The sequence below is a fragment of the Eurytemora carolleeae genome, unplaced genomic scaffold, assembly GCF_000591075.1.
Source record: "Eurytemora carolleeae unplaced genomic scaffold, Eaff_2.0 scaffold7, whole genome shotgun sequence".
Classification (NCBI taxonomy): Eukaryota; Metazoa; Arthropoda; class Copepoda; order Calanoida; family Temoridae; genus Eurytemora; species Eurytemora carolleeae.
Window position 1 is genome coordinate 446,113 of NW_019396407.1, and position 69,655 is coordinate 515,767.

Genomic DNA, 69,655 nt, shown 5'->3' on the forward strand with positions numbered 1-69,655 from the left:
GCCCTGATCAAATTATATTCCTGGCCGGCCCTGATCAAATTATATTCCTGGCCGGCCCTGATCAAATTATATTCCTGGCCGGCCCTGATCAAATTATATTCCTGGCCGGCCCTGATCAAATTATATTCCTGGCCGGCCCTGATCAAATTATATTCCTGGCCGGCCCTGATCAAATTGCTCCTCTTAACCCCTGACTGGGTTCGATTGCCTTGCAATAAACCGAATCTACAATAATCTACAATCAATTTAATTGATTAGGTATCAATGTTTAAAATTTTTCAGTTAAATGTCACCCTATTTTTCTGTTTATATTTGCGCACTTGCAAAAATAATAAATTTCTACATTTTTCCCGTGTACAATTTTAAAATTCCCATTAAAAACGAAATTAAATTCTTTTTAACTAACTTTAGACTGTTAAAAATGTAGAAAAATTGTATTTCAAAGTTTAAGATTTCATTGGATTAAATCTGTCCAGAGCTGAACACTTTAGAATAATGGATATCGAGATTGAGGCTTGATTCTCTCTTTTTCTTAATCTCGAGACTAACCTTTATACTTGTATCCTGAAAAGTGTATAAAATTCAACCAATCAGCGTCGCATACATCGCTCCCACCACACGTTGGTCAAATGCATGTTCTTTAAATAAAGCTTTCAAGTTTGCTACTTTTTGTCATATATGCTAATATGCTAAAACCTTCTCAGTTACAAAAAATAAATTGGTTAATCTATACAATTGAAGCAAATTGTCAAACTTGTTTATAGAACGCCATTTCAACTTTTATCTTTAGTTAACCTTATTTTTCCTTCTAACTTTACTTTAAAGTTTGCACCTTTGGGACTCTTAGCTAAGTAAATAAGTACATGTTATATCTTTCTTTAGGGTTAACAGAATTAATTAATTAATTTCTTATTTTTACGCTTACTTTTATTATGAAGTAATAAAAAATATGAAAAAAAAAGAATAATATTTATTTTCTATTTTTGGATTAACAACATACATGATTATATTTTTAACTACAGGGTGTCCCACGAAACATGACAGTTGATAAATAGTTATGAATGTCGTCTTCTACACGCTGTATTAGATATTAAAGGTTTTTGTAGTTTATTTCGTAAAAAAAATCTTTTGGTTAAATATATTTTACTTTGAAATCAATTTTTCTAAAACATGACTCCCATATTATAATTTATTTTTGGCTTTGGTATCAAACAACTTAACAAATTATGGAAGAAGACATTCTAAACTATTCACCAATTGTCTTGTTTCGTAAATACAGGGTGTCCCACATAACATGTCAGTAGAAAAACGATTTTAAAGTCGTCTTTAATATTTGAATTTATTTGAGACATTCAGTAGTCAACCTTCTTTCACATGTATGAATTTTGAAAATAATCCCAAAATAATCCTAGTCCTGGGATTTCCAAATGTGGTCTGCTTTTTTTGTGCTTTCAATATTTCAATTTCAATTTTAATTTTATTAATTAAACCAAAATTGTCGAAATCTGAATATTATATCTCCGGTAATATTTAGAGCACAAAAAAGGCAGACTACATTTTGTACATATGTTGTAATTATTACCTCAAGAATTTTACTTCTAAAATTTGCTTTACGAATAAATGTTGTAAATTATTTCAAAAATCAAAGACAACCTTCAAGTCGCCATGTTTTCTGGGACACCCTGTAACTGAATACATATCATAGATTAATAAAAATACAGATAGAACACTAGATGTCTTATTTTCAAGATTTAGGGATTTTTCGTTCATATTAACCATTAGGCAGATGCCCAACGTTGCCTGCGCGGAACTCCTTTGGGCTTCTGTCTCAGGGTTTCTGTAAACGACAAACCTTTAAATCCTCAAAAGACGACATCTAGTGTTCTATCTGTATTGTTATTAATCCATGATATCTTTCAGCGATTCCTGATTTCTTCAGTCTGTCTGCACTTCAAACACAATTTCCTACGAGCAAATCAAAAATATATCATGTGTCGTCAAATTAAAATAAATTTTACGTTAGAAGACTAAAACTTATCAAGAAAAAACACACAAACCGTGTTTAAAGGGACTGTAAAGGAATCATTAAAGGGGATATAGGCTGAAACCTGAGAATCTCAGGAGTTGATCGAGACTTATAAGACATCTATCTGATGTTCATGTCTCGAGAAATTGACATGAAACTGTGTCAAATTTATACCAAAACGTATACATGTAAGATATACGTCCGTTTAACGTGACCAAAACTCCCTCCAATATCAATGCAGTATACTGGTCACGTGATACAGACGGAGACATGTGACAATAATATTGTACTGCCATCAATGATATCTATTAAAAATTATTAAATTCAAATAATAATAGGAGCAAACCTGAGTTTCTCAGGCTCCTCTGGGATATTGTTAATTTCCTATTGGTTGCATATTGGTTGGAAATGATCTGTTTAATTCTACGAATCATATACAAAATCTTACATATATTCGTTTTGGTATAATTTTGACACAGTTTTATCTCAATTTCTCGAGACAGGAACATCAGATAGAACTCTGTTTGTTTGTCTTTCTGTTTGTTTGTATCCAATTAACATCAAAACGGCTGAACCGATCAGGCCCAAACTTTTGTGGGACCTCACATGACCTCCTTCCATGCAATGAAGGCAAAACTTTTATCTGATCAATAGAATAAATTGTCTTTTTTATGTTAAAAGTCAGTTTCATATAAAAATTTCATCGTTATTATAAACAACCTAACTTTTCTGGTCCCAGTTTTTACTGTATCGCCCGGACATTGGGTAAATAAAGCAGACACTCATTAGGACTAGCCGTTGCAACAAAGTTGACGCGGTCAGACTTGAGGTTGAAATTACTTTAACTAAAGGGTCTGAGGTGCGTGCAGTTAATAAAAAAAAGTTTAAACCTGCATATAGATGACACTTCCGGCTGGTGATATCTTAAACAAAAATTCAAATGTTTCTTAAAATTTCTGAATTCTTAACAAATAAAATCAGTTCGGGTGGTTTTATTAAAAAAAAACTTTAGGGACTGTATACAAAATTACATAAAACTATAATTTTAAAGTGTAGTACAGAAGACAGATTTCTGTTTTAGCAACAAACCATGATTTTCCAATCCCTAAAACTTTCCAACCAAGTTTTGAAGTCTTTTTACATTTCAAATTGTGAATTCTGTCAGATCAAATCAGTTAAGTTTAAAATACCAAAGATTTACACCATCTTGTTGCACAAATTTAGGGATTGGAAAATTTGAGTTTGTTTCAAAAACGTTTCTATTAACAACAATGACAATTTCAGGCTCAATGGTGGACACCCCATTCATATAAATATAGTGGTTACTTTAATTTTTTTTAATGAATTCCTAATATGATAAAAGTTTATTCTTATCTTTAAGAAACATATTTTAATATAATTTTCCGAGAGAGATGACAAAATTTAACTTTAAATCAAATATTGTAGGTATTTCCTGTTATTTGCAGTATCTAATATATAGAAGTAGAAATATATATGTTTGTCTGTTTGTTTGTTTGTCATATGTATGAACCCCTAGACCAATTTGCCTTAAATATTTAGTAAAATAAAGACATACACATGGAGGATAAGATGGTTATTAGAAGTATAATTGAAGATGGTAAAAATTGTGATCATTCTAGAATTTTACTCGTTCTTCAAGAATAATTCTCTAAAATGAAAAAGTATGAAATCTGTTGATTTTGTTAATAGATTCTGGGAAACGTTTCCCGAATATTTTACATCAGTTGTTTCCCAGGCTCAACAAATATTGCAGTCAGGAAACATATAAAGATAAAAGTATTTATTTTTTGTGCCTTAAAAGGCCATCAAAGTTTTAAACAAAAAAGTCGGATAAGTTTGAGATCCACATTTTCAATGTTTTTATTTTTATGATTTACAATTTTAAATGTTGAAAAAAAAATTCAATTTTGGAACAGAATTTGAAATTCGATTATCCAGAAAAAATGTCACTTTTTCAAATTTTTGGTTATTTGTTAATAAAACAAAAATATTTTTCAGTTCTATTTTGTTAAAAGAAAAATAGAATCAAGAACTAAGGAATAACATTTTACTGGGAATAGAGGCGGAGCGAAACGCCCAAAAATCAAATGCAAGCACTCCCTAGCCTATCTACTCTTCTTAATTTCTTTAAAGGGAGTTACCGGCTATAGACAATGATGTTTATTAAATAGTTTTTAAAAATAAATTTTCCAACCCTCCAGAATTGACAATCCATGGGAGAATTTTAAAGATTGAATTAGCGCTCTCACTGAACAATTTGAAATCGTAAAAACAACTCATAGTTCTCAAATGAATCCTGATACATTTCTTTACAATGCTGTACTCTCAGCTCAACGAGCATGTGAAGCCGGTTACTCCCATTAATAATTCCTAGTACCTGACCCATTATCCAGTTATGAGGACAATTATCCTCCAGAGTGCTTGAATAATTGAATATTATGTAGGCGTGTCTGGATTTTCTGAACAATAATCTTACCCACTATTGATTAGATCACTCCTGTCCATTAGCGCCTGATCCAATCAGGGTTCAGTTATGTGTTTGTTGTCTATTCTGAACCAATAGAAATAGTATGGCGGTATCGTCTATCTTTCTATCTATTTCATTATCCAATTAGAGATATGAATCCTTCAATCGGCGCTATCAGTAAATGGAAATATTTACTTCTACTGAAACTATAGTGAGCTAGATAAGGGTTAAGTTAAGAGGTATGTAAATGGAAAATAAGGCATTTCTCTTTTGAATTTGCATTGTCAGTCTCTGTAATATTACTTTTGCCGAATTGCAATATTATTAACAATTCGGCCTCAATCTTTTTTCAAGGCAAAGGATGTTTAGACATATTAACGTAATGTTGTATCATCAATAGTTTCAGTAGAAGTAAATATTTCCATTTACTGATAGAGACGAGTAAAGGATTCATAACTCTAATTGGTTAATGAGATAGACAGAAAGATAGATGTCACCACCATACAATTTGTATTGGTTCAAAATAGACAACAAACACATGACTGAACCCTGATTAGATCAGGCGCTATTGGAATCGGCAAACAAGTGTGCATGTATTGGCTTTTCTTTAGGGTCATGTAAAAATATATATCTTAAAGGGATTTTAGGGATATAGAAAAATATATAACTTAAAGAGACTTTAAACGTAAATTCAAGTGAATCTCCATGAAAAGAAGGCAATGATCCATTTGCAACGATACGCTTTAAGCCTTGTTTGTTCGCCGAGAAATGTGTTTGTAAACTAATCGAAAGCCGATTGTATGCCGCTTAAAATTCCTGTATGCACTGCCTTAAGTTCAGACTGCACTATGCGCACACTGTGCGCAACTGAATACGATGCAAGCGGGTTTCAATAAGCTTACACAAACACAATCTCTGTGCTCGGCAAGCACACAAAAGGTTTTAAGGATACCGTTGTAAATCCTATTTGCTCTCTTTGCACAGAAAGTCAATTGAAATTACGCTTACAGTCCCTTTTAATCCAACAAATTAACAAATTCAGAATACTCTAGAACCTTCTAAGAGAATTAAAAATTCTGACTCCGCGCCGGTTTAATATGTTTAACATGAAATAACCTGACAATACTTGGGAAAGCTGTGTCTCCACAACCAGCCAAAGTAAGAACCTGAACATGTTTTTTTAGGAAATCATTTATTTTTAAAAATACTTTTTTTCCCTTAACCTGTTCCAAAGATCCTGTTTCCGTATTCAGTTTCCAGATACCTGTTCCATGCTGCCTCAGTGAAAAACTAAAAAAAAATTGAAACTAATTTTTAAAGAAGAAAGATGTTGCATAAAATTTGGTTTTTTGATATTGTAACAAAGTAGAGATGTTGATAACATGTGATGTTACCAAAACAAAGTAAAGCTCGATTACATCAATTAGGTTCTTTTTCGTTATAAGAATAAAATGCAGGGTCACCCACACAAGAAGAGACTACAGAGGTGAAGCTGTACGGAAATATTTCAGACAAGCCATTTTAAAATGAAGGATCGTACTAGTCATAGCTGACTTTATGTTTGTTATTAAAAAAATTGTTATTCAACAAACTAAAGTGTTAAATTGAAGTCAAAAACGTTTAATCTTTTTAATACGTTTAATAAGCTGCTCCATTACAACCGTAATAAAATTTTTATTAATAATTAATCTTCGATCCTTAAGGGATTTAAAAATGTGAAAATATTAAAAGGTTTGTTTAGTTTGCTTGAAAATGCATAAATTTCATTTTAAACACTTAAATAACAGAAATGAATGCATTTTTAAACGAGAACTAAAATTCATGTTTCCATAATTATGTTCATGTGCCAATATATTCATGTGCAAATATATTCATTTGCAAAATTTTGCAGCAGTTGAACAAAGTAATTGAACCTTTGCCACAAACTAAAATTTTAGAATCCCTATATCTTTGCAACCTCGTGGTGAAAATCTTTGATTTTTCAAACTTAGAAAGATTATTTGATCTAACAAAATTCATTGTTTAACATATCTAGGGGTTACGACAATGTGTTGTAAAGATATAGGGATTAGAAAGTCAGAGTGGCAAAGATTCAATTCCTTTCACAGAGAAATCAGATACTATCAAACCAAGCACAGATTAAAAAATTATCATGTGTAAAAAATAAAATAAAAAAATTCCCTTGTGGAAGAGAGTTTCGACTGCTTCAAAAAAAAAACTTGATGGAACTCAGAGGAAATATATTTCGATATTTTACATATCCTTCTCAATTCTTGAGGTCTAGTGTTTTTGTCTTTTATGGCGAGTCATCAAAATCACATTTAACATGAATTCAATGATTAAAAGCATTAATTATAAATGAAGCTCTTAATGAAATGGTTAAATAAATATATCTACATTTATAAAGTAATAATCTCTGTTTGTCCGATCATAACTCGTAATCACTTGCTTGGACCGATTTTGATTGAGAAACTTAGTAGAATTACGGAAATGTTCTTAGCCTGGTTTAAAAATTGAGTAGTTTGACTTTAATAGAGAATGTTTATTTTGTTGGCAAAGCTGGGTTCCCAATGCAAGTTAAGTATAAAAAAGTAATCTCTGTTTGTTTGCTTATATGTCCGATCATAACTTAACCGATTTGCCTCAAATTTTGATTGGATAACTCGCTGTAGAACAGCGGAAATGTTCTTAGCTTGATTTTAATTCTAAATTGAGTGGTTTGACTTTAAAGAGAAAGTTTGGGTGGATGGCAAAGCTGGGTTCCCAGCTAGGTATATATAAAGTAGTAATCTCTGTTTGTTGCTTTGTATGTCCGATCATAACTCAGGAACCCCTTGACCATTTTGTCTAAATTTTGTATTTGTAAATTCAGTAGAAACACGGGAATGTTCTTGGTTTAAAAGGTCCAAGTTGAGTTGAATAGGTTGACTCTAGAGCTAGTATTATATATTGCAGCTGTCTGGACAAATCATTATTTATTATTATTTAATAAGGAATTGGAATTTTGCCACAAACTATAATTTTTTAGTCCATATATCATCTTTGCAACCTGATATCGTAGATCATTAATATTTTAAACTATAAATTCTGGTAGATCAAATTGTCTAAGATTAAAATATCAAAGATTTACATTATGAGGTTTAAAAGATGAAGGAATTGAAAACCGAAGTTTCTTTTAGACTCATAAATTAATTATTAGACAAGATCATGTGACCGGGGTTATTTTTAGATATGTCAAAAAACATTCACCAGCAAAAGTCTTACCTTACATATCAAAAAAATGATTTAATGATTCAACCCATCCCATGCCGGTAATGTGTTTAACAGTGGATTGTCCCTGAAACCAAAAAAAGGGTCGATAATAAAAATAAGTATTTTTTTAAACTCTGACCTCGACCAAGATATATTATTTTAACCCTGAACTCGACCAAAATACATTTTTTAAACTCTCACCTCGACCAAAACACATTTTTTTAGCTCTGACCTCGACCAAAATATATTATTTTAAACTCTGACCTCGCCCAAAATATATTTTTTAAACTCTGACCTCGACCAAAACACATTTTTTTAACTGTGACCTCGACCAAAATATGTTTTTTTTAACTCTAACCTTGACCAAAATATATTTTTTAAAACTCTTACATCGACCAAAATACATTTTTTTAACTCTGACCTCGCCCAAAATATATTTTTTTAACTCTCACCTCGACAAAAATATATTATTTTAAACTCTGACCTCGCCCAAAATATATTTTTTAAACTCTGACCTCGACCAAAACACATTTTTTTTAACTCTGACCTCGACCAAAATATGTTTTTTAAACTCTAACCTCGACTGCAAAATATATATTTTAAACTCTGACCTTGACCAAAATATAATTTGTAAACTCTGACCTCGACCAAAATATGTTTGTTAAGCTCTGACCTCGACCAAAATACATTATGATTAGTAAACAAATAACTATTGAGTCTATTAAAATATTTAAACAACAAATTGTTAGTTAGTTTATTTACTGTCTTAATCTTTTATTTTGGTTGTTTCTAGTTCAATTATCAAGTTGTAATGTTATATATCGAACGTTCCAGAGACTGAACTATGTGAGAATAAAAGTTTGTGAATAAATGATGATACAAACAACTTTCATATATAGTGAGGCTTTTGAATTCTGCCAAAATTCAACACTAAGCTTGACCAAAATATAATTTTTAAACTTTGACCTCAACCAAATTTTTAAAACTCTGACCTCGACCAAAATAAGATTTTTAAACTCTGACCTCGACCAAATATAATTTTTAAACTCTGACCTCGACCAAATATATTTTTTAAACTTTGACCTCGACCAAAATATAATTTTTAAACTCTGACCTCGACCAAATATATTTTTTAAACTTTGACCTCGACCAAAATATAATTTTTAAACTCTGACCTCGACCAAAATAAAAATTTTAAACTCTGACCTCGACCAAAATATAATTTTTAAACTCTGACCTCGACCAAAATATAATTTTTAAACTCTGACCTCGACCAAAATTGACCATCAGGGTCTGTTCTTGCAACAAGGAAAAGATCACCACCATGACGAAACATCTAAAATATCTTGTTATTTTTCTTTTTAACATTTTTCGTTGAAAGAAAGAAAACATTGTTAATCGTTACTACTTTACCAACCAACGGCTTTTATTTAAACTTTTACACTTCTAAACAAAAAACCAAACGACAAAATTGACATTCCTATTTTTATTCTTTTTCTCTTCTCTAAAAAAGTGAAAAAATTTTGTGTGAATGGAACGAAAATTTCATTAGTCGAGACATATATAAATAAATGTAAAATTCTGTAAAAGTTCTGTCGTAATACAAAGAAAAAAATTATTTTAATCTGTCTTTAATGAATAAAAAAATATTAAAATCTTTAAATATTTTATTAAATTAAAGCTTTTTTATAATTTTTACCTTTGGTGATTCAAAAATATTGGGATTAGATAGTTGTTCAAGAAATATCCAGTTGCTCAGGTTTGATCTTGAAGCTGTGAATAATCTTGATCCCCAACCTTTAAAAGGACTGATAACGTAATCTATCTTTGAAATGTCATGTCTGATGCAGTACCTGTGTCTAATCTTCAATGCCGGAGAAGGCCTTATTTTTCTAACAAACAAATAAGTATTTAAGTGTAGACTATACAGTAAGCATTTTGTGCCATGCGAATGTCTCGAGAAAATATGATTGTCAATATCATAGATTAATTAAAAATATAGATAGAACACTACATGTCGTCTTTTCAAAATGTAGGTGATTTTCAATCACAATAACCCTAAGGCAGAAGCCCAAAAGGAGTTCCGCGCAGGCAGCGTTAAATCACAAGATAGAGAGAGTATATACGTAACTCCTTTGGGCCTATGCCTTAGAATTATTGTGAACACAGACGACATCTAGTGTTCAATCTGTATTGTTAATTAATCTATGATCAATACATTCAAGTCAACGCTAGTTTCTAAATTATCAAAGGAAATTTAATTTCTATAATTTCCGTGAACAACATCTTTTTAAATTTCAGCAGCTTGCGTAGAACGAAGAGTATTTCTGAGGATATCTCTGTCATTTTACACGTGTAAAGGAAATCCGTTGTTTAATGTACATGCCACGATACACATAGAGTTTATTTTAGATATGTTTTCCTTTTTGTTCACAAGACTGTTTTATAATGAGATATATCATTTCAAAAGTATCTTATTACTAAATATCATGAAAAAAATTCTTCTTGAAATAATTCTTTCTTCTTTTAAGAAACAATATATTTTGATTACAGAAAATGACCCGTCACAAACTCTAATTTTATGCTTATTTAAAGTTGAAAGTATTAAAAAGGGTGTGCAACATAAGGTTACAACGATAGTGGGTTTAGAAAACTATCGTTTGTTGCAAGTGTTCAGTTTCTTTGCTTTATAAAAAAAAAGGTAAGAGGGAGAAAAAAGTCAATAAAAATGTATGTGTGTGTGTAAATAAATAACTTTTTTGAAAAGAAAAAAGTTGTTGAAAAAGTTTGGGTTAAATTAACGAAAAACAACAAAAACATGTTTGAATTATTTTAGTTTCCGAATTTTATAAGGGAGTGTTCGCAAAAAATGAAAGGGGACCGATCCCGAATTAAATTCGTTATCGATTGCTAGTAATTTTACATCTATCATCAGTTTCGTCTACAACGAGAAAAGGGTTAATAACTACCCATACCAAAGAGCGTGGAAGCCAAGAAAATGCATGAAGATGTATTATTTTACCTGCAGAGATTAAAACTACTCATTCAGATATTATAAGTTATAAATGTCAAATTCAATTTGGAGCATTCCTTTGTAGTATAAATATTTCTTTCATTGAAGATGTATTTTTGATGACGATTATTTGCTCTCTATATTTCAGGGTTTTTACTTTAACTATTACCCGAATCGTCTCCATCTTCATTTCTTCCAACCCCCCAGAGATTACCCTCCAGATCAAACTGAAACCCAATCTCAGTTAATCCACCTTAAAGCATAGATAAATCTAGAAGGTACGATATGTATAGTTTCTAAACTTCTAAATTAGAAGGTGTGTTGGGAGGGGGTGAAATCGATGGGATTGTTATTTAAGAAGAGAACATAAAATAGTATAGCTAATTTCCCCTTTCCGCTCTGCCCCCTGAATAAGAGGCCACTTCAGATTCCTGAAAACTAATGTTTAAAGCATTTAAAGAGTTTGAACCGCCCAGAAAGACTAAAAATACACTAAAGTTTGTCGAAAAATCCTCTAAAGTTTGACGAAAAATCCTCTAAAACTTGACGAAAAATCCCCAAATTTCCAAAATCACTTTCTTTATCCTCAAAAATCCTTCAAAACTTTGTTGCTGTTCTAATAATTTAGTGCTGTGTGATACGTTCTCAAAGCCAATATTTCTCGAAATATAAGTTTTAAAACCAATTGCGAATATCACCTGTTGAAGAAAACAAACAGTTTCCCGAGATCCTCTGCATCTCCTTTAAATAATGTTGTTTTTTTGTTTTGTTTTTTAAAGTGGAAAAGCGTAGTTTTGTCATTATAAATAAAAACAGAACACAACAAGAAATGAGCATGCATATTAACTATATATAATATAATTATCCCCTCAAAATTTGTTTCTGAAAACAACATTTTCATCATCTATTAAAAAAAACAAAATAACATTCTTTTTTTAACTTAAAGTAAAATAAAATTGATATTTTTCCTAACCAGGAGTGCTATAGTCTCCACTGTAACTTTGACTGTACAAAGTTCCATTATGTTCAACAACCTCCCAGATAACCTCCCCCTCATGACCAAAAACCTAAAAAATAATATCTATCACTATAATAAAGCTCTTTGCTTAAATATATCATTATATATATGTTAGCTATATCTGGCCAAACGGTGAACCAAATTAGTTATTTTTTAAGAAACCCCATGATTACAAAGATAACATAAGCTATAAGATCTTTTTTTTCAAAGTGCTTTTAAACTTTCACGGGCAACGCCAGGCACTTCAGCTAGTATTTCTATGAGGACAAAAAGATATCACTGATTTCGTAATTTTATCTATTTTGGCTTGTATGTTTTGATGTTTGTTTGTTTTCTGCCCAATAAAAACGGCTGAACCGATCAGGCTTATTTGTGTTTTTTCGTAATTTACAGGACCCAGAAAATAAACATGTCTAAAGGCAGGGGGGTGTCCCCCATCCTGTAAAACTGGTTGTACGTAGTAATCTCTGTTTATTTGTTGTATGTATGATTATTACTTAAAAACCCCTTGACCGATCTGCCACAAATTTTGATTAGGGAACTCGGTAGAACCACAGAAATGGTCTTATCCTTGTTTTAAAATTTAGATTGAGTGGGTCGACTTTTATAAAAAAAATCTTCAAACAAAGTTTTTGCCGAAAATGAAATTGATTTTACTTGACATTTTAAATTCGTACCACAGGTTCAGTCCATAAACCATTCTCTAATCTCAACATTTGATACAAGGCCTTCGGTTCAAAATCTAAAGGATTGCTGCCTCCCTAAAAATAAAATATATGAAAAGTATTATTTAACTGAAATAGTTTAAAGGAAGTTTTCAAGGAATACTCTTATAAAAAACGAACGCTCTTTCATAGTTTAAACCTTTATTTTTAGACGATGTCGTTGTTTTTGAAAATATTTTCAGTAAATTTATTTTATTGTCTGTGCTGCATATATTCTAATGAGTAAAGTTAATAGCAAAACCCATGATAAAGAATTTCTTTTTTAGAGATTCAAATCTATATTACTGGATATAGGCCTCGGGGTAGGTTGTGGCTTTAAATCGAGCATTTACCTTTATAAATGAAATTGAATTGACAGTTCTTTCTTTCTTTAAAAAAAGGGATATAATTCAGCTTTTGTGGTTTAAACATTAACTTTTGCTGCAGTTGGTTTAACTTCAAGATCAAATTTGATTATTTTTTCATGAAAATTTATTTTAATCATAATTCTTCGAAATTTACGAAAACCTATTTTGAATTCGACTTTGTTTATTCAAATATTAATCGTTCTTCAAATAAAATACTATAGATTATTTAAAATTTTCTTTTTCTTAAATTTTGTAGTTTGTTCTCTAAAGTTTGCTCATTAAAAAAACTGTCTAGGCTCCAGCTGGTTTAACATTTTAGATCAGTTTTACAGATATTAGCTTATTGATTGATTACCGAAAAACATTTTCGTTTTAATTTGATTAAACATATTTTTGTTTTAAATGGACGTGTAAAATTTTTTACAATTTCCCTCATTAGCATCAATCTGCGAGGCAAAAAAAAATCACAATAGAAAATGGTCAATTTTACGAGAGAAAAAGAAGGATATATAATTTTCCGTAATAGCACAAATGTTTAAAGGGTATGGTTGTGTATCGAATATACTATTCTATAAACTAAAAGTCTATTCTAAGATTCCAATTTACCTGGAAAAAGTAAAATAAAAGATTGCCCTCGGCCTCAACAAAAAATGGTTCTCTGAAATTAGTTTTATACAGACAGAGAGAAACATTTATTCAATCTACATTGTTATATATTCAACATTTTCATTTATAAGTAGAACAAAATTAAATAAATGCAAAAAATTAAATGAAAAAAGAAAATGAGAAATGTAGGCAAATGTTTTAGCATCTTAAAACTTAATTGATCGATGTGTTTAATTGAAAGTTTAAACTTCCGGCCAGAGGTGTATTCAAGAATTCTCCGGTCCCAGTTTGTACCGTATCGCCCGGACATTGGGTAAATAAAGCACTCAATAGGACTATCCGGTGCAACAAGGTTGACGCGGTCAGACTTTAGGTTGAATTTACTTTTACTGAAGGGTCAGAGGTGCGTTATTGTAATATTGTCACGAATAATATATTTTGTTTTCTTTAATAATTGAATCAATTCACCTGAGATCAGAGCCAAGGAAAATAGTTTGTTCATATTCCCAGGTAGATCCATTATTACCTGTACAACAAATCTGCAGTACTGCAGTTGAGTGTTGACAGTCAACCCACACCGGAATGTATTTTCAAAATATGTGGAACTAACCAAGGAACTATCTCCCAAAGAAATTGAGTTTTTGCCAAAATTTCTGATTCTGATACTATGAATTCTGTTTGATCAAATAGTCGTAAATTGAAATATGAAAGGTTTAAACCATCGGATTGCAAAGATATATTGATAAGAATATTTGAATTTGAGGCTAAAACTCAATTTCTTAAAATATTTCTAAAGCATTCTTCCGTCGTGTTTTTTGACCATGTGTAAATGGTAATGGTGTATAACTCAAGATGAGAACATCTTTGCAACCTAATGTCGTAAAAAAAGACAACAAAAAATATCAAACTTGTGAATAATTAGGTTGAAACAATATAAGAAATAAAAAATTTGTTTTTGACGCAAGTGATCACTGATCAGTTCTTTGGTTGAATAAATATTTTATTTATTTTTTAATTTTAATTTCAACGATTATTATGCATTTATAAGATATTGCTGAATAAATATAATTGTGTAGACCTGAGGAAACAATATGAAGTCTGGTTTCAACAGAAGCAAAATGTACAGGAGCAGTTCGCCATCCAACATATAACCGTCCTTAGATAGAAATATATCCAACATATAACCGTTTTTAGATAAAAATATTACCAACATATAACCGTTCTTAGATAGAAATATATCCAACATATAACCGTTCTTAGATAGAAAATATAGAGGGAAACATCAAAAAGGAACTAAGTTTTTGACACACTTGCTCTTTAGATGCTTTAATCCCTTGTATCTTTAAAACCCGAGGACATTGAGCTTTGATTTGTAAAAATATGATTTTGGTAGACCACTTAGAAACTTAGAAATATGAAAAGGCTCACACCATCAGGTTGCAAAGATAGGGATGGGATTAAAAACTTGAGTTTGTGGCAAAGACTCAATTCCTTTGAGCTGTTATTGTGATATCAATTTACCTGCCTAGATAAAACTAAAACAAAGTTAATGTTTATTTTGAAGGGAGTGTTCGCGAAAGGGGTTTATATCGATTCTATAATTTTGAATTAATCCTATGTCAACCTTTTCGCGTCCACCCCGTTTTGATTCTCTATTCTCTATTGGAACACTGTTGAAAAATATCGTTATTTTTATACCTCTGAACAATTTAGCTGCAACGTTATTGTTACTCTCCATATTTACTGCCTCAACAGCCAATGTCTTATTCCTTAAAAAAAGTTTAAAAGTCAATTAAATGAGTATAAAATTCAATTTAAAGAAAAAATTTTAAAAATTATTTTTTGTGGTCTGGGGAAGGTTTGTACAGAGGTACCCAAAGCTCTCTTTTCGTTTTTTTATGCATATTTTATTTTTAGATTGCTCTAGCTCCAAAAGTAATAATCGCTGATCCAAAATTACAGTTAAAAATGAAACCTAAGATTAACTTATGATTTAAAAGGAAATTTGGAAAATCTTTAAATTTTTCCATTCTTTATGAAGGAATGAAAATGAGACGTGAAAAGTCAAAAAATTGGAAAATCAAGATAAAATCAAAAAGTATGAGGCCTAGAAGGAAACATTTTACATCATTAAATAACTGAAATATAGAGCTTTCGAATGACACCTAGATCGTAAAAATTTAACGAAAATTGTTTCCTCAGTTACTAATACCACTACTGCACAGTTTTTTTGAGACACCCTGTATATAAACTAGACTATAATAGTCTTACTTGGAGAAAAATTACTTTGTTTAAAATAAGTTTTTTTTGCTTGAAAACTCATATTATTTGTAAAATATTATTGGTTGATAAAAACAAATTAAATCTTACTTGGATATGAGCAGCACTGGGTCCTCATGCAAGCTAGAGACACCAATATTTAAATCAATAAATGTGTAAAAAATACATAAAGTATTCTTGTTCTTCAAAGATGTGTAGGCAGAGCAGTAGGTATTAGATTTTTAAAATTTGGTATAAAACCAGAATGATGTGATCATGTGATTGAACAAAATGCCCCCCTATCTTTTTTGAAGTCAAGTGAAAAATATTCCATACTTTTAAATTGAGAAATGGTTAAAAAAAAGATTCGAAGTGAACTGGTTTTCCTGATTTGATATTGAAGACCAGAATCTTGAATTTCTTTGTCCCAATCATAAAAATCCTCTCCTATGACAGATCCTAAATGCAAAAGATATTATCACATAATTTTTGGTTCTAATTTATAGGAAACCGAAAGAAAAGAATTTATCTTAAAGATAATAAATGTGAAAACTTACTAACAGGACTGGACCGTTCGAAAAAATTTTGCAATCTGCATTCTTTCTGTAGTTTCCGAAATGAAAACTTACAAATTCGATAACCTAGAATTTGTCTAAATAGAGGGTTAGTTTGGTATGGCTGTAAGAGGTCATGTAATCAGTACAGAATGAGGGCTCGGGGAGTTGATTTGTTTTGAATCTTCATGACAGAGACAAATCTCAAGAACTGAAGAGGGTCAACCCAGACCGAAATATATTTTCAAAAAATGTGGAACTATCACCAATTTTTTTTTTACTCTGAACCACATTTTTTATAATAATTGGTAAAAAACAATATGAACAGAAAATAAGTCTGTACCTGCAACAAAGAATAAAAACTGCAAAATGAAATTCATTTTGTTTGCCAAAAATCACTAATTTCAAATATAAAATCCTTCAGAGAACATTAATTTTTTACAATTAAACTTTGATGTTTGATCAAAACTAAAGTAAACTTTTGATAACATTAATTGTTCTTATCTTAAACGCGTGCTGGGAGCTTTCAATTAAGATAGAGCTTAAGTATTAATGATGATTAATCGCTAACGATAGTTTATTGCTAACGTTGTGTATCAAGAAATTTAAGCTCCCCCACAAGTTTTTAGGAATTTAATCTCTACAGTCCAAATTTACTGCCTGTATAAACCTGCATGTAAGACGACATTGAATAAAATTGCATATAGGACCACATTCCTTTATAAATGGTCTTTATAAATGTAGAAAAACTCATACTTATCAATGTCAATTTTTCCCCCAAAAATAATAGATTTTTTTAAAAACAATTGTATAAAAAACTGTCGCTTTTCGTTTTTATTAAAACGATGGTTTCAAAAACAATCGTTTTTTATTTTCTAAAAGTTCAAAACAAGTAAAAAATGATTTTTATGAAAACGATCATAAAGCAAAACGAAAAACTATAGTTATTAACAACCCTAGTTGTGTGATCTTTAATGATGTCTTATTTTATAGTTCAAAGGTTGATAGGGTTGAATGAAGGTGCAAGATGTATAGAAGGTGCATAGTAAAACAGATTGGCATCGTTTCCGTTAACGAACAAAATATTTCTAAATCGTTCACAAATGATTTAAAAATTGTCTTTCTCCTTACAACAATTAGTTAACCCAGAGAAAGGTTTGAAGGATGTTGTTGTGAATCAGGAATACGAATCTGTACATAGACAGATATAGATTATATAGTTAATAGCCCGGTTTCTTTATCGAGCTAATAAAAACTTAGATAGATAGATAGAGAGAAAAGATGAAGAAAAAAAGAGAATAACAAAATTAATCTATAAAAGGAAATATCTGATAAAAAGGTTTATTTTTGTTTTAAAAAATCTTTTTTATTTTAGTATTCAAAATAAAAATAAATATTCTTAAGAAAATTTTGATTTTTTATTTTAAAAAGTATTATTAAGTAAACATTTTTTTTTTAATTTATTGGTTAAAAAATTAAAAAATATCTTTTTTGAAAAATATTATTTATAGGTATTTTTAAAAATCTTAGAAATATTTTCATTTTCTGAACTATGCATCTTGGCATATTATTTCTGGTCTCTATTTTCATGTTTTGCAATTTTAGTAGTTTTAATGTCTGCTTATTCGTACCCAAAATCATGGTAAATGCCTAAAAATGGCGAATAGTTTGTTCCCATTTGTTGTGATTTAGCTGTGAAGTCGAAGCTAAATCCAACCTCAGGTGTGATTTCCATCAGCTGATATTTTTAGCTATGATTTAACTCCGACTTCAGATCTAACCTAAGCTTCGATCTTGCTCTGATATTGGACTAACGAATATAAAATCATAGCTAAGCTAGGAAGTCGCAGCTAAATCATAGCTTGAACCGGACAAAGAAACCGGGTTTATATAATTAAAATTATAGGTAGGGCACAATTTTTACAGTTAAATTTAGCCAGGACCTCTCTAACCATTGCTGGTTGTTTTGAATAAAAGGCCCTTTTTCAGTGACAAATAAATATTAAATTGAAATAAAACCAAAGTAAACAACATTAATTTAAAACTACAGTGGTAGGAGATTGTGGAAGACGACTATCGGCCTCCTTAGACGATCTCCAGAACAATTGGACTTTTCTAGAATGATCTCGAGAGCTATGTGATAGATATATATAAAAACTGATTGAAGATTTATCATTGTTGTTAAAAGTTAGACCTAAATATATGATGGTAAAATTTATTCGTGCTTTAATAGAGTCCGTCCTCCTGACCTCTATAAGATTATGTTAATGCAATAAAGACGATTTTTGATTTAATTTTGATTTATTTCAAGCTTTTAAACAGCAAGAATACACATAAACATAGAAGTCGAGAGAAGCTGTACATTTTAAAAACCTTTTGATTACTTGTACACTTGTTATTTTAAATAAGCTTGTTAAAAACAAAAGCTTAGATAAAAAGTTGTCTTTATTGTATTGATATAATCGCCTACCAACGTATATAGATAGTTTCATGTACAGTTCTTTTAACCATTAAATTAAAAGCAAAATAAAGTAAAGTCTTTGATAAACTAAAAGGTTTCTAGTTGGATCAAATATTTATCTATCTTTAAATAATAAATGCCTTTTCTCACAACATTTTAAAACTTCTATTTCTAAACTTTGACAGAGGAAATAATTTTACAAAGGAATTGATAATTTTCAACATATCAATGTTTGTTTTAGAAATAAGTTTTAAACTGAAAATAAGATTTTTTATCTCGGAATAGTTGATGGCCTATATAATTAGTAGAGGATTAGCGTAAATCGTCAATCTATACTCTCGTTGGGTAGTACGTGTTTAGCACATGTTTCCTCTAAACTAGGTGGACACATTTATATTTAGCTCTACTTCTTTCAATTCTATTTCTTCCATTATCAATTCTTCTTTCTTATTCTCTTCTATTCTTTCTAAAATTAAACTAGTTACGAAACAAGATGATTTTAATCAAAACCTCAAAAATTTAATGATTTAATGATTGATAAAAAAATTTAAGTAATTAATTTTAAAGTTAAAGAGCATGTCTGTGAACAGTGAACACCAGTTACTATTTATGCAGAAAGGAATTTGATTTCCTAGAGAACTAAAATTATGAAATATCTTAAAATTGGCTTAAAGTTAAAACTAAAATAAAATAATTATTTCTGAAATGCTAAAAAAAACTTTAAACCTTGGGTTGATCTAGGATTTAGACTTCTTTAATATTCTTATTTATATAAACCGCGCGAGTGTGAAGTCTCCCTGCACTCAATCTTCAGCTATACTAATGAGGATATCTACATCATCGTTGTTCGGACAAAGGTACCGATGTACATAAGACATGTCTCACTATTAATAAAAGGTCACTTGAAAATTCACAAACAGTCCCTTTACACCAATTTTTGCGTGTATTATTGACCCATCAACTCCTGGTTCTTAAATAAAGTGAAAGGTAAAAGTGGAAATGTTCTTAAGATACCGAGTTCCCGATCTTCTCCTATTTATTATTCTTAATGCTAACTTTCAGTATGTCTTTTCACACTATAGATTGTTGTGGCAGTATTTGTGAAGTGTTTACTGAGATAGTTTACTTCTTATAATATATCTTCAGATAATTTACTGTAGAGGACTCTATGGAACTCTCTTTATAGTAAACTCGAATGTGTAGCTTTTCCAAATTTATGGTCAGCTACATATGCAATGCTTACTTCCAACATGTTTCTTCAGATTTCTTGTTGAAGTGGCAGCATATTAACAATTTACACAGGGATACTTCACTCCTTCATGCTTACTTTCTGCAGGTTTCTTCAGATTTCTTGTTGAAGTGGCAGCATATTAACAATTTACACAGAGATACTTCACTCCTTCATCCTTACTTTTAACATGTTTCTTCAGATTTCTTGTTGAAGTGGCAGCATATTCACAATTTACACAGGGATACCTCACTCCTTCATGCTTACTTTCAACATGTTTCTTCAGATTTCTTGTTGAAGTGGCAGCATATTAACAATTTACACAGGGATACTTCACTCCTTCATCCTTACTTTCTACAGGTTTCTTTAGATTTCTTGTTGAAGTGGCAGCACATTCACAATTTACACAGGGATACCTCACTCCTTCATCCTTACTTTCTACAGGTTTCTTCAGATTTCTTGTTGAAGTGGCAGCATATTAACAATTTACACAGGGATACTTCACTCCTTCATCCTTACTATAGTATATCATTATTAGTAAACAGTTGTAAGTGTACAGTACTATACAGCTTACTTAGCATTTAGGTAGAGAACTATCCTCCCCCCTGGTATCAAGGGCGTATACAGGGGGGGGGGGCATGGGGGGCAGTGCCCCCCCTAGACTTGTAAAGGGGGGGGCGTAGCCCCCCCCTAGAATTCTGCAAGCCTTTCACACTTTTCAAATCTTAACTGAAGAGTGAAGAACACAAAAAAAATAAGTTTGCTTTTCATGATTATTATAAAAAATCAAAATTTTAAAATATATATAATTACAGTGCAGTGCTCATGCTGTAACCAAGTTAACCTAACCAACCTAACCTAATTTTAACTTTTAAGTTCACAGAGTACACAGAGTTTAGTTGGGTTCAGAGAACACACAGTCTGCATACATTTGTACAGCTCACACACTTTACATTATATGCTAGTCTTGTTTAGTAGTGATGTGAGTCTGTTAAAAGTTGCCGTTGTGACTGGTATCTGTGAATTGCTGATTAATAATTATCATGAATCAAATACTGTTATTTATAAGCCTTGAGTTATCATTCATTCTTAGATTGCAGCAATTGTACTCCTACTTTTTTTCACAACAGAAACTTTTACAAGTCATAATTATTTTCTGGACCTTTGTACTTCTTTTCATCTCATAGAATTTAAGTTTAAGTTAAGTTTTTATTTTCAAAAATGTCGTTTACTATCTCTAGTTTAAATACTAAATATACCTATAAAAGTATAATAAAATGTCGATTTTTTAGAAACAATGCTTAGAAGGTAATTATTTGGACTGTATGTGTGCCTTTTAAGTATCTTATACTTATGCCTGATATCCAAGAAGCCAAGTGTTATGAATTTACAGTTCGAATTTTGCCCCCCCCCTAGGAGCTCCTAGGGGGGGGCAAAAAAAAATTTTGCGCTTCGCGCAAATCTTGCCCCCCCCCTATATTTATTTCTGTATACGCCCTTGCCTGGTATTACCCTTCTCTGTGGTCATATATATATATATATATATATATGTACAGGGTGTCTCAAAAAAAAGGGCGAATAAGGAATCAGATTTTCAAGATTGAGACCATTTCTGATATCTACGCACAATTTCCGATATTCCAATTTTAGGCTTGTAGATTTAAAAATGTCAATCTTAAAGGCTCCTAAAATGAATCGGAAATTGTACGTAGATTTTAAAATTAATAAAACATATGCACATAATATATAATAAAACGAGACATTCATATATATGTTCCCTATAGCCTGCTAAAGGGCTGGACCGAATGGTTTGAAATTTTTCGAGGTAACCCATGGGTGCCGAGGAGTAACATATAGGCTTAAAAAATTGATCTTTTTTTTAACCGCTGGGCACTTCAGCTTGTATAGTGTTGAATAAATATATAAAGGATTATTCTTATTTTTTTCTAATCTTGGCGATATTTAAAATATTTAAAATATTTAAAATATTTAAAATATTTAAAATATTTAAAATAACGAGATTTTGAGTATAATACTGTAGATAAGGATAAGGTTTGAATTTGTCAAATTTTACCCAAATTGTCTTAATTTACGTTATTTATGTAATTTATGAAAATTGAGACGTCTCATTACATCATTCTGTAACAGTGGTAGGTTTTTAACCTTAAAGGTGTATTTAAACACCCTGTTTATACAGTAAAGTTCGATTTCCCACATCAATTAAGTTTATCCTTTTAAAAATAGAAATTCATTTAGATCATAGGTTGTAGTTTTATTAAAATACAAAATAAATAACGTATACAATAAATATGTTCTTTGAATAAAAATTGAATAAATTTATGTCGTTAAAAAGTCCTTTAACTTGTTTACCAGCGTACAATGCTAGTTAGTTTAAAGGGAAAGTTTGAAATTATTTAACAAAAACTCTTCCTGCTCCGGGCATTACTTCAACTTGAACTGGGCCTATATAGAAAATAAAAAAGTCAGAATAAAGCAGAGTAAAAGTCGTCTTCGTTTATTATTTTTCCTAGAAATGTCTTAAGATACCTAAGATGGTTACCCACAAAGGATGAGACTTAAGACGACTGTACAGAATTTGCTAAGACTTTTCACACACAATTTTGGTTCCCAGAATTTAGAAATCTGCCTATTTCGGTGCCCAATCATTTAGCAGAGAATTTAGATACTATATTTAGCGTAAAATACAAAATTCAACATTCCATATAATTGTTATATTTTATAGATTTTTGATCTTTATTAAAGTCTCATTCTTTGCGGACCACCCTGTAACTCTGAATATGCTCGCAGTTCAGGAGTAATTTTACAGCCATCACATAATAAAATTATTAGCAACGTCTTTAAGAATCCTACTTTTATTCCACTCTATTCTAGTTATCGCTGTAAACAAAATTAACACATTTTATTAATTAATGTTTTAACCCCTTCTCTTTAACCCCTTCTCCTTTATAATTTTAGTTATTCTTCAATTTTGTAATGTGTACACATCCCCTTCCTGTGAATACGATAATTCCTTGTCGCTTCATGTTAAATATTTCAATGATTTGCGTATAATGCGTATAATAGCAGCAGTGGACCGGAAGTAAGAAAATTGGAAAATGCGTAGCTAAAGAAACCGTGAGAATTCGAACGCAACTTTTACTTTCCCTTGCTTTTAACAAGTTCATTGATAAACATGGAAAAATGTTTCTATATTCAGCAAAAATCAAAATTTAAAAGTTATAAATTCTACCTGAGGGGATTTTTTCCCCATCCAAAGACATAAAAGATTCGGGAAACTCACTAACAGGCTGAAAAGTAGATATGAATGGTTTAACATCTCTTAGGACACGGATCAACAAGTAAATATAGCCTACAGGGTGGCCCATTAAACAATAATTATTAGACCAGGTAATTCCAAAATGTGGGTTACCTATTATACACCGGAGATCAATAGGATTTCTAATACTTTCTTACAGGGGTCCATACTCCATCTAATTCCATTTCTGATCCCAAATGGGATCGGGGTTGAAAGTACACTTTATGTCATTGTGAACTTTGACAAGTTTGTGGGTACGTGTACTACACTTCAGAAATGTGTACTGCATTTGGGGTGTTAAAAGATGTAAATATTAGTATTTAATATAATAAGAGATAAAAAATAAACACTCCTTTGAAGTAAAAATTCTGCAGTATGGAATTTTTTCTATATCTTGACATTACGCTGCCAATTGTTTACAATAACAACATGGTTTATTTCTGCCCCTAATATCAATCAGTCAACATTTGGGAATGGTCAGATGGAATTATATGGACCCCTCTTTTTTTAAGAAACCAAAAAATATCTAACATCAAATTTCTTTATACACAACGCATGCTTTTTATTCAAATTCAAGTTACAATTGGTCATCTGTTAACGGTCGTGTTTAGTGAGACACCCTGTATAGTGTGTACTGTACAGGGTACAATGGTACATATTGTGATTAAATTGTGCACATAGTTAACATAGGGAAATAATACTATTAGAATATTTATTACTATACTTTTTGTACTGTACTGTACTGTACTGTACTGTACTGTACTGTACTGTACTGTACTGTACTGTACTTACCTGTATTTTGACTGATGAAACCGGAAATAAATCTACACCAGGCATATTCATGTGTGTTCCATGCTCAACTTCTTTCATTAACCTGGACAATATTTGTTATTCTGGGACAAACCGGGACACCATGGATATCCTGGGACACCATGGATATCCTGGGACACCATGGATATCCTACACCATGGATATCCTTGGACACCATGGATCTCCTGGGACACCATGGATATCCTGGGACACCATGGATATCCTGGGACACCATGGATATCCTGGGACACCATGGATCTTCTGCGACACCATGGACATACTGGGACACCATGGATATCCTGGGACACCATGGATATCCTGGGACACCATGGATATCCTGGGACACCATGGATCTTCTGCGACACCATGGACATACTGGGACACCATGGATATCCTAGGACACCATGGACCTACTGGGACACCATGGATCTCCTGGGACACCATGGACCTACTTGGACACCATGGACCTCATGGGACACCATGAACCTCCTGGGACACCATGGATCTCCTGGGACACCATGGATCTTCTGGGACACCATGGATCTCCTGGGACACCATGGACCTCTTTGGACACCGTGAACCTCCAGGGACACCATGGACCTCCTGGGACACCATGAACCTCCTGGAACACCATTAACCTCCTGGGACACCATGGACCTCCTGAGACACCATGGACCTCTTGGGACACCATGGACCTCGTGGGACACCATGTATCTTATACTGGAACACTCTGTATCTACTGGGAAACCATGGTACTACCTACCGGGACACCATGTATCTACTTGGACACAATCGACTTACTGGGACACCATTTGACCATATACCTGACTAGATCTGTTCTTGAGCATGATTCTCGGACTAGAAGTAACCACAGCACACCATCATCTTTAAAATCAAGAAATCAGATTTGAAAATAATTGATTCACATTAAAATCAAATACGTAAGTTAAAAATTCAGCCATCTCCCCCCCCCCTCTCTACCGCTCTAATTAATTTCTGTAAAATGTTCACTTAATAAATGTAAATCATAAATATTTGTAAATATATAAAAATCATCCAATCATTCTTCCTTGACTAGAGCTAGGGGCTAGGAAGGTTTGTCTGTCAACATAGGGTAGATTGAGTACATAGATACAGAGATAGTCGGAGGTCTCACTAACCCAGTCCTAAACATAGATACAGAGATAGCAGAGGTCTCACTAATCCAGTCCTAAACATAGATACAGAAATAATCAGAGGTCTCACTAATCCAGTCCTGAACCTAGATACAGAGATAGTCAGAGGTATCACTAATCCAGTCCTAAACATAGATACAGAGATAATCAGAGGTCTCACTAATCCAGTCCTGAACCTAGATACAGAGATAGTAAGAGGTCTCACTAACCCAGTCGATCCTATAGAAACATTGAGAACCTGGAGTGCCTTGAGTATCTGGAGTACTTGAAGTACTTATAGTACATGGAGTACTTGGAGTACTTGTAGTATCTTGACCACCTTGACTACCTTGAGTCCCTTGAGTACTATGAGCGTATAGAGTACTTGTAGTACCTAGAGTACATGTAGTACCTGGAGCACCTGAAGTACCTGGAGATCTTTGTGTACCTGAGAACCTCGAGAACCTAGAGTACCTGGAGTACCTAGATCCCCTAGAGTGCATGAAGTACCTAGAGTACCTGAAGTACTTGAAGTAACCTGAGTGCTTGAAGCCTTTAAAGTACCTAGAGTACCTGGAGTACCTGGAGTACTTGAAGTTTTTAGAGTACCTATAGCGCCTGTAGTTCCTTTAGTGCCTGTAGTCCATTGAGTACCTGTAGTACCTATAGTACCTAGAGTACTTGGAGTACCTGATACAAAGGAGTAGCTGTAAATGGATATATCTGTGGATCCATATTCTTAGAAGGTTTCCTTGGGAACACAGGACTAGGGGCTGCTGGGGGATCTCCTGCATTATACTGAACATATATTACGCAATATTACAGGACTAGGGGCTGCTGGGGGATCTCCTGCATTATACTTAACATATATTACGCAATATTACAGGACTAGGGGCTGCTGGGGGATCTCCTGCATTATACTTAACATATATTACGCAATATTACAGGACTAGGGGCTGCTGGGGGATCTCCTGCATTATACTTAACATATATTACGCAATATTACGGGACTAGGGGCTGCTGGGGGATCTCCTGCATTATACTTAACATATATTACGCAATATTACAGGACTAGGGGCTGCTGGGGGATCTCCTGCATTATACTTAACATAGATTACGCAATTTTATAATCTTATTTAAAAACCCGAATTTTAAGCGTTAAATTGCCAATTCTCTACAGTACCCTTCAGCGTATTAAAAATGAGGAAATATCATCGTTTTTGTTTTGAAGGGTACCCTCGTTCATCATGTACATTTTATCAGATGACCGATTAATTGATAGAATTGAAGTTGATTTGATGACCTCTCTTACAACGTTAGTTTAAATAGTTTGATATTTTTTGCTATTAATTAAGATATATCTCATAAAGTTCTTTAAAGAATAAATTGTAATCATTGCTCTGAGAAATAAGTTTAGTTCCTGTAGGTGTTGGTGAGGTAGGTCCTGGAGTAGTTGGACAAGTACCCGGGGTAGGTGGGCAAGTATACCCCGGGGTGGGAGGACAAGAACTTAAAGATTTAGCTTTGCTTTGAGATTTTCCTCGTTCTATTTTTTCATCTGTACAGGCAGACATGTTTTTTATGGTTTTAAAATGAATTTTTAACAATTTTGAAATTGAAAATAATTTGTTATAAAATTGTCTGAAAATGTTCCTAAATCCATGAAACTAACATTGCAAAGCCTCTGATCTAACTCCTCCCAGGACTAAACATAAAATCCACAGTGGTGGAAGGCAATTATATCCATACAATGAAGACGACTTTTAATACTTAAGTTTTGATTGTTAACAAGCATTTTTTGGATTACAAGTTTACACAAGTAATCAAAAAGGGTTTTTAATCGACGGCTCCTCTTAACTTCTATGCTTATGTGTAGTGATTTGATCCAAATTGAAATCTAAAGTCGTTTTTATCATTTAGTTATATATAATTGCTTACCACTGCAATGCAATTAGATTTTTTTTCAAATTAAACATTCTTGATTTGGCCTTGAATTTCCTTAGGTTTCATAAATTGAAAATGTAAAAGCAACTTTAAAATTTTGATAGGTTCCAGTTAATTTCCATTTATAATAAGTCCGATTTTTACTAAACCCGAGATTACTTTAATACGCATTCGATATCCTAGAAAGAAGAAAAAAATTCAACCAATCAGCGTATCATGTTAATATTTACTCTTTAACTTTTGAAAACCTGGTTTTTTTGGTGTTAATTGTGTCATATCAATTGAACTAAACATCGATTGAATAAATGTAAGTTTTGGATAAATGTTTGAAAAGACTAACATTTAAAATGGCATTTTAGGACTATCATCATTTTAAATGTTAGTCTTTTCAAACATACTTAATCCAAAACCTACATTTATTTAATCGATATTTAGTTCAATTAATATGACACAATTAACACCTGAAAAAAACGGTTTTTAAAAGTTAAAGAGTACATCTTAACATGATACGCTGATTGGTTGAATTTTATACTTCTTTCTTGGATATCGAATGCGTATTAAAATAATCTCGGGTTAAGCAAAACCAGGAGTTTAAGCATTAATCTTGATATCCATCATTCTAAAATTTTCAGATCTGTATTTTGAAAGTCAAGTTATTAAATAAAATAGTTCTCTAAATCTTGAAAAGACAAGATCTAGATCTTATTGTACTGTTTATTGATCCCATGTCTCCCATGATAAATTTAAAGATGATAACTGTACAAACCATGGCATATGTATGAGCAAGGTGAGGGGGCAGGGTTGAATATATTGCGTAAGGGGATTGATAAATAGATGGAGGATAGCTAGGTCGCCCAGGGTACACTGATCCAACAAATTGAATTTAAAAAATTATATCAACGAAACCTTTTTAAATAACAGACAGACTTTTAGGCCGTTAGAGCAAGTTGTTTACATAAGTACTGAAAACGATCAAACTGGACAGCACAGAAAAGTGGGATATTTTTGTTGTTTAAGTTGAGTGTACAGAGAGAATCCTGAAAAACGCCAAAAAAATTCTTACATTAAATTACTGTCCACTGTAATATCAGAAGCACACTTTTTGAGAAAAATAATCTCGACTTTCCGTATGCGTTCAGAAAATACATTGAAAATATTTCAAAAAGGGTAAAAATAATTTAAATACTATGTTCCTTGATGTTTTGGAGGGAAACTAAATTCTTGAGAACTATCCGTCCAATCGGAGTCCGTTTCCTCGTGGATTGGAACCTATACATTTCAAATATAAAGGGGTTGTCGTCGAATAGGGTTTCCACGAAATGGCTAAATCTTTTGCGCAAAATTTGCGCTATTTTCGCGCAAATTTTATTTTTGCGAACTTTTGCGCTATTTTTGCGCATGAAACGCAATGAGTTTTGCGCGGTTTTGCGCTATTTATTTTGCGCAATTTGCGCAAAACCGGAAATATTTTTTGCGAAAGTTGCGAATGAAACGAAATTTTAGTTTTGCGCAATTTTTTTGCGCAATTTGCGCAAAACCGCAAGTTTTACGCAAAATGTAACTTTTTAGGCACATTGTCAAAAATTGATATTCCAAGCTTAGAATTAAACAACTGAAGATTTATTCCATATACAAAAAAAAATATTAACATACGAGTATGATAACGGTTATACTACACTCAATTGGTTACTTCCAGTTACAAAAAGTTTAAATTAAGGGAGCAAAATTGATAAAATAGAAATTAGAGAGTGTGAAACTTGGCAATATTTTAATCCTATTAAATAATTTCAAGTGACCCGGCCTTAAAAGCTTTGCTTAATCATGGGTATGAATTGTATTCTTAAATTTTTTTAATCAAATTTCTGAAATTTTTTTAATCTCATATAAAATAATGCAAGAAAGTAACCAATGCTTGAAGAATCCACTTTTAGGAAATATGCATGTCCAAAACTAAAATTGTCGAGAAAATTGTGAGATTTGAACTCTTCTTAATTGTCATTGGTCAATTATGTAAAAGTGACCAATAGGAAGACATTCCAAAACAAGATTTTTCAAAAGTTTAATTTTGAAAAAAAATTAGTATTTATGCCTATTTCACCCCTAGTGTATCCATGAGTTTCATAAAAAAATCAGTCAATATAATATATATTTTATATAAGAGCAAAGAGTTTTTTATATATAGATGAATTTCTTTGTGTACATATATTTATATATATATTTCCAGCTTGATCAGACAAAGGTTTAAGGATACCATTGTTAATGCATTTAGGGTCACTTGAAATTACGCTTACAGTCCCTTTAATTTTAAAATGTTTTTGTTTTTTTACCTATATAGTTTTCCTTTCTTGTACATGAACTGGTACATAATTAAACATTACCTGAATGGTTTTCCTATCTTGCACATGAACTGGTACATAACTAAACATTACCTGGATGGTTTCCTATCTTGTACATGAACTGGTACATAACTAAACATTACCTGAATGGTTTTCCTATCTTGTACATAAACTGGTACATAACTAAACAATCAACAATTCATTCAGAGATCAGAACTTTTGTATCCTTAATCCATTCTAAATGCTCTAATCTTTTTCTAATATCTAACAGAATTATATTAATCATTTGAAGATGAAAAATATACATACAGGGTGTCCCAATAAACATGGAAATTGAGAGACGACTTGAATATCGTCTTTGATTTCCAATAATTGATAAATGACAGAATGTACATAAAAAAAGATTGAAAGTCTGATGACCTTTCCAAAACTGTCAAAAAATATTTCAATACTTACATTTTTCCGACGTACTTTAACATTTTTTAAAACCTTCCTAGTTTAAAATTTAAGTTACAATTTAAAATTTTTTTTAGAGGTAGGGTTTTTAAAGTTTGAGTTATAATTTTAAATTTTTTTAGAGGTAGGGTAAAGGCCAAAGCGTTATAAGCAAAATGTCCATCTAAGGAATAGATTGTTTCCTAATGGTTGCCCGGTACACTCTTCTTTTCGCCACTTTGACCATGTAATACAAATAAAATCTAAAATAAAAGAATTTAATTTTAAGATAATATTTACCATTACAGCGCCTCTTTATAACCATGAACCAAGTTTGTGATAGGCAAGGCTGTTATGACGTCAAAACTTCTGTAGATATATTAACCTCAAAAATAATGCATAAAAAGTCGTCTTACATTTAGTTAAATTTAGAAGATTTTACCTAATGGATCCCAAAGATCTTAGATGTTCAGAATCAATATCAACATCTGCTATTAGTCCCCAACCCAGAGATAGGAAAGCAATTCTAGAGAAAAATGAAATCAACCCAATTATAAATATTTATTATTGGATCATTTCTTTTAGTACCATGCATACAATTACAATGATATAGTGAGACCTAAAACCAATTGAATATTAAGACAACATTTAAGCATAAGCGTGCGTAGCTTGAAAATCAGTATGCACTGCCCAGTTGCAAGTTCATTAGACTATTTCAGGTCATAATTGGAGCCCAGAAGTCGCCATCTTATTCTACAGTTTAAGGGTGCGAGTCCAATATTAAAATATTTTAAAATAATGCATATTTTAGACCTCCCACCTTGTGTCTGTTGATGTCCTGACTAGCATAAGATCTAATGGCGCCAAATTACCACGTGCAAAGGAGACAGATTGAGAAAGTACGCCGCCATCTTCCTCAAGATTTTCTTCCTATACAACAAATTAAACAGAGAAATCAACTTGAAAATTGAAATTTATCAATTCTAAGCTACAGTGAAACCCTTAATAACGAATACATTGAAAGAACTCATCAAATGTCGTATTCTTCACTTTCTGAATTGGAATGTTGCAGATATTTAGTTAATAGTTTTTTAATTAAAAGATTATATGAAACTCTTTAAAACTGTTCCCGCATATTCATGGCTATTTATTTATTTTCGCAAATACTGAAATTTACGTAATATAGTATAAAACTCATTGAAAAATGTCAAGACGACATTTGATAAATTCTTCCGATGTATTCGATATTAAGGGTTTCACTGTATAAAATCTAGGAATCTTACGTTCATATTTGTAAAAAAATCGAATAATTAAACTTTGCACTTACCAAAAAAAAAGTCTATTTCTTATATCTTTAAAACCTGATTACTTGATATTTCAAACCTTGACCAATTGAGCTCTATCAGAGTTCATAGTTTGAAAAAAGCAGGTTTAAAAGATTTAAGGCCTAGAAATGTAGAGTTTGTGAGAAATAAACGGATAAACTGGACCTGGAAATGAATTAATGATCTACTGAGAGCATTCCCTGATCCGGCAGGAATTATTCCTACGGGAAACTCAAGACTACTTCTCCAGTCCGATCTAAAAATAAAATTCACTGATATTGGAATAAAATTCAAATATTTATATCAAAATTTAGTTTTTAGCAAAAAAAGTGCGAACACAAAAATCGGTCGAAATAATAACTATTTACAATTACTTTACAAGGAAGTTAAGGAAATTTTACTTTACCCCCAGGCCCCGTTTTGGTTGCTGGCTAAGTAACATTTATAATTTAGCGAAAAAGAAAAAGTACAAAATTTTATTGGCTTTTGAGATGAAAATGCGCGGTTTTTTTCTCTCTCAAAAACTTGACGTCAAGTAACTTAAACTCTCTATGATTGGTTGGTAATGTTGGTCAAAATACGGAAAAAGTATAACAAGTTTACGAAGCATAGCAAAGCAATGCTACAAAAATCTCTGAAATCTGTGTGTAAGTCCTACCTAATAAAAAGACCATTATAAACTTCATGGACTAGTCCATCCCCTGATACGATAAGGACTCCACTCCATTCATCCAGGTCCAGTTTAGCCATTACATCCCTTTAAACAAGATTAGGACATTATATCCCTTCAAAACAAGATTAGGACATAACATTCATTTAAACAAGGTTTAGCCGTCATGACATCTCTTTAAAATAGGACATGACATCTTTTTTAAAACTAGATTTAACCATCATAAAATCCCTCAAAGAATAAATCTTGAAGATCCCTTTAAAACAAGATTTAGTCTTACCATTCTTTTACTCTAACAAGATTTAGCCATAAAATCCCTTTTGAACAAAAAATTCAAATAATACAAGAAAAAAGTCAGTCCTGGGTATGGAAAAGCTTAGCAATACAATCCCTTTAAATGGTTAGCCATAATATTCATGCATGATGATATTAAGTCATAAAAAAGAAATGGATGAAATGATATGAATTTTCATTAACAAATTTACCTGGCGTGTCCAGGTCCCTGGGTTGGCAGCAGTTCCCATGGTGTTCCTGATTCTTGTATAACTCCTAGACAAATCAATAAAGGAATTGCCAACTTGAAATACACGTAATGTCATATTCTAGGAATTTAGGATTGAAATTAGCGCTCAAAAATGTTCAAAATGTAATTCTCTCTGTGTTTAAAGTATATGGTTGTATATGGTTGGTTGTATATGGTTGTTACCTCGACTGGTTATAAACTTTCAAATAAATGATTTTTGTCATCTTTACAGATCATAAATTTTCAATTATTTTGTTTTAGCATATTTTTATCTCGACAGGTCATAAACTTTCAAATATTTGGGTGTACACATTTTTTTATCTCGACAGGTGACAAACATTCAAATATTTGGTTGTAGATATTTTCTTAGCTCGACAGGTCATAAATTTTCAAATATTTGGTTGCAGCAAATTTTTTATCTCGACAGGTCATAAACTTTCAAATATTTCGTTGTTTTAGACATTTTTTTATCTCGACAGGTTATAAACTTTCAAATATTTGGTTGAAGACATATTCTTAGCTGGACAGGTCATAAACTTTCAAATATTTGGTTGTAGAAATTTTTTATCTCGACAGACATAACCTTTTTAAATATTTGGTTGTAGACATTTTCTTAGCTGGAGAGGTCATAAATTTTCAAATATTTGGTTGTATACATTGTTTTATATCGTCAGGTCAAAAGTTTTCAAAAATTTGGTTGTAGACATTTTTTATCTCGACAGGCCAAAAGTTTTCAAATATTTGGTTGTCGACATTTTTATTATCTCGACAAGTCATAAACTATTCCAGGGGATGCGTGGTCTGGTAACATTTGTTGATGCTCTATTAAATTCTGACCGGTCTGACCCTATAAGCGTACTTTACAGGGGTTAGTACCGCCCCATGATTTGAGCATGCTTAAAAAATTCGTTGAAAATACGATATTTAAGAAGAGATTTTTACCGATTTCGCCTTGTCCTAATCCTGTTCTTTCCCTAATAACGTATTAACAAGCCCGTCCCAAAGGCATAACTTTGGGGGACGATAGTTTGGCGGCTACATGTCTCATGACTAAATTCTCTGATTGATATGTAATTCGTACGCACACAATCGTATACGTTAGCTGATCGACCATTGTAAGTTAAAGAAAGAACGGACTCTGTGATTGGGAATCATGTCTATCTGGGTGACAATTGACACACACACGAGCAAACACACATCCTCACACGAACAAACTTAAAAACAACCTCCCACCCATAAAAATAAGAGAATTCTAGAAAAAAAGATTCTTACCTGAAACTGTATGCCAAACATCTTGAGATTTACCCTTCCCAGCTCGAGGATTTAGTAAAACTAAAACATCAATAATTCTCCAGGGATCATTAAAAATATTGAAGAGAGGTTGCTGAACTACTTCGCAAGCGCTTAAAGGCTCAAATTCAAAGTTCAGAATTTTGAACAAATGCTAAAGCAAAAACAGCTAATGTGGAATCTGGTTCCAGAATAGAGAATAGTTTTAGGGAACCATTTTTATAAATAATTCATGTTTCACAAAGACGTTTTTGTAATGCGCATTTTAATGCTTATACCATACGTTGACAATCCCTGAGTCCGAATTTAATGAATTTAAGCCCCCAAAACCGGTTTCAATTATGTGCCGGCTTAAATCTTGAAAAATTTATTACAATTTTAAGTGGAAACAACCAAATTTGAGCTGTGGCTTAAATTTAATTTCTGCCTCTGATTTTCAAAAAAAATTTTATTATTATTATTTATTTAACACATCCTTTTGAAATTCCGGAGAAAAAAAATACATTTTTCCTTAAATGCACAAATGATAAAAAAGTTATTCGTATCCAAAGCTAAGGACCAAAACTGGTTTTTGGCTTTTATTATAAAATTTCTCTATGTTTGCGGTAGAAAGCAAGATCTAAGATCTTAAATAAATATAATAAATATTTTTAAAAACATTTAAAACAGTCCCTTTAAGTATGAATAAAAAGAGGTTTGGGGAGCAATAGTCACCTAGAAGTGGTTTAGAATTCACCATTATATATTCTGGGTCCGAACCTAAACACGAAACATATATAGATAAAATTTCTTAAAACTAAATAAAATTTAACTTACGATAAATTTTAAACACTCTTTGTAAGCATATGGTTTTTTATTTTCTTTTTCTAATTATAATCTGTCAAAAAGAAAACAGCGACAAATAAATTCTTAATACCTATGGCTACCCTAGAGATTGCGTCCACCCATGTACTAGCAGTATGTAAAGCCTCCTCTCTTCTATAAATTAAACAAGCTTATTAATGTGCGAGGTATAATTGTTGATCCAATTCTTTTTTAAATTATTATCTTTTACTTTTGTTAAAACGCAGCAAATTATATCAAAAATCAAGACGACATTCAAGTCGTCCTGCATACTGTCATGTTTCGTGGGACACCCTGTATTTAAATTGGGTCTTAAACTATGTATTATCTATATAATAAAACAAGACATTCATATATGTATGTTGCGTATAGCCGCCAAACGGCTGAACCGAATGGGCTCAAATTTGTTGTGGACCTTACATGACCCCAGGGAAGGTTTATGAATGCTCAGAAGATCAAAAATAATTTTTCTTCAAACTTTAAAAAAAAAATTCCACGGGCAACGCCGGGCCCTTCAGCTACAATTATAAACATTAAATATAAATATAAAAATATAAAAACATGAACCAAACTTTTATAATAACTCAATAGTTTTATGAAAAAACGGAAATGTTCAACATTATTTTCTTTTTTTTTCTATTCTTTGATGAAGTTTCACTAGATAGAATTTAAGTTACAAAATGATACATTCGTTCACAATAGTGTTTTTGGATTCGTGTATTTACATTTTTTCTGAAAAAATTTGACCCCTTCAATGCTTCATCACGTCGAAACTGAAAAAATTTGATTTTCTCACACCACAATTGAAACTAGAGGAGCAACGAGGTCACAAAGTAGTATCAGTAATGTCTCATTTTTTGGCCTTCTGTCTAGTTCACGTGTCTTAATAGAAGAGAAAAGTACGCCCCAGACCCTCTTAGTAGCTTAAAATAATAAAAAAAATTGAACCAGAGATGAGAGAGTTACAGAGATCGATTATCAGCTAAAATATGCGATATTTTCCACAGCATGTTTTATTGTGTACAAGTACTGTACACGACCAATCATCAAACATCTGTATTCAGGGATATTTAAGGATCCTTTGGATTCGAAACACCAAATCTTTAAGAAAAGACTGTATTCATAAATGTCATGTTTCATGTTTAAAATTGGAGTATTTCTTTAAAAGTTGAAAAACTTAACCCCTGAATGGATATTATTTTCAACAAGTGGCCGTGAGATGGCACTCAAAAAACCAATCATAAAAACGTAGCATGTCGTGCCGGGTCAACTTAGGCCAACGTAGCCCACTCTGTGAAATGTGATAAGCAGTCTGTGTACTCTGTGAGTTAAACTTACTTCGCTCCGCACGGTTTGTACATAAAAACCGGTATTCTCTGCCGTGTACCAGATATCTCGGGGTAAACAACAAACATAAACACTGGTATCCTAAAATATATCAAATGGATTTATATCAAGCTTAAAAAAATGTTTATGGTTCTGTCTTTTCTGTTTATATTCATGGTAAAAAGTTATTTGATTGGTGCACCCTATTTAAACCCTAGTTTCGTAAGTATCTGTTTAAAAAGTAGTAATCTATGTTTGTCTGTTTGTCTGATTTGCCTCAAATTTGATTGGGGAACTCGGATAAAACAGAGGAATGGTCTTATCTTGGTTTAACAATTATAGAATTAGAAGTTAATACTTTTTCCAGGCAAAGCTGTGTAACACCCAATCAGATATTATTAAAATATAATTAGCCTAATTACATCGTACTGATAACTGATTGGGTGTTTGTACGTCCTATCATAACTCATAAATTTCTTGATCGAGCTGCCTCAAATTTGATTCAGCAGAACCATTTGAACACTATAATTTCAGTAGAAGTAAATATTTACATTTACTGAAAGCGCCGGTTGAAGGATTCATAACTCTAATTTGATAATGAGATAGATAGATAGATGTTACCGCCATACTATTTCTATTGGTTCAGAATAGACAACAAACACATGACTGAACCCTGATTGAATCAGGCGCTAATTGAACTCGGCATTCAGGAGTGGGAATGTTCTTAACTTGCTTTAAAAATTCAAAATTAATTAAGTTTCCAGCTAAACCTACAATTTCTTGTTTTACTTGGCAAAGTTACAGCAGTTTATCAGATTACATAAAAAACAATAAGGAAAATTAGCAATTTAATTAGAATTTCATACATTCATATGGAAAACAAAAATTAAAAATAATCAATTTTTAGGTTTAAAAAGTAATTAAGAAATTGAGTCATTGCCGCAAACTCTAATTCTATAATTTTATGTCTATGCAACCCAATGTCGTATACCTTATATATTCAAGACTATAAATTCTATTGGATAATTATTCTAAGTTTGAATTTGACAAAAGAAAAGTTCTTTTGGAAGGATACTTGAATTTACATTGGCAGGCCTAGTTATAACTTATATTTTGTGCATAATATTTGGTATAGTGTTTTTCCAGATTAGAAAATAATTAAGTCAAAACAAATCAAATCAAAATATGATCTCTCTAAATCATAATAACATAGAGAATAGAATAAATAGAGAGGAATTAAAAGAATCTCTCGGTATGAATTTTGTCAGTCCCTTTCAGTCTGAAAGGGAGTTCAAAGTGTACAAATCATGTAAATGTTCACAAATTATATGCAGTAGAGTACATTAATACAGTATGTTTCCTAGACTATCCATTTCAATTTCGAAATTTTTAAAGCTGTTAAATAAACTTTATAATGAATTAGGTGAATAAAAAAATCATTTGATTTATAGTTATAACAGAAAATCATCGTTTGTAAAGTGGAAGGCATAGAGTCTATGTGAAATGATCATTGGTCAATTATGAAACCAGCCTATTTCATAATTTGGTTTTCTTTTAACAATAATTTTAGATTTTCTATAAAATGATATTCCAGGGCCCAACAGGTTATATAGCATAAATATGTGAAGTACACCTGCAGTATGGAAACAGTACAACAAAATGGCCGATTTACACTTTTTTCTAGTAAATTCCTCTCTAATATATTCTATTCTCTTTGCATAATAAATCATCCAGAAATCTTCCATCAAATACGCAAACTTCATAAAATTTTGAATTAACTCAAAACAGAAACAAAAAAAACCAGTTATATTTAGATGGTCATTATGTATAATTTCAAGAATTCTTTTTGCGTAAAATTACGTCACGTAATAAAGCATGTGAATTAAAATGTTAGGGCTAGAACCCCATCTAGAGCTAGGGATACAGGGTGTCCCACAAAACATGACAATAGCAATTCAGTAGTTGCCAACCTACTTTAACATGTATTATTGTTGAAACAATAACAAAATTCTCAAAGTACTGGCATTATTATTTCAAAGATCTAAGACGACCTTCAAGGACTCTTCCTACTGTCATGTTTCGGGGGACACCCTGAATCAAAGCTTAACAAGACGTTATGAAAAGGTCACATTAGCCTGTCTTTTAAACTTGTTTTAAACATGTTTTACCTTAATAAATACTCACTTAGTCCTGCTTTTTTAAATATCTATAACGTTGCATCTCAAATTGTACAATTCTTTTAACTTATCCAGCATCATGAATATGATCATAATGTTTTCTCTTTTTTTTAAGATAAAATATGTCTTAATTTTACTTCTAACAAATAGGCGTGTAGAATAAATACCAAAACACAAAAAAAGCCTTATCCTACAAATATAGATAACAACAGAACGGATGTATTCACATGTAAAGTTTAATGAAACGGTTTAGTGTGTTAAATTAAAGAAATTACGGACAATTTTTATCAAGTGTTGATAACTTCTCTTTAGACATGGGTTATCTTAATTAGCACTTTTTTTAAAAATAGATAAATAACAATGTTCTCAAAATTTAAGTTTAACATCCTATAAATATAAAAATTTATTTAGCCTTATTTAAACAATTGTTCCATGTGAGCCGAGCCAGCAGCATGACGAATCATGGTGTTTAACTTTAACCACACACAGGACATGAACAAATTTTATTTCATTTTTTTTATTAATTAAATTTTGTTTTCCTTTATGTATTATCATATTTAATTCAAATGTTATTGGAATTGATCTATTTTTAAATCTGAGAAAATAAATTCACGAGGTTTTCATTCTTACATTCTGTGATCAACACAGTTAAAGGGTATATACATGTGGTTTTCATTCTTACACTATATGATCATCACAGTTAATGGGACTGTACACATGGTTTTCATTGTTACACTCTGTGATCAATACAGTTAAAGGGACTGTACATGTGGTTTTCATTCTTACACTATATGATCATCACAGTTAAAGGGACTGTTCATGTTGTTTTCAATCTTACACTATGTGATCATCACAGTTAAAGGGACTGTACATGTGGTTTTCATTCTTATACTATGTGATCATCACAGTTAAAGGGACTGTACATGTGGTTTTCATTCTTAAACTATGTAATCATCACATTTAAAGGGACTGTACACGTGGTTTTCATTCTTACACTATGTGATCAACACAGTTAAAGGGTCTGTACACGCGGTTTGAATTCTTACAATATAGATCAACACAATTCAAGGGACTGTACATGTGGTTTTCATTTTTACAATATGTGATAAAAAAGTTAAAGGGTCTGTAAACGTGGTTTTCATTTTGACAATATGTGATAACACAGTTAAAGGGTCTGTAAACGTGGTTTTCATTCTTACACTCTGTGATCAACACAGTTAAAGGGACCTTACATGTGGTTTTCATTTCTTACACTATGTGATCATCACGGTTAAAGGGTCTGTACACCTGGTTTTCATTCTTACACTATGTGATCACCACAGTGAAAGGGACTGTACACGTGGTTTTCATTCTTACACTATGTGATCAGCACAGTTAAAGGGACTGTACACTTGGTTTTCATTCTTACACTATATGATCATCACAGTTAAAGGGACTGTACATGTTGTTTTCAATCTTACACTATGTGATCAACACAGTTAAAGGGACTGTACATGTGGTTTTCATTCTTACACTAAATGATCAACACAGTTAAAGGGACTGTACACCTGGTTTTTATTCTGACACTATGTGATCATCACAGTTAAAGGGACCAAACATGTGGTTTTCATTCTTACAATCTGTGATCAGCACAGTTAAAGAGACTGTGCGCGTAATTTCAAGTGACCCCTCATTCAAAGATTCACAACGGTTCCCTTAAAAGCTTTGTCTGATCAAATATGAATTAAATATACTTGTTTTTGAAGAATCTTTGCCCATTTCTTTCTAGCAATAAGCATTCGAATAATTATCATAATTAAGCACTTTTAGAGTCAGATAAAATTGGGCATTGTACTCTTTGAAATCACGCTTGCAGCCATTTTATAAAAAATATTGAGAACTGGTCATTGCACTTTGAATTGCTTTAACAAACCACTTTTTTCTATATAGTCCTGAATATGAAGTTTTTTTTTCGGTTTTGGAGGAGCACTACTTTATAAATTTGCGACAAAATGTTAAAAACACAGTTCCAAGGCTTAAAATATATATTGTTCAAAATTATTTAGATAGCTAAAATTCAGGGCGTGGGTAGCCGCAGGTACTTTTCAAATTTAAATTTTTAATGGTTTGGTATCGATTTCATCGTCAAATAAAATACGTGTACTTTTACCTTCCTTTCCTTCTGTCTTCATATGCAGCCGGTCTAAAAATCGAAAAAAATTAGATAATTTTAGTTTACTGGATTTTTTTTGGATGGATTTAATTTTTTATTAAATTTCATTGCTAAACCTTTTCCATCCTTTTTGTTAATAATAACTTAGTTTATAATTTAGTTTAAAATAACTTTTTAATCCCTTTTAAAAAGTGCATGGACTTAAAAATCGTCATAATTTCTAGTCATCTTCTTTATAATAAAACAAGACATTCTTATATATGATTCCCATAACCGGCCAAACGGCTGTACCGAATGGGCTGACATTTTTTAAGGGAACCCATGAGTGCCCCGGGGGCTAATAATAAGTCGAATTTTTTTTCAAAAAACAATTTTTTTCAAAAATCGAATTTTTTTTTCTTCAAGACCCGGAATTTTTCTTTTAAATTTGATTTTTTAAAAATTCACTGGCAACTTAGTTTTTAAGTTTAGACTTTTCAAACATCTGGGTTGTTTTCCCTTTTATTCGTAAAATGTGTTACAAACCTTATAATAATGATGTCTTCATGTTTGAATGTAAAATGTATATTTCTTGAGCAGCATCCATTTTCTTCCCCTTCCAGTACTAGATCCTAGACACAGTACACAGTACAGTACACAGTACAGTACACAGCACAGTACACAGTACAGTACACAGTACAGTACACAGTACAGTACACAGTACAGTACAGTACACAGTACAGTCCTAATTTAGCAAATTTATTTTCAACTACTTCATCTAGGATTGCATGAATTCAATCAATATAACGTTTTACGTAAAATTAAAACCCTTCTTCATTCATAAAGTTTTTATTTTCATTCAAGTTTTATTTTTAATTTTGCTCCGCAAATCAACAGGGCGTCTCAAAATAAACAACGAAGAAGGGTTCACTTTCTACAGACTTGGTTGTAATCGGATTTGCAAGACTGGAGATCATTTCTGATTTCTACGTACAATATCCGATTCAATGAGTTTAATTTTAGGCTTGTAGATCTAAAAATAACAATATTATAGCCTTCTTAGGTGTTAAACTGGAGCGAGTGAAAAGTAAAAGATAATCAATTCGTTTGCACAGTTTTATATAAAAGTTTAAGTTTCAGATTATATTACAAACGCTTTTAGGCCTTTGATCTTACTTCAAAAATACCCTTTGGGAGACAACAGGGTCCAACTCCAGGGCACCAAATTCTCTCCTGATGTTAACCTCAAGTTCGTAAATTAAATGTGGCTTTGGAATCCTATAACCATGTTATCTTAATCTACAAGCCTAAAATTGGACGCATTGAGTCGGAAATTGTACGCATATATCAAAAGTAGTCTGTAGACCTTTACTCCCCGTTTTATTAGACACCTTGTAGATGATTTTTTATTCGGAATTTTTGCATTTTTGAACAGAGTTAGGCCGTCAGACAATAAATAGGCACTACATCCTCTTTGCGCTACAGTTTTAAAGATCCTTGCTTTTTTCTTACTATTTATGTACAGGAACATGAATATAAAAACCGTGCTGGTTTACATTAATGTTGAGTTGGGATTTAATAAACGCAAGCAGTAGTTTATCTCGATCTATCAATAGATCAATTAGGAAACTGGTTCAACTAAGTGAAGAAAATTAAATTTATTACTTGTCACTTTGTATTTATTTATGAATCGTACATACCTGGTAGGTGAGGGAAAGGGTTGCGTACCCTTGTTTACCATTTACAACACAATACAAAGGTTCTTCAAGCAGTACCTTAACATAAGAGAGAAAGTCATAATCAGAAAGACTCGGAATTAATTGCCTGTTAATCAGACGACTTAAAAATATCTCTGGCAACTTTAAATGCTTAAAAAGGCAGACCACATTTTGGAAATGGCATTGCTAGGGCTATTTTTTTATTATCCTTTCATCAAGCCTATTTGTAAACTAAAATTGTGAAATTGTCTGCTTAATTGTAAATTTTCGGGTCTTTCTGGCTAGGACTGAATATTATATACAAGGGGGGCTAAATTATACAAGGGGGAGATTTATTATACATAATACAAGGGGGGTTATATTTTACAAGGTGTATATTTTACACAAGGTAGATATATTATAAAAAGGGATGTAGTAAATGCCTTACTCCATAAAAGGTTCTCGAACACGTATCTATCCAGGTACAATTCTGTTTCACTTAGCTATCAATGCTAAACTCAGATACAATCTCATGAGCTATCGATATCAACCAGACACTAGCTTGTACTGTATCAACGCCAAACCAATGGGCGCGATCTTGTCGCTATGTTTTTCAACACATTCACTAGCTCGTATCAACAACAAAAGTATGGGCCCGATCTTGTCAGCTATTGGTCAACACTGACTCTAGATAGAAATCAACATACCAAACCAATAAGCACATTCTCGTGAGCCATCGATGATAACCGGACACCAGCTCGTATTCTATCAACACCAAACCAATAGGCGCGATCTCATCAGCTATCGATGTCTACAAGGACATGAGCTATAAATCGATCAATGCCAAACCAATGGGCACGATCTCAGCTTGTATGTTTCAGCGAGAACCAATTACTCTCTCGCACTAATCAAATTAGAGTTTCTGTATCAACTGAGTATATTTCTTATTGTTAGATTAAAGTTACGTCTTAACACCATAGTTACAAGTTATATGACGTAGTTAAGCAATCACAATGTAATGAATTCTGCAGTAGCTATATCGCTATCTTATCTACTTTACCGTTCTTATCATATTTTGTGTTATAGTACTATCCTTAGTTTTGTTACCTGGCCGGTCATACCGGTCTGTATAATCATGTTTATAAATAAATCAGTTGAATACAATCTGTAGTTCAGTATAGACGGAATCAGTCTGGGTAGGCTGATTATTAGAGTTAGAGGCGGTTTAGCCATACATCAGTTGGGATTGACTGATAGTTAGAGTTTGAGGCAGTTTAGCCATAAAGTTTAAGCTAGGAGAGACGGGCTAAATCGTTACACTCATTGGGTATGACGGAGTTATATGCGTGTCTAGATTAGGTTCATCTCAATACATGATTTACGTATTTACTAATGAGCACATTTAGCTATATGGACAATGTGCAACATAGTCAAAGAGAATAGAATATATATTAGAGGGGAATTTACTAGAAAAAATTGTAAAACGGCCATTTTGTTGTACTGTTTCCATACTGCAGATATACTTCACATATTTACGCTATATAACCTGTTGGGCCCTGAAATATCATTTTATAGAAAATCTAAAATTAATATTAAAAGAAAACCAAACTATGAAATAAGCTGGTTTTTAATTGACCAATGATCATTGCATTTCATTTTACAAATGATGATTTTTCGTTAAAACTATAAATCAAATTATGTTTTTTATTCCCCTAATTCATTGTAAAGTTTATTTAACACCTTTTAAAACTTCGGAATTGAAATTGAAATGGATAGTCTAGGGAACATACTATATTAATGTACTCTACTGCATATAATTTGTGAACATTTACATGATTTGTACACTTTGAACTCTCTTTCAGGCTGAATGGGACTGAAAAAAATCATATTTTACAAGGTGAGATATATTATAAAAGGGCCGGGAGATATATTATATAAGGGCCGAGAGATATATTAACAAAAATAAATATCTAAACACAAAGATGTCTACATAATCCACTTGTCTGTCTGTCTGTTGACAAACCATTATTAAGTTAATATCACCTGACAACCTGTCCTAAAGCTTCGTTTTTTCTTTGTTTTCGGCTTACCCATCGTTAAATTCACTTTTATTCTAAGATAAACTAAAAAAAATTTAATTTCACTTTCTGCCCGTTGCACTATAGAGAGATCGAAATTATTCACACGAATCCACCCCTCCCCCCCTCTCTTTATAATTCCCCTTCCAGAGCTTGAGGCACATTTTCTAATGTTTCTTGGTAATAAAACAATTGAAACCAAAACAGATTTTAGACTTTTTATACAAATTGATAATTGTAAGTTAACCACTCATATAAACTAAACCGCGGGAAAATCGAAAGTTTAAAACACATGCATTTTTATTTATCAGAAAGTGATCAAATGAAAGTATGTAGTTTGCGTTTTTAAATTATACAGTGTGTCCAAAAACATGAGAAATATTTGATAAGTTAAAGAAAGATATTTCGTTTTATTTAGATTTATAGAAAGCAATCATTGTCGAACCTAAATAAACCCAATTGATGGAATAATACCAAAATTGTAGTAAAAAATACATTGTGTTTCGTCATTTAAAAAAAATCCAAAATAAAAGTTAGATCAAACTTTGAGAACGAAAAAAGGTTTGCACTGTTTGTGATAAAGATTAATTTCTTTAAATTGCTGTCAAAAATTTATCTAAAAGCCCTCTCTAAAGTGTCATGTTTAATTTTTGTTGAACACATAACACACTGCACAAAATATTATAAATCAAATTAAAACACTTTTGATGTAACTGAGTAGAGTGGAATTGCTAAAATTTGTTATGGTACAACAATTCTTCTCTTAAATGGTGTGATATAAAATAAAAAATAATTTAAACTTGGAACATAGTTTTGTGAGCAACAAAATAGGAACAAATAGGAGAATTAAATATATGTAATTGAGTTGGATTGGAATTAAAAAGCTCTTTATTTTAAAATAAGTTTGTTTTATAAAAAAAGAAACTGAAAGTGTGATGTAAAAAAAATCTGTTTATCCCTAAATGTTAAAAAACCATAATATCAACCTTTTTGTTATTTATGTTAAAAAAATCAAGAAAGACAGACACTTCTTGAACGGGATGAAGACCCAAAAAATGCTTAACTCCCATTTTGATTGAAAAGAAATGTTTTAGACACGTATTTTTAATTATCTTCACAACTTAGAAATTATTGAAATATTCACAAAAGTTGTCAGAGCTGAAGGCGAGTTTATAGTTTAACACATATCTTAACTGGACTACTGCCAGCTGATAACTGAAACCCTGAAGCGTACAAATCTATTGTAAATTTTCGGGTCTTTCTGGCTAGGACTGAGAAACAGTGAGAAGTTTTCTTTTTAAAAAGCTTCTCTAAAATTGCTCGTAAACTTGTTAAGTAGTTGTTATAATTAGAAAAGAGCTTGTTAAAAATAAAAATTTGAATAAAAAGTCGTCTTCATTATATTTATATTATCGCCTACCACCGTACTTTAAAGGGGAAAAATGGGTAAACATTGTAATGAAAAAGTGGAATAGAAAAATATCTAGACGGAATTTTAATATTTTTATTTTCATGGGGGTGAGCCCATCTTAATACTATTGTTCCACTTATCTGTAAAGGGCTTAGCTCTTCTAGCCACCGCCCCCTCACAGCTCTTTTATAATAGTGTTTTATAGGTATAATTCTAGCCACCGTCCCCTCACAGCTCTTTTATAATAGTGTTTTACAGGTATAATTCTAACTTCAATTATTTTTTTTACTTAAACTTATCTGAATAGGCCATTATTTTTCTCCTTAAGATTGGATATTTGAAGACGACATTGAAATTTACCTTAAGTGCCATCAAAATATATTTAAAAACCATGCAAAGAGCTTTTTTTAAAAGGGTTTTTAGGGACTTGGTTCTTTTCAACTTGTATTTAACTTTTTTCCCCAATTATCGCTTTATACAATCCTGGGATGATAGGGCGCTTTGCGCCCATCTCATAACTCTTAACTGCACATTTTCTCTCAATAGAACATTGTAAAACAATAAGAAGTGATGTTTGTGGATTCTACATAAAGAAAAAATTCGTGGATTTTAAAAATTTAATGAAAATAAAATTTTTTGGAGGCTAATTTTTGAAATTTTAATCATCCATAAACCAATTCCCTGGGGTCACGCGAGGTCCTACACAAAATTTGGGCCTGATCGGTTCAGTCGTTTTTACCAAGAAATATATAGACAAGAAACCCCCATATATGATATTATTCATTGGTTTTGACGTTTATTGGATACAAACAGACAATTTGCTTGGCCCCCTTGGGCGTCCCCCCCTGGCCTTTAACTTATTATTTTATTTAAAATCTACATGTCTCCTTTGAAGCCCACAGTAGTCCACAGTTACCCGTGGGAAAAAAATCTTTTAGCCTTTACTACTTGAAGACCCATTAGTTCCTTCAAAAAAATTTAGCCCATTCGGTCCAGCCGTTTTGCCAGCTATAGCTAACATATTTAAGAACAAAAATATATGAGCGAAGAGCTTTATTATAAAGATGTATTACAGTTCTGTATTACTCTCATTATTCCTGCGTAGTCTTCTAAAGACTATCATTATTATAATACAGTTCCCTTCATGGCCTTCAAGGTCTTCAACTTTAGGTTTCAAAGATATAGAGATTAAAAATCAGAGTTTGTGATAAAGTTATTTTTTCACTTTTTATGAGAGTTTCCGGCGATCTTTTTCAAGAAATTTCGCATTTTTTCTCAAAACAATTAATTGCTCAAAAAAATATTGGAATTCTCTGCTCTGCATGAGAGCTCAGCATTAGAAGTTTTAAAATACAGGGTGTCTTCTTACCAAAGATGATAAGAAGAATATCATATGGCAGTTATATTATAGTAAAATTGACTTAGAAGTAATATATATTTGAGTAAAAGATGTTTTAACGAAATAAACTGCAAAAAGTCTTACTTAGATATATAATACAGTATCATGGGAGAAGAAATTCAAAACTATTCACCAACTGTCATGTTTCGTGGGACACTCTGTATCATAAATTAATAATTTCTCTTCCTTTACTTTAAGTTTTCTTGTCCATCATTACTTTTATATTTTTATATTGTGTGGTTATATTCTCTGTGTAACATACCCATAACTTTATGCATGTGGTGGGCGCAAGTTCTAAACCCATATTTTGATGTATTATAAATTATGTATACATGCACAATAAAATCAAAATATTTTTGGGTCACATAAACTTTTTGAAAACAAGTATTCGGAGAATGAGAAAATAGTATCCTTCAAATTTTCCAAAAGATATTTCGAAATTTTTATCTGAAGCACTCTTCAAAATTCAAAGTTTTGATAATTTTTTGTCTGCTTTACACTGGATAAATAGAAACCATCGAAATTCTTGTCATCGATTCTCTAAAAGGTACTCAGCAGTTGTTTACTTTCAAAAATACCTTGACAGGCAACCTCATTTTCTCATTCTTTTTTGGGGACTTGGTCACAAGAATTTTTAGAAAACCAATTCTGAGAATTTCCAAAGAATTAGAATATACTATTCCTTAAATTTTTCTGAAAAATTTTGCTAAAATTGTTTGTTGGGTTGGTTACAAATTTTATGTAAGCTTTGCTTCCAAATACCCAGTAAAATGCAGAAATAAAAGAGACTTTCATACAAGCCATAGATCAATAACAATACAGATAGAACACTAGATGTCGTCTTAAAGATTTAGGGTTTTTTCGTACACAATAACCCTGAGGCAGAAGCCCAAAGGAGTTACGCGCATGCTCTCTCTCTCTCTGTCTTGTAATTCAACGCGGCATGCGCCTAAATCTCTTAAGCTGTTGCCTCAGGGGTTAACTTGAAAAGACAACATCTAATGTTCTATCTGTATTGTTATTAATCTATGAAAAACACTCACTTTCATACAAGCATTCAGAATACAGTAAAAAAACAGGCCATATTATTAAACACATTAAAAGAAATAAATTTTCAAAGGAAGGTCTAACAGTGTTTGTTTCTAGGCGATCAGAGGAGGATGACTCGTTTTAATCACAATCTTTTTTGTTAAATAGATATGCCTTGTGTTTCAAGATAAGAATAGAGAAAATAAATGTATATGTTACATCTTTTTATTTCCATACATTGTAATAAGAAATATATATTTTTTGAAAGCATGATATATTATGAATAAGCAATCACAATTTACTTTGTAGTTTTGACCCGCCTAACCAGGGTAGGTTGTTCTGAGTGGTTGCCCTAAGTTAGTTAAGAATAATGAATATAATTGAATACCCACATTAATTATGTTTTTGGACAGGTAGGGAGTTGATTGGGAGGTAGGAGTTTGTCAGGTAATCTGTGGCAGGGTGAGATGAGGGGAGGATGGCCAACCACATCAATCTCTATACTTATCCCTAACGTCGTTATATTTTTTAAAAATGTATTTATTTTCTAGGATCGGACACTTAAAAAAAATAATATTGAAAGGACGAGGATTTCGAGTTGGTTCGGACGAGCAAATGAGGAGAATGTGGTTCGGACTAGAGATTGATGTGGTTGGCCTTCCTCCCCTCGTGAGATCAGAGGCATTACCGTAGAGACAAATTGAAATACAGGGTGTAGAGGACAGGAGCGGATATAGGATTTAAGCCAGGGGGTGCTAGATTTTTAGGTACCAAACAAATGTGGAAGTAGGAACAAGAATTAGGGAACAAATTTGTTTAAACTGAGACCGAATTTAAAGAATTTGAGCGGCGGCTTAAATTTATGCCACGGCTAAATATGGTTGGTTTCATTTAAAATTGTATTCAATGTTTCAAGATTTAAGCCGGCGCTCAATTGAAACCGGTTTTTGGCGGATTTAAGATGCGGCTCAAATTCATTAAATTCGGACACTGAAGTAATTATTGACTGAAGACTTTAAAAAACTAGATTTTGAACTAATCACATATTATAGTTTATTAAGATAGATATTTTGCCTGTTTTTCATTATGTTTCTGAGAAGCTATTGGCATCAAAACAAAAACAAAAACTGTAGGTATACGATTTAGAGATTTAAGTTAACCTATGCTAACCTATAACTAAATGTATTACTGAACATTTTTGAATCAGGAATAGTCAATACTAATTTTAATACAAGGAAAAGTATGAATGTACAATTGTAATTGTCTGTAAAGATCAAAAAAGCTCAAATCTTCAGTTTTCTCAAAACTAAAATTCGAAAAAAACTTCCTGAAAGCTTGATTATAACCAAATTTATTATTCTGTTTTCACTTTTTTAGACACCCTGTGTCAAAATATGATGACTTGAATAGCACCATTGGATTGCATTTTTTAAGGGCATGTTAACATTATAAAGAACAGCCCTGTAGCTAAAAATCGATAATTATCCCCCATGGCCCATACCCCCCCTTTCAACGCCCTAGTCTAAAAAATAAAATGTATCATTTAAGCCCTCGGGTTTATCATTAAATCCCTCGGGGGTTTAAATTTCCATTGATTCTAATTTTTCTGAGAGTAAATGACATTCCTTTTTAAAGAGGGGATTCAATGATAAACCAGAGGGTATATAATCTTAAATGGCGCGCAAATTTCAAATTTTCCGGCTTCTTATACGCGACTCTGATTGGTTGAATTTTATTTTTATACACTTTTCAGGATACAAGTACAAGGTTAGGTTAGTATCGATATTAAGAAAAAGAGCGGATCAAGCCTTAATCTCGATAACAACCATTCTAAAGTTTTCAGCTCTGGATGTCCCAGGGGGAGGCCGTACGGCATCCAGGCACAAAACAAGTTCTTCCCTTCCCTCTAAAAAATATAATTAATTTTAAAATAACATTTCATTTTATGCATAATGTAATGTAATGTTTACTTCACATTACCTTTAAAGTATTACCTTTAAATTTAAAAACAATTAATTTGATTAATTTCTTTTCCAGAAAAGGCTTAATAAACTTAATGGATTTAAACAAAATTTGTGTGGGTAACATCATTGTACATATATTTTCCATTAATCGCATAATTCAAACACTAAATTTAAAATATTTCTTATGTGTTCCCAAAAATTGCGAAATACGACAGGGTGTCCCCCGAAACATGACAATTGGTGGAAAGTCCAAAATGTCTTCTTCCATAATTAGTTAAGTTGTTTGATACTAAAGAGAATGATAAAAAATATTGTATGCCAATCAAATTATAGTAAAATTTATTTCAAAGTAAAATAAGTTTGAGGAAAAGATGTTTTTAACGAAATAAACTGCAAAAAGTCTTTAATATCCAATATACAATACAATACAATACAATACAATATATAGGGAAGAAGACTTTTAAAACTATTCTGTTTCTGGGACACCCTGTACCTCTTATAATTCTTAAGCAAACTATTGACTACAATTTTGTTTTAATATTTTTGCAGAATTTGCTTTTTTAAGGTCAATTTTGGATTGCATTCCACAATTTTTGAAACATTGCGGATGAAAAGCTTTATAGGTTTTTGTTTAAACCCCAATCTATTTAACATGATTTTATTTTATTCGGTTCAGCTAGAGACTTAAACATATTTTAGAAATGAGAGGGATCATTAAAGTATAATCCATGCATAACTGACAGTTAAAACTATTTTTTTATGAATCATAAAGATTAAGAAGTTTAAATAATTTCAATAATCTTAATAATAACATTAGAAATAAAAAAAATTCAAATTTTCTCTGAAATAATTCCCAAGTATATAAGGAATATTTGAATTCTTTTTTTGAAAATTAAAAGTAGAATTCAGTCGTTTCTGAATTTTGCCGTAAACTATTTCTGAGAATTTTAAATGTTCGTCTTTGCTGCAGAATAGGATTTTACAAGAAGTTCCGTGAAAAACAGTTTTTCAAAGGTTTCAAGTTTTCACGAAAAAAATATTGAGACTTTTGCCAATTATTTACTTAAGGCAAAAATAATTTTATTTATGGTTCTAATACCCAGTCTTGAACATTTAGGCAACTTTTCAGACCAGTCTCGATCTATGTGAGGCGTTTGCTTTTATTTTAAGTGGACGTAATCGTCGATTTTAAGATTCAAGAGTCTTGATTGTGACTTTTTCAAGAACGTTAAAAAGAGTTAATAAACACTAGCTGAAGGGCCCGGCGTTGCCCGTGGATTTTTTTTTGTTTAATAAGAAATTCTAATTTTGTTTTAGCCAAGAACACCCCCCGGCCACCCATTAGTGTCCACAAAAATTTCAGCCAATCGGTCCAGTCGTTTGGCCGGCTGTAGGCAACATATATCCGAATGTCTTGTTTTATTACACAGATTTAAAAAGTATTAATCTCTGTTTGCCTGTTTGCTTATAAGTCAGATCATAGAGAACTCATTAACACCTTAACCAATTTGCCTCAAATTCTGATTAGGAAACTCGGGAGAACCACAGAAATATGTTCAGCTTTTTTGAGATATAAGTTGAGTGGGTCCACTTTTATTGGAGTGACATTCACGTGACATTTTTGGATGAGATTATACACCAATGAGAAGACTTTTCACAGCTTGAAACTTTGCTCTGTAAAAGTTTACTAAGTAGAACTTATAATAGAATATTAAACAGGGACCAAAGTTTTGGTAAGTTTATTTGTTAGTTAGGATTTGAGAGGGCCGAAAAAACGACCGTTTTGATAAATTTCGTCATTTCGTTAACGATCGTTAACATAATTGTCAATAAAATTTTTTTTAAACAATCGCATAAAAAACGGTCGCAAATCATTTTAATATAAACAATCGTTTTCAAAAACGATCGTTATTCGTTTTCTAAAAGTTCAAAAAGAGCGGGTCGTTTTTAAAAACGAAAACGAAACGATCTTTTTTGAAAACGAAAAAAAAACGATCGTTTAACGATCGATTAACGATCGTTTACAAAAACGATTAACAACCCTAACAAGCTTAAAAGACGGTTTGGATGCTCTGCTTAAAGGTCAGGCCAATGACGGTCTTCCATGAGGGTTCGAAGTAGAAATGTCCCGAATAGAATCGAGAGACGAAGGATCCGAGGAGAGAAGTCGATTCACAAAATGTGGCGAAGATTTGTCTGAATTATCCGGCTGCAATTCAAGAATTTTTTATCAATTTTTATCAACATTTTTTCTATACTTTGTAGACTTACTCATTCAGTTACAGACAATCAATTTTATTTGGTAACAATAAAAAAACGTTCGCGGATTCAATAATATTTTTTCGTGGATTTTCAAAATTTTTGTAATTCCATAAACCTTCCCTGGGGCCACTTAAAGTCCCACTAGCAATTTTTAGCAAAGCAAAAAATTGAAAAAATAAAAGTTAATTTAAGTTTTATTTTAATCAAAAACAAAAATATATATTCTAGAAATATATGCTATATGCATCCAATTTATCATAATTGCACGAAGATGATTTTATATAGCAGGTCTATAATTAAATTTATTATGAAGGGTTATGAACAAAAGTAAAGAATGTAGTAGTTTCATAAAAAGGCTTGTGTTTATTTGATAATGCAGAAAAGTAAAAGTAAAATGGGTTTAATAAGTTTAATAAGTAAATAGTTTAATAAGGTTATTAAAACTATTTGCTTTGTGCACCATCAAATACACTGAATTCTTGCTATAATGTTATTCTTCCAATCCCATTGTTTTCTGGTTATTACTGTATACCACACTTGCTGTATTATATTTTTATGTCTGTTTCATTTTGACTAATAATTTCCAAAGATAAAATTTATCGGTCGTTTTTCTTCTCCCCAGGTTTAAAGGCCCTACTGTAAAGTAATGAACAAATCAATTACAAACACATAGATGCATTAATTTCCCCCCTTAAAAATTGTGTGAAGCGGAAATTTGTTTTAGCTGAATTTGAATTTTCATCCAAAGGTGCACTTTTTAATCTTTGAAGTAAAATTTTCTAATATATTTTTTTCAGTCTATATTACTATACCTCTTCACGCATGTCAGCTATAGCTAGAGTCTGGGAGTAAATCATCATCATTGGAGTACTATTGGAGATCTCCTTTCATTGGAGGCCTTTGGAGACTTCCAGAATATCGTTGGAGACCACCATATTTGCAGTGGAGACCACCATATTTTCATTGGAGACCTCCATATTTTCATTGGAGACCCCCATATTTTTATTGGATGCCCCCATATTTTCATTGGAGACCCCCATATTTTCATTGGAGACCCTCATATTTTCATTGGAGACCACCATATTTTCATTGGAGACCTCCATATTTTCATTGAAGACCCCCATATTTTCATTGAAGACCCCCATATTTTCATTGAAGACCACCATATTTTCATTGGAGACCACCATTTTTTCATTGGAGACCTCCATATTTTCATTGAAGACCCCCATATTTTCATTGAAGACCCCCATATTTTCATTGAAGACCACCATAGATGTAAACTGTTTAAATGAGATCTATGAGATTGCACTTTTTTTGTATATAATTGTCATGCTTAAAAAGGAATTGATTTTTTGCCTAAAACTCTAATTTGCAACCTGATGCATGATGGCACACTGCAAATCAAGATGTGCAATATCTCACACAAAAGTCGAGAAGTATTTTGCCTATTACTCATTATAAACTTTCAATAAGGGGGGCAGAAAATCCCCCCCCCCCATCTTTAGATCAAAATTATTACAAAGGAAGCACAGTACTCTTTAAATTTTATCCCACAAGCCAAGCACTATATTTGTATAAATCTACGAATAATTTCAACAAAAATCTGTAAAATTATCCCTCGGTTTAGTTTTCAAATTTGGATTTTAAATTAATGTTTGCTGATAGGGAAATTCATGCATTTGTAATTTGTATGCTAATTGTGTTGCAAAAACCTAGTATGCAAGAATCCATTTTTTTCTATTATTGTAAACTTTACAAAATTATTAAAAAAGGGAAGATACAAGATCGAAGTGCCTCGAAAAAAAAAAAATATTGCAGAAATATTGATTTATCGAATAGATGTTAAAAGTTTTTAAAATCTAGCATAACACATTTTTCTAACGTTTAAAAAGTGTTTACCATATACTAAGACATTCAAATATTTGATTGAAACAAAAAAGGATATATTTAAGAAAAGTGGGATTCAGTGAAGAAAAGAAAAAATGTAGACAATTGGTGTATCAACAGTTCTTCGTTTCTTTAAATAATTATTTATTTTAGATGTTAGGTATTTTTCTAAAGGCATTTTCCCAAGGGCCGCTTCCCAATTGACAAATTTTTAAGCGCCAACTTCCCAAAGGTAGGACGCTGCGGCTAGAATGGGCTAGGGGAACAGCGCTGCGGCTAAGACAAACTTGGGAAGTTGCCGCGTTTGAAACTGCATAGTTGGGAAGTTGCCACCTGGGAAAATCCATTAGGAAAGTTTCTAACATATTTTTTACGTTTGCAAAGATATAGGGATTGACACATCAGAGTTTGTGGCAAAGACTCAATTTTCTTCCATATTATTAATAATATAAAGATTTCAAGGTTAACCTTGTGAATCGGACATTGCTTTAAGAAGAATGTAATTAAGCATCTCTGATCTATTATCAGTTATCTACAACGTACTATACACGTCTATACATATATTTATATATAGTTTATTATCAGTATTCTTAATGGGATAACCTTGACCAAAATAAATATGTATACACGTCAGGTTGCAAAGATATATTAAATAAACTTCGTTTTTTATCTTGCTACAGCTGTAAAACCTAAATTTTATAATACGAATCTCATGAAGTTCATCCGCACAGCGATTTGATTTATCAGAGTGATTGGGACCCACCCAGAACTTCGAAGAAGTAGAAAGAATTGAAACAAATCCGTCTTGACAATTTTTTTGACGGGTTATTATTATTATTGACAGTGAGCTAAAAATCAGGGAAATATGATTCAATAAAATCCGGGAAAACAGTAGTTTGGGTGGCACAGCTGGGCAGTGGGTTCATCAGGTGGTTGAGTGAGAAGTAGGGAGTGCTCGTAGATTATACTTAAATATTAAGATGAATCAAGATTCACCATGTGACACTGTAAACCTCGTAAATCAAGGTAAATATATATTTTGACACATTTTATGGAGAAATGGTATTTTATATTAAAATCAAAACAACCTTCAGGTTTTTGAACTTCAGAAGAAATTGTGAAAAGTATAGATTGCATGAAATATGAATAAAAACAAGTGAGTGAGTCCTGAAAAGCGCAAAATTCCTGCAACTATAAAGTTTTCAAACATAATTTACAGGATGCAAACCTAGATCTTCAAAAAAATAATTTTTTCTCTGAACCTTAAAAGTGTATTTTTTATTAAAAAGTTTGTTTGTACAATTTCTGGATACGGAAAATTTCTATATTGTGCAGATGAAAAGATGTTTAGAAATTTGAGAAAAAGGTAAAAAAAATTCTCCGATATTACAGCTTACTAATAGTATATATGCATATAATTTTTTTTTTGTTAAATTTCCTATAGACAAACCCTTCAAAGGCTTCATATGGCTTCCTTTCTATGGTGTCAATCTTGACTTAATTTATTCGTTTGTCTGCAAAGAAATAAATGTGTTAAATATTCAAACTTATAATTTAAAAAAAAGAAGGGTTTTATTTTCAAATCACGATCAGTAAGCATCCAGCTAATGGTTTTAGCCAGTAACGCAGTATTTTTATAGATGTCTGACTTTTCGTATCCAATAGACGTCTAAACGACTCAACCGACTCAGGTTGCGTGGCTACTGTACTTTTTTGTTAATTGCCTTAACATTTTTTACGGAAACAAGTAAAATCTCTAAAATTTAGTATTCAGATGATTGGGGGACAGCATCTAGTTTTTGTGGTCCCACTTAAAAGTTGCATCTATCCAATCGAATTAACCGATTTCACGTTTTTATTGTTGGAATATAAACAATACTATAGGCTTTCAGGGTGCTTCGCTCCCATTTTCTATTTCAACTGTGAACGTGTGTTTACATTTGCATACATATCTCTTTGTAATAATTAAAAAAAAAAAAAATTGGCGGATTTTATAAAAAATGTCGTGGACTTTTAAAATTTAATGCAAATCATCTTTAGTTGAGGCAAAATTTAAAATTTTTGATCATCTATAATTCTTCCTTGGGGACATGTGAGGTACCACTTAAAAATTTGGGCCCGATCGGTTCAGCCGTTTTGACGTTTATTGGATACAAACGGACAGACAGACCGACAGACAAGCAAAGAATTTATATAGATAAAATGAAATTACAAGTATAATATAAACAAAAAAGTTTTGAGAGCTTGTCTCAAAGGAATCAATTTTCCGCTTTTTTTAATTGATAATCATTTTTATCCGAAACATTTTTAAATGCTTTGTTTTTGAAAATGGTTTTCTTAATGATTATTTTGCATGAAATCTATTTAATCGATTTCATTGTTTGTAAAGTTCCAACATATTCAAGGTTTGGTTCAACCAAATAGATTCCAGTACAATAGATGGCAACGCAGAATTTCTACACTCTCAGTATTCTTATGCCAGTCAACTCAGTTGATGTGACAAACAAAATTATTAATAATAGTGATTATTTTAGATAAAACGTATTTATTTTACAGTGAAATAAGTGAAATTTCGTATGTTCTTTATTTTCTGTGTTTTCACCTTTTTTATTGGAAAACATGTCAACAAATTTGAGAAAATTTCGTTGTTATATTTGACACTTGTGACGTCGTGTGTAATTAGTCCATTTCTCTGTTGCCACCTATTGTACTTGATAATCTAGATGGGTTCAACTATTTTAATTGTTTTAAAACAAGAAACAATACAACTGTGTACACTAGACAATTAAGACAATAACTAATTGACCTAGATTAGGAACTTCAAGAAATTCAAGTCACTTCGTTACATCCTTGGCCTTTGCTTTTCATTCTTCTCCATCTCTAGCACCGAACAGTCGTCTCAAATTCTAATTTTATTTCCATTTATTATTTTTCCGCAACCTATATTACAAACTATGAATTGCGGTACAGATCTTGTAGTTAAATGTTCAAAATATGTATACACGTCAGGTTGCAAAGATATATTAAATAAACTTCGTTTTTTATCTTGCTACAGCTGTAAAACCTAAATTTTATAATACGAATCTCATGAAGTTCATCCGCACAGCGATTTGATTTATCAGAGTGATTGGGACCCACCCAGAACTTCGAAGAAGTAGAAAGAATTGACAAATCCGTCTTGACAATTTTTTTGACGGGTTATTATTATTATTATTATTCGATAAAAAAACTATATATCGGAATAATTCCATTATCAGTAGGTTAAAAAAAGACATCTTAATCTTTCTTCCGCGCGATGTCTCAAAAGTTCCGGGTTAAACTTTATAAAATATGAGTGTTTTTATCTTTACAATAAGATTTGATATTTCAGTAAACTTAAATGAATATTTTAGTAAAAACGTGACCCATTTCATTGATTAAACTTAGAACAACTTTTTCTAATAGTTTTTCTTCTATAATACATAATTCACTGAATATTTATCGAATCCTGGTTTATAGTGGTAATTTATTTAACCTTTAAATTCAGTTTATTTCATCCGAATTCTAGAATCTTTAATTAGCAGGAAATTTTGATTTTTTACGCAGGTTTAAAAACACAATTTTTTGATAAACAACATATAATCAATTAATGGTTGAATATTAAATTATTATAATGATTGATAAACATTAAAAGAAAATTAGAATTTTTGGACAATTAAAAGAAAAACAATAAATAAAAGCCATAAGAAAGGCCTTATTGTAAAATTAAATATTTTTGTTTCATAGAACCGCGTAGTACTTTAAAAAAAGTTTATTAAGAACGTGTCTACTAACATAAATAAAGACTGCGTAGACACTTTAAAAAACTGTCGGTGAGAAGGTTCAGGACAGAATTGGTACACTATTCATGCCTCGCTTTAAAACAATAAACAATCCACTTAAAAAAACAAATATCTTGATATTTACATATCGGTTAAAATTCTATTAACCAATTCTACTTAATAAAGATTTTTTATGAAACAGTTATTAGAAGTTCTTTTTAGTGTGTACTGCAAGCAATGGTGTTGAATATGGAATACTAGATGCCTCAATAGTTTCTACATTTTGTTGTACCCAGGTATATATTTCATCTATATATATAAAGTAGTAATCTCTGTTTGCCCGCGCATAACTTAGGAACCCCATTGACCGAACCGAACGGTTGTCCAGTCATTGAAAACAAAGTGCCTCTCTAATAAAGTTTATGAAAGGGAGTGTTAGCGAAAAACAAAAGGGGTATAGGCTGATGGAATTTGTTATCGGTCACTACTAATCTAACTTTTATCTGTTGCATATATTAGAGGAAAATGGTTAAAGGCGTCTTATACCTATGAGAGCTTTGCATACATATAAATTCACAGAGTTGCATTATTCCACTTAGATTGAAAATATTACAATAAACTTTACAATTAATCATTCAGATATTATACAACCTACCAATGTCGATTTCGATTTGACCCATTCGTAGATAGTTGATTTTTCATAATATTCTTCTTTTTTTTACATACGATGTACTTTAAGGAGGATTATTTGACCTCTGGTGTCTCTGCTATTCAAATTTAATTTGAAATCAGCGTATACCCTTGATTTAGTTTTTCGCAAACACTTCCTTTAATGCGGATCAATAAACGTGCAAACTAATAGCAAAACCAAAGTCATTGATTTGAATTGAACAGGAAGATTTTAGGGTTAACATTTCGTGTTGTAGCAGAAAGGTTTCTTTGAATATAAGATGGATGAGTTGATGGGAAAAGGTTGAACGAATAATTGAAACCAATATCAGGTCTCACTATAGGAACAATCTGACTAAGCATTATGCTAATCAAACTCTATATTTTAAAAAGTTTGTTTGTCATTTAGTTTTGAGGTACATTTTCTTAACCTATCTTTTTTTATGACCAAAAGCTTCTTTTCTATTCAAAATGTTTTATTTCTATTTTTTTTGTTCTTACTGTATGTCTAATATTGTGGCAACCTTATCGTATACCATGGACATTTCAAACTATGAATTATGTTAGATCTAGTAGCCGAAATTTGGTATCAAATTTTACACCAGAGATATAGGGATTCGACAATGTTAGTTGGAGCCAAGTGTGTTTCATTTCATCTAAGTTTAAAACCATTTTGTTTTTGGTAAAATAATTTGATTTTGACTTTTTCAAAGCAGTTATTTAATGAAAACGATAAATAAATTAAAAAAATATCTACCATAGCTCTAAATGTAGCCTAGAGGTTATATGAAACCTTACAAACACCTCCTTACGGTAATATTATGGAAAACAGCCTCCAAAAATATATTAAAAATGATGTTAAACAAGAGTCTTTTCAACCAGTTTAAGTATATATTTATGTATAAAATCGTAATTACATGAAATGCATATTGCTTAAAACTGGTTTAGATAATATGTAATACAAAACACATGTATTTTGTATGGCAAAGTTTCGAGCAAATTGTGTTATAAAATTTACACGGAATTCAGCACACAAAAAAAAAATTTATTGCGCTTAGAATAATTTTAATTGCATTTGAATTATCTATATTTCGCGCTAATTGTTGTTGCGAGAAATACATTTTGAGCAATTTGTGCTTTGCTTGTGCATCAATTTTCAGTTTCGGTTTTTTATGTGGTTAAAGAAATAAAACTTTTAATATGAAAACTTTGTAATCTTTTATTTTTGATATTATTGTTTAGATATTGTATGACTAGAATGTGTTGACAGGAGCAAATATTAGATAAATTAGACTCCACTGTGATACAGTTTAAAGGTAGCCATTTTTATATTCAAAACCAAACCAAATACAGTTTAAAGGTAGCCATTTTTATATTCAAAACCAAACCAAATACAGTTTAAAGGTAGCCAGTTTTATATTCAAAACCAAACCAAATACAGTTTAAAGGTAGCCATTTTCAAAACCAAACCAAATACAGTTTAAAGGTAGCCATTTTTATTTTCAAAACCAAACCAAATACAGTGTAAAGGTGGCCATTTTTATTTTCAAAATCAAACCAAATACATTTTAAGGGCAGTCATTTTTATTTTCATCACAAACTGCATAATCTGTTAAAAAAAGTAACCTTTTTTTTTGTTTCCAAACCAAACAAATAAAATCGACAGGTCGCCATTTTTATGTTCCAAACCAAACCAAAAACTGTCCAGAGGGGAATATTTTAATTTCCAAACCAAACCAAAAACTGTCCAATGGGGATTATTTTAATTTCCAATCCAAACCAAAAACTGTCCAGAGGGGATTATTTTAATTTCCAAACCAAACCAAAAACTGTCCAGAAGGGATTATTTTAATTTCCAAACCAAACCAAAAACTGTCCAGAGGGGATTATTTTAATTTCCAAACCAAACCAAAAACTGTCCAGAGGGGGTTATTTTATTTTCCAAACCAAACCAAAAACTGTCCGGAGGGGGTTATTTTATTTTCCAAACCAAACCAAAAACTGTCAAGAGGGGATTATTTTATTTTCCAAACCAAACCAAAAACTGTCCAGAGGGGAATATTTTATTTTCCAAACCAAACCAAAAACTTTCCAAAGGGGGTTATTTTATTTTCCAAACCAAACCAAAAACTGTCCAGAGGGGGTTATTTTATTTTCCAAACCAAACCAAAAACTGTCTAAAGGGGATTATTTTTTCCAAACCAAACCAAAAACTGTCCAGAGGGGATTATTTTAATTTCCAAACCAAACCAAAAACTGTCCAGAAGGGATTATTTTAATTTCCAAACCAAACCAAAAACTGTCCAGAGGGGATTATTTTAATTTCCAAACCAAACCAAAAACTGTCCAGAGGGGGTTATTTTATTTTCCAAACCAAACCAAAAACTGTCCAATGGGGATTATTTTAATTCCAAACTAAACCAAAAACTGTCTAGAGGGGGTTATTTTAATTTCCAAACCAAACCAAAAACTGTCCAGAGGGGGTTATTTTATTTTCCAAACCAAACCAAAAACTGTCCAGAGGGGATTATTTAATTTCCAAACCAAACCAAAAACTGTCCAGAGGGGATTATTTTAATTCCAAACCAAACCAAAAACTGTCCAGAGGGGATTATTTTAATTCCAAACCAACCTAATACAAGTTTAAAGGAAACTATTAAAGACAAAATTCCGTATTTTTTCGTTCTCGATTTCATCCTTTCAAAAGTTTCATGAAAAGGTGTTTTCGTAGTTGATCCTTTCTAGTTGATCCCTTCTAGTTGATCCTTTCTATGTGATCCCTTCTAGTTGATCCCTTCTAGTTGATCCTTTCTAGTTGATCCTTTCTAGTTGATCCTTTCTGGTCATCCTTTCTAGGTGATCCTTTTAGTAAATCCTTTCTAGTTGTTTCTTTCTTGTTGATCATTTCTAGCTGATCCTTTCTAGTTGATCCTTTCTAGTTGATCCTTTCTAGTTGATCCTTTCTAGGTGATCCTTTCTAGGTGATACTTTCTAGTTAATCCTTTCTAGTCGTTTCTTTCTTTTTGATCCCTTTTAGTTGATCCTTCCTAGTTGATCCTTTCTAGTTGATCCTTTCTAGTTGATTCTTTCTTGTTGATCATTTCTTGTTGATCCTTTCTAGGTGATCCTTTCTAGTTGATCCTTTCTAGTTGATCCTTTCTAGTTGATCCTTTCTAGTTTATCCTTTCTAGATGATCCTTTCTAGTAAATCCTTTCTAGGTGATCCTTTCTAGTTTGCCTTTTAAGAAGTTTTTTTTCAACTTTGTCAAGTAATTGCAGCATCATTTTTCAATCTTATTATGCGATAAACGTCTCTATGGGCTTTTATTCTACCTTCTTATTGTGTTGGGTGTAATGTACATCACTTTGTAAATTATCAATTATTCATGGCATTTATTAAATCAGCCTTTTACAAACAAACCTATAAACAAAGTAAAATGGGAAATTGAAATTTTTCACTTGAAAATATCAACAAACGACATTTTTTGTAATATTATTTATTATATTTTTTTCAATGATCAGGGCTTTAGCGCACAAGATATCATATCAAAATGGAAGGGGAACCTGCACCGAAGAAAAAGAATTTACAGGTTAAAAAATTAAAGAATTGTTTTTTGTCATAATTTGTTTTAAATTACTTTTCTTCAGAAATCTTTATTTTAGGTTGAACCAGGAGCCGGGCCTTCATCCCTCTTTATCCTCTCCGATACAAACCCTATTAGGAACCATTCATCCCATTCCTCACATTCCTCACATTCATCCCATTCATTCCATTCATCACATTCATTCAATTAATCTCATTTATCCCATTCATTCCATTCATCTCATTCATTCCATTAATCTTATTCATTCCATTCATCGCATTCATTCCATACAACTCATTCATTCCATTCATTTCATTCATTTCATTCATTTCATTCATTTCATTCATTTCATTCATTTCATTCATTCATTTCATTCATTTCATTCATTTCATTCATTTCATTCATTTCATTCATTTCATTCATTCAATTCATTCCATTCATTTCATTCATTCCGTACATTCAATTCATCTTATTCATCTTATTCATTCCGTTCATCTCATTCATTCCATTTATCTCATTCATTCCATTCATTTCATTGATTCCATTCATTTATTTCATTCCATAATCTCATTCATTCCATACATTCAATTTATCCTATTCATCCCATTATCTCATTCATCTCATTCATCTCATTCATCTTATTTATCTCATTCCTCTCATTCATCTCATTCATCCAATTCATCCCATTCATTACATTAATCCAATTAATCCCATTCATCTCTTTTATCCCATTCATCCCCTTCATCCCATTTATCCCATTTATCCCATTCATCCATTTCATCTCATTCATCCCAGGCATCTATTTATCCCATTAATCCCATTCATCCCGTTCATCTCATTCATCCCATTCATCTCATTCATCCCATTCATCTCATTCATCAAATTCGTCTCATTCATCCTATTCATCTCATTCATCCCACTCATCTCATTCATCCCCATTCATCTCATTCATCCCATTCATCTCATTCATCAAATTCGTCTCATTCATCCTATTCATCTCATTCATCCCACTCATCTCATTCATCCCATTGATCACATTAATCCCATTCATCCCATTCACCTTAGTCATCCCATTCATTACAAATTAGCCTTCGATCCAAAAGTAGCATTTAAACTGATATTACTTTGAAGCTTGAAAAATTATAAAAAAATAAATTTGTCCAAATAAGAATATTTGCTTAAATGTGTCCCACATGTTTTTTGTACTTTCTTGATTGACTATGATAATGAATGCTAATATATAGACGAGCCACCAAATTTTTGATCGAATGGCCTCCTTTCGAGTACACAGTTCTTCTTACAATTATAGGTAACCAAATTTATTTTGAAGTAACAAGAGGCCCTCTTGGAGAATTGTATTATGTAATTTGTAAATTTTAATGAACTAAATCATTTTAACGAACACTTTTAAAAATGTTCATTTTTTAATATTTTTCATTTGTTTTAATAAATACGTTTAAAACCTGAATCAGAAACAGTCCAGCGCTTACCTTTATAAAAGTAGTAATCTCTGTTAGTATGCCCGATTATAATCCGCAAACTTCCTAACCGATCTGCCTCAAATGGGGAACTCCGTAGAAATTTTCTATTTTGAATGAGTTTACCTTCACAGAGTAAGTTTAGTACGTTTCCAGACAAAGCTGGGTTCCCACCCTACTTTCTTAGATCTATCTATACATGTATGAATATCTCTGTTTTACGGTTTAGATGTTCAATCATAACTCATGAACCACTGGTCTAAATTTTGAGATAGGAATTTTGTAGAATCACGGGAATATTCTTAGCCTGGTTTAAAACTTTTAGATTGTATGGGTTGACTTTAATTAGGAAAACTCCAGGCAAAGCTGGGTTCCCAAGCTAGTATGTATATAAAGCCCAGAAATGTCATTAGAAGGGGATCTTTCATTTGGAGTTTGCCTTACATATTCTGTATTTGTACTGTACAGCTTGCTCTAGTTGGTTGTAAGTCGACCCGGTTAATATTCTGTATTTGTACAGTACAGAATTGGTTGTAAGTCGATCCGGTGCATGAAATGAACCGGTGTTTCCAGTGAAAGTAACACTGTAGTATCCAACGAATTCCGATCATACCTCACGAAACTCTCCACCGATTTGCCTCATATTTTAATTTGGGAACTCAGTATAACCACGGAAATGTTCTTTAAACTTAGTTTAAAGATTCTCAGTTGAGTAGGTTGATTTTATTTGGAAATTTTATTTCCAATCAAAGCTGGGTCCCATCTTATTAATACATACAGGGTGTCCCGCGAAACATGACAGTATGCAAGACGACTTGAATATTGTCTTGATTTTTGATATAATTTGCTGCATTTATTTGTCAACCTAATTTTAGAAGTAAATTTTTAGAGATAATAATCACAAAATTTCCCTTGTCCTGCCATTTCCAAAATGTGGTCTGCCTTTTTTGTGCTTTCAATATTGCCCGAGATATGAAGAATTTCGTTCAGATTTCGACAATTTTGCTTTTATTTAACAAAATTGAAATCTGAACCAAACTCTTTATATCTCCGGTAATATTGAAAGCACAAAAAACGCAGACCACTTTTTGGAAATACCAGGGCTAGGAGAATTATGTGATAATTGTTTCAAGAATCATACATGTTAAAGTAGATAGAAGACGACTTTCAAGTCGTCTTGCTATTGTCATGTTTCGTGGGACACCCTGTATTATCTGGAAATGTGGGTGTTTTATGTTGAAAAAGTGATGCAAATAGTTAATGTAATAATAAGAACAAATAAGTAAAAGTAGAACGGTAATATAAAAAGTTGAATAAGAAATATCTGGCGATCTGGGGAAAATAACAACAGGGGTAAATACTCACAATCTATATTCTCCCCCCCCCCCATAGAATGTATTGAGGATTTTGTTTTTCAACGAAAGCTTTAAGTTTTAAACTTTTTTTATGTAATAATTTTCAAAGGGAATATATACTCCTGAAACTCAAGTGAGAGAAGACGTGACAGCTAAATATATTCTTTATTTATCTTGGTTCCTTTCTCTTTCAACCAATTAGTACTTTCCCTTTCTCTTTTAACCAATTCAAATAGTACTTTTACTTTCTCTTTTAATAATTAATATTTTCCTTTCTCTTTCCACCTGTTCATAGTACTATCTCTTTCTTTTTAAAGAAATTAATACTTTTTTATTTTTCAACCAAATTGTTTTGCTTTCCCTTTTTCTGTCAACCAATCAATTATTTTACCTATCTCTTTCAACCATTTTGTATTTTCCCTTTCTTTTTAAAACAATGCCTTAGAGTTCTGTTTTCTCTTTCAACCAATTAATCCTTTCCGTTTTTCTTTCAACCAATTCGTAGTACTTTTCCTTTCTTTTTCAACCAATAAGTACTTTCCCTAACTCTTTCAACCCTTTGTCAACCAATTAAGTATTTTACCTTTCTTTTTTAACCAATTTTTACTATCCCTTTCTATCAAAATCATACTCAATAATTTTCCTTTCTCTTTCAACCAATTAGTCCTTCCCGTTTTTCTGTCAATCCATCAATTCTTTTACCTTTCTCTTTCTGCCAATTAGATTTGTTTTTTCATACCTTTCAATCAATTAGTTAATTTCTTTAATCATCATTTTTTGTTTTCATTTCTCTTTCAACAAGTCTACCATTTATCTTTCTACTAAGTAGTACTCTCCTTTTCTCAGTCTTGTCCTTTGGTCTTTACCTCGTTAACTCGGTTTTACTTTTTTGTACCCTTAGATGTGTGCATTTTAGAACTGTATAGTACTTATTTTTAGTTTTACTTCTTCTATATATAATTTTGGCTTGTCTACGCCTGTCTGTTTGTTTGCTTGTGTCCAATAAACGTCAAAATGGCTGAATCGATCGGTTTTGTGTAGGACATCATGTGACCCCAAAAAGGTTTATGAATGTTCAAAATTTAAAAAGATCTTGTTAAAAAGTTTTTTTTATATTTGTAAAATTTTGAAAAATTTTGAAATCCTCGAATTTTTTTTTAAAAATGTACACAAAGAGAACATGTTCACGATTTCAATAGAAGATGGGCGCGAAGCATCCTAAAAGCCTAGTAACCCAAATGTGTAGATTTTTTGTGAGAACTTGCTTGTAACTTTAAGTTCAATGAGCACTGGTTTAGTGTTTTCTATATAAGTATTTTTCGATTTGAGCAATTTTTCTTTATTTTAATAGAACTCCCTTTATCTTTTAACATGAACTCCTTTTATTTTATATATTATGTTATCCTGACCATGACTTAAAAATTTTTTCAATTACAATTTTAGTCAAAAAAGATGCATTCTAGCATNCCCCCCCGCTCACCTCAGATACCCTTACTGGTTTTGCTGAAATAGCTATTTCCTTAGAAGCCATATTCTTAAATATAAAAATAGATAGATACATAGATACATAGATAGATGGATAGACAGAGTGATATATAGATAGATAGATAGAATTTGTGGATACGTACTGAAGGTTAATTCTAAAATTAATCTTGAGATTAACAAAAAGAGAAGATCACGCTTTGATCTCGATATCCACCATTCTAAAGTTTTCAGCTTTCAGTTTTCAACAAAAAACTGAAGGATATCGGAAATCATGGCAATTTTAACAATTATGCTAAATTCAATATTAAACAGGACAGTGCCAAGAAAATTGTAGCATGTGAAAATAAAAATGATCGAACTTTAAAATTAATTATTTTGATAAAGAATTAATAAAATACGGATAAAAATTCTTGTTAAAATCCTCTGCATCAAATGTTTTATACTTTTATCCAATATATATAAACAGAAGATTTCAACGAAATTCGATAATCCATTTCCATATCTGTAAAATTTGTAAATGTATATTTGTAGGATTACAAAAAACAGGCAAAGCACAAAGCTTAAAAATGTTTCCAAGGTTCATGTTTTAGGTTGAAATAACATAGTAATAGTAAATTGGCGGTACAGTCCAAAGTAGGACTGCAAAGGTTGGCCCAACTCGGATATTCAAATGTACGCCGGTGGGGCGTATACCGGTTGTGCGTGAAATTTAACAAAAATATATGTAACGCTATCTAACAAATTGCAAAGTTTTTGGATCAAAAAAAATCGATTGGATGGTTCTAGTCTATTCTTTTTCAAAGTTTCATAAAAATGAATTGATGAAGATTATTAAGAAAAATATATGTAACGCTATTTAACAAATTGCAAAGATTTTTTTTTGGATCAAAAAATCGATTGGAATGATTCTAGTCTATTTTTTTTCAAAGTTACATAAAAATGAATTGATGAAGATTATTAATATGAAGTGTCTCTTGAACGAGGGGAGGAAGGCCAACCACATCAATCTCTAGTCCGAACCACATTCTCCTCATTTTCTCGTCCGAACCACCTCGGAATCCTTGTCCTTCGATTATTTTGTGTTAAAAAGTTTCCAATTCTTGAAGATAAAACTATTTTTTTTAAATCTGGCCAAGTTAGGGCATAAAATATGGATGGACTAAAGTATTGCAATGATTATATTATGTTGGAATCTTCAAACCCATGAGATAGATGTCAAACTTTATTCAGGTAAAACTTAAATCTCTTCTGCCTCCGTAATGGCTGACCTTCGTGATATGAAAAAATAGCAAAATATTCGGCATACCTCTGCCTATAATTTTCCCCATGGAACCACCCGGAAAAATTTGTATGGTTTTCACTAAAGCTAACAAAAAAGATTGAAGTTCTATAAACTTGGAATTATTTGCGGCATTCTACACAAGAAATATCTGAAAATGCGCGTAAAAAAGGTGAACATTTTTAAAGAAATTAAACTTGAAATCTTAATTCAATTGAAACTTTTTTTTTGATTTACAAAAATTTGATATTTCATTTATGCCCTAACGTGGCCCGATTCTTTATACATAGTTTTATCTGGAAGGATTAGACACTTAAAAAAATAATATTGAAAGGACGAGGATTTCGAGGTGGTTTGGACGAGAAAATGAGGAGAATGTGTTTCGGACTAGAGATTGATGTGGTTTGCCTTCCTCCCCTCCTTGAACTCACATCTACAGTGTCTTTCCATCTGAGTGATCTTCTGCTGGTTGAGATAGATAGATAGATAGGACTGGGCAAAGTGCCGTTAACGCAACGGAGGTTTTCAAAAATTAACGGAAGAGTCCACTAACGAACGGCAAAAACCGTTAATTTATAAATCGTTAACGAAACGGATTAGCCGTTTTTGAAAAAACGAAACGAATTTTTTTATAAAAAACGTGAATTTCGTTTTTTGTCTGCTTAAAATAGCATGAAATTTGTAAAAAAATAAGTTCTGTATTATAGTTTTGAAATGTTGTCTTCTATGTTCAAAACTGTTAATGATTTCATAAACTCTTAAACGAACATTTTTCTGGCAAAATTAACGTTCTGTTCATACCTTTAAAATTAACGGCTACGTGAAGTTTTTCCTTTTTTAACGGTTGGAACTAACCTTTCACAAAACGGCTATAGAAAAATTGGAACGTGTCCAGCCCTGAGTGGAGGTCAATCTCCTTGATCACCGTCAGACTCAAACAAGCTTCATTCAAAGGCCCAAATATGCATTTATGTAAGAAACAGCTGTAAAGAAATCTTTTTTTTCTAAACCGAAATTTTAAAATTTTGTTGACTGTCTCCCAAACATGGATAAAATATGCAGTAACTATGAATAAATCAATTGAAGCCACATAAAGATATTTTAGAATATCGTAGTGACGTAGAATATTTGGATTCATACTCTTCTACTTTCATAATTTCATTTTCAAATTAGATAAATTTTTTGTTAAATAAACTTAGCCCATTTTTCAAATTTTCTATTTCTATTTCTATACATACACAGACATGGTATACTTAATATATGCATTCTATATAAATATTATAACATAATTATATTCCGGAAAACGTAGACTAATAGATCTAAATATATCCAAGAATAAATGTGTGTTTATACCAATATATTTATGCGACAAAAATGAGCTATATTTCATNGTTATTTGTATCCCACAATCGTCAAAACGGCTGAACCGATCGGGCCCAATTTTTTTGCCTTAATTCACATAACTATAAGGAAGGTTTCTGGTCGAGAAAAAAAAACAGAAAAATCTGCAAAATTTTGGAATGTAAAGCAGCATCTGAAGCTAAAATTGTTAGCAGAAAAAGGGCTTAGGGTTTCTACAGTTTTTTGACATTATTTCTAAAGTAATGATATTTCAGCAAATTGTGTTGTTTTGGCGATAGAAGAACCCCAGCCTAACAGGGACAAGACAGAGCTAGCGAGGAAATTGGTAAGTTTTTATTTTAAGTTTTTACAATAAATATCATGAATATATTATTCCTATTAAGTTTTTATTTTAAGTTTTTACAATAAATATCATTAATATATCATTCCTGTTTTTACTTTTTTCATGTTTGTCTTGTTTTCTGTTATTTTGCTCATATTATATGTTGCTACCCTTTGTTTGTTATTCTTTTTCTGGGGTTATTTTATTTTCCAAACCAAACCAAAAACTGTCCAGAGGGGATTATTTTAATTTCCAAACCAAACCAAAAACTGTCCAGAGGGGATTATTTTAATTTCCAAACCAAACCAAAAACTGTCCAGAGGGGATTATTTTAATT

General features: G+C 31.6%; 4 protein-coding genes across 7 annotated transcripts in view; 1 reads left to right on the plus strand and 3 right to left on the minus strand.

Annotated features, from left to right (window-relative positions):
* Window positions 1-1,214: 1,214 nt before the first annotated feature.
* LOC111702671 (uncharacterized) lies at window positions 1,215-16,750 on the minus strand. The gene is made up of 20 exons (XM_023474424.1): window positions 16,632-16,750; window positions 16,121-16,193; window positions 15,846-15,878; window positions 15,174-15,244; window positions 14,554-14,631; window positions 13,944-14,001; window positions 13,476-13,527; window positions 12,475-12,558; window positions 11,753-11,846; window positions 11,478-11,520; window positions 11,355-11,374; window positions 10,949-11,032; window positions 9,466-9,563; window positions 9,035-9,102; window positions 7,813-7,851; window positions 5,738-5,804; window positions 5,631-5,680; window positions 4,425-4,506; window positions 2,917-2,949; window positions 1,215-1,965 (listed from the first exon to the last, which is right to left on the minus strand). Exons 1-20 carry the CDS (start codon window positions 16,666-16,668, stop codon window positions 1,936-1,938), a joined length of 1,194 nt encoding a protein of 397 aa, XP_023330192.1. The 5' UTR covers window positions 16,669-16,750; the 3' UTR covers window positions 1,215-1,935.
* A 5,491-nt stretch (window positions 16,751-22,241) lies between these two features.
* On the minus strand, window positions 22,242-44,098 carry LOC111702704 (sphingosine kinase 1). Of its 4 annotated transcripts, XM_023474471.1 has the most exons (25): window positions 43,998-44,098; window positions 41,958-42,032; window positions 40,804-40,889; window positions 40,276-40,308; window positions 35,962-36,051; window positions 34,697-34,758; window positions 34,495-34,539; window positions 33,763-33,822; window positions 32,453-32,516; window positions 31,956-32,054; window positions 31,463-31,553; window positions 30,793-30,902; window positions 30,415-30,498; window positions 30,176-30,235; window positions 29,681-29,720; window positions 28,395-28,470; window positions 27,968-28,065; window positions 26,911-26,962; window positions 26,678-26,815; window positions 25,948-26,045; window positions 25,173-25,269; window positions 24,928-24,988; window positions 24,086-24,167; window positions 23,228-23,285; window positions 22,242-22,440 (listed from the first exon to the last, which is right to left on the minus strand). In XM_023474471.1, exons 1-25 carry the CDS (start codon window positions 44,046-44,048, stop codon window positions 22,388-22,390), a joined length of 1,863 nt encoding a protein of 620 aa, XP_023330239.1. In that variant the 5' UTR covers window positions 44,049-44,098; the 3' UTR covers window positions 22,242-22,387. The 4 variants fall into 4 exon arrangements, with proteins under 4 accessions (XP_023330239.1, XP_023330240.1, XP_023330241.1 ...); XM_023474472.1 differs by lacking the exons at window positions 26,911-26,962; window positions 27,968-28,065; XM_023474473.1 differs by lacking the exons at window positions 26,678-26,815; window positions 26,911-26,962; window positions 27,968-28,065.
* A 10,720-nt stretch (window positions 44,099-54,818) lies between these two features.
* LOC111702673 (voltage-dependent calcium channel type A subunit alpha-1-like) overlaps window positions 54,819-69,655 on the plus strand; it is a 98,851-nt gene continuing 84,014 nt past the window's right edge. Inside the window, 7 exon segments of the mRNA XM_023474427.1 lie at window positions 54,819-55,010; window positions 58,007-58,080; window positions 59,696-59,769; window positions 61,976-62,043; window positions 62,117-62,175; window positions 63,282-63,346; window positions 69,251-69,321. Of these exon segments, the coding sequence (XP_023330195.1) occupies window positions 62,005-62,043; window positions 62,117-62,175; window positions 63,282-63,346; window positions 69,251-69,321 (234 nt within the window). The 5' untranslated portion in view covers window positions 54,819-55,010; window positions 58,007-58,080; window positions 59,696-59,769; window positions 61,976-62,004.
* Window positions 61,209-61,554, minus strand: LOC111702672 (uncharacterized). The gene is given in 2 exon segments (XM_023474426.1): window positions 61,209-61,315; window positions 61,476-61,554. Coding segments are annotated over 2 exon segments (186 nt in total).

Coding starts and splice junctions, on each gene's coding strand:
- LOC111702704 (XM_023474471.1), bottom strand. CDS start 44,048: ATGGGTAAGCCGAAAACAAAGAAAAAACGAAGCTTTAGGACAGGTTGT. Junction 33,823..34,494: donor GAATTCTAAACCACTTCTAG/GTGACTATTGCT, acceptor TTGATGTTTTAG/TTTTACTAAATCCTCGAGCT. Junction 31,554..31,955: donor TATAATGGTCTTTTTATTAG/GTAGGACTTACA, acceptor TTTTATTTTTAG/ATCGGACTGGAGAAGTAGTC.
- LOC111702671 (XM_023474424.1), bottom strand. CDS start 16,668: ATGAATTTCATTTTGCAGTTTTTATTCTTTGTTGCAG. Junction 15,245..15,845: donor CCAGTGCTGCTCATATCCAA/GTAAGATTTAAT, acceptor ACTTTTTTTAAG/GAATAAGACATTGGCTGTTG. Junction 11,847..12,474: donor GTTTATGGACTGAACCTGTG/GTACGAATTTAA, acceptor ATTATTTTTTAG/GTTTTTGGTCATGAGGGGGA.